The 60,463-nt window shown below is 43.5% G+C and overlaps 1 protein-coding gene across 2 annotated transcripts; it reads left to right on the plus strand.

The window, feature by feature from the left end:
* The first annotated feature begins 15,675 nt into the window (after positions 1 to 15,675).
* Positions 15,676 to 35,297, plus strand: SHE (Src homology 2 domain containing E). Of its 2 annotated transcripts, none has more exons than XM_036922330.2 (6): positions 15,676 to 17,407; positions 19,760 to 19,886; positions 27,481 to 27,810; positions 29,123 to 29,279; positions 29,722 to 29,841; positions 31,149 to 35,297. In XM_036922330.2, the coding sequence occupies exons 1-6, from the start codon at positions 16,733 to 16,735 to the stop codon at positions 31,333 to 31,335; spliced, it is 1,596 nt and encodes a 531-aa protein (XP_036778225.1). In that variant the 5' UTR covers positions 15,676 to 16,732; the 3' UTR covers positions 31,336 to 35,297. The 2 variants fall into 2 exon arrangements, with proteins under 2 accessions (XP_036778225.1, XP_036778226.1); XM_036922331.2 differs by having other exon boundaries at positions 15,680 to 17,305.
* The last annotated feature ends 25,166 nt before the right edge of the window (positions 35,298 to 60,463 follow it).

Below are 60,463 nucleotides of genomic sequence, written 5' to 3' on the forward strand. Positions count from 1 at the left end.
TTAAATATTTAATGTTTATTACACATGAATCTACGAGCTGCTGAGCAACAAGCAATTTGTGAGAACAAGCAGTTATGTGCTTAGCATTTTCTTTTATAAAGCACTTTCATATACTTTATTTCATTTGATCTTTCAAAAAAACCTTGTGAAGCGCACATCATCATTTGTCCTCTTTCTCAAAAGCATAAATAAGGATCAGAGAGGTTAAGTGACTTCTCTAAGATTACATAGCCAATTTAGAGCAGAGGTTGAGCCCAGGGCTTCTAACTTAAAATCCTACATCCTTTTCATTATATCATATAATACCACAGCTTTCTTCTCTTCAGATTTCACCATCACTTAAATGAAGTAAGAAACAGTTTAATATTTTTGTATCAGGAAACCACAGCCTTGGGCCGAATCCAATACCCCCTTTTTGTCAATAAAGTTTTATTGGAAAACAGCCACACACATTCATTTACTTATTGTCTGTGGCTGCTTTCAGGCTACAATGACACATCTGAGTGTCTGCAACAGAGGCATATGGCCTACAAAGCATAACATACTTACTTACTCTCTGACCCTCTTACAGTTTGCCAACCCATATTCTATAGCAACGGTTCTCAGTTCTGACTGCTAAGGAGATTCAGCTGAAGAGTTTTTTTTTTTTTTGCTTTTATAATTACCAATGCAGTGCCTGGCCCACCCCAGGTGAACAAACCCAGAATCTCTGGGGTTGGGATTAAAGTGGCAATATTTTTTTCAAAGCTCCCCAGATGATTTAGCATGCGGCCAAGGTCAAAAACTACTGTTCCATGGTATCCAGCAGATTCAGGAAGCACTGAAAGCACATGAAATCCAGCAGATTTCAGGAAATGTGCTTGAAGGTTAGAAGAGAAGATCCCCGAACCCCCACCATATACACCCAAACAAATACAAAAAAAACCTTGTGAACATCTTCTCATCCACAGGATTTCAATGATACCAGTGAGGTCATCCCCTCTGCAGATGCTTCTAAGAGTGGATAGGTAGCATTAGGAAGCCCTCAAATCTGAAGGTGTGCCTTCACTGTCAGTTTTTTTCCCCTGCCCTTTAATAGTTTAATTTGTCCATATAAAATGTTTCAACCAATTACAGATTTGACAGGAGGCTTGATACATTTAGCTAAAATTGCCTCTTGCCCCTGAGGGAATTTTCTGCATCTCATTTCAAAGAATGAAAATAACTTGCTAGAATTTTTTAATTACAAAAGTATTAAATGCTTATTATAGAAATAGAGAAAACACAAAAAGAAAAGTTAAAAAACACAGATAAGCAAAATAGAAGTAAGACCCCATAATCTTACCACCCAAGCATGAGCACTGCACATCTATGTAAAGATTACAGGATCATGCTGTACATTCTGCTTGTAACCTATTTCACTTAACAAGAGATCCCTTTCAATGAGTCATTACCAAAAACATCAAGGAAGGGCTCTACAACCTGCTAATAATTATGGCACCAGCATTTAAGGACCGCTGACTTCATGCTACGGGTAGAAGTTTATTGCATTTCCTGTGTGCTAAGTAATTCCATGCCCATCAGACTGGCAGCTACGTAGCAGCCGGCGGACACCAAGCGCTGGTGAGAACAGAGCTCTCACACTGCTGCGGCTGGTGGGCAGGCAGGCCAGAACCCCTTCCGGGTCAGGCCGGGTGTACTGTGGGGCCCTGATCCCACACCCCCACACCCCGGTACAGGCCCTAGAGACTCACTCTCACAAGGACACACTGAAGCTGTTCAAAGTAGCGAGAACTGGGAAAATAATGGTCTGGACCATGTGAAATTGACATTTTTGCAGATAAAAAAGGTTTGAATGCCAGCAATTTTGAATGGCACAACATATGCATCTGAATGTCTACTGGCATACATGTGCCAATATGGATTTTTTTAAATATACAAAATGATAAAAGAAAGCCACACACACACACACAGAACAGAAAGGGACCCACAGCTGCCTGCCCGGTCCCCTGAGCCCCCCCTCTGTCTCAGGGCCCACCCTGCACCCTGTCATTACCAATGACTGCGCCGGCCTCCAAATGGCAATTCCAAGCTCCACACTTTGTAACCGTCTTCCCCACTCACCCCTCTAGCTCTTCCACTCCACTCTGGTACTGCAATCCTTCAACCCTGCCGCTTTCCACCATCCGGCTAACTCCTGACTCTCCGGCTCTCCATTCTGCCCCACCCCACTCCACAATGTCTTCGCCTCCCTGCCTCCCTCTTCACCTGGCTGCGGTGCCTGGTTTATCACTGCAATCACTTCCGTGTGCAGAGCACTTTGCGGGGCTTTCCTACCCCGTATCCCTAATCATCAGCCCCCCCACTCTCCCAAACCACCGCAGGCTACGTCTCTACTCAGACCTCCTATGCCCTCCCCTCTACTCCACTGAAAACCCCCATTCTTAGTCCACAGAGAGAACTTCCCCACCCTGCCAGCACCGCGTCAGTCACCTCCCTTCACTCGTGTGCCCCCACCATGGGAGACCCGTGCTTGCTCTCCACACCCCCACTTACCTTCTTAAGGCCTTTGATGCTAAGTTACCTCCTGTCTCTCTGGCCTCAATTCTCCACTGGATGAGCCTCCAAACGATCGCTCATATTTGCTGTCTGAATACTTATAGACACAGAACACCTTCAACCTCACATTCTCCTCCTGCTCCCACCACGTTTTCTTGCTCTCCTTCATTACGGAAATCATGAACAAGTTGTCTATACTCACTGTCTTCACTTCCTCTCATTCATTCAATAAGTATTATTATCTATTCTGTGCTAGAAAATATTTTAGGGGCAGTGAACAGAGTACACAAAGACCCCTCCCCTCCTAGGACTCATCTTCTTCCGAAAGGACAGATAATCAGTAAGATGAATAAGTAATGTGTATGCCAAGTTCAACAGTGTAAGTGTTAAGGAGACATATAAGGTCAGAGAGGGGACAGCAGCAGAGGGCTGCAATCTAGGGTGAATGGCCAGGCAGGCCCTTTGAGGTGACATCTGAGTGAAGGAGGCCAATACCTGGGAGAAGAGCATGCTAAACAGAGAGAACTGCAAGTGCAAAGGCCCTGTGGCAGGGTCAAGATCTAGCAAGGAAGCCAATGAGGCTGAAGTGGAGTGAGCAACGGACCGTTCAAGTCCTTGTTGTTCAAAGGTCAACCATCTAAGGGCTATAAATAATTTTATTTAACTTCAATTTTTTTCTATCTTTTCTCTGAAGATGAAAATTCTGATTCCTAATGATACTAATCTAATTACTTGTTTTATCCCACATTAAATATTTACAGGTTCAAATAATATCAGGATTATTACTGACAACAAATTTATTGAGTAAAGTTAGGTTTCTTTGCAGTTCTTTTTATCCTCATAATAAGTCCTACTGAAAAGATAGTTGAAATACTATATTCTAAAGCAAATTTGAGTAATTCTTTTCTCTAACACCAGACTGGTTATGTCACCAATTTCTTCTCAGTTTGGGGGAGTGTTTTAAATGTGTAATTTTGATTTAATTATGATACTTTTTATATACTTAACAATGAGTTAAGTTCAGATACATAATTTCATCTTTTCTATTCTTTTATCCTTCCCTCCCCCACAAGTTACCATCTTTATTCCTCTTCATCCTTCTGCTGTGTATTTTTGCCAATTTAAAGAGATAACCATTCACCTCCTCCCTTCTGATACAAAAGATTGTTTGACTCTAGGTATGTTTTTAAGGGAGGACCAAAATTACCGACCAACAAGTTGAAAGTGAAGTGTGAGAAAAATGTGAAGTGTGAAATAAGAATATGTCTCGAGCTTTTTTACTGAGATGGGAAGGACTGTGGGAGGAACAGGCTAAGGCATTATCAGGAGCTCAGTTTGGGACCATCAGGGTTACTATGCATATTGTTAATATTGTCACCCAAGTAGAGTTAGTGAACAGGCAACTGAATATACAAGTTTAAAGTTTGCGGGAAACATACAAGCTGGGAATAGAGATGACAACTGGTTGTATTCTACTGTTATGACCTGCATCGGTGACACTTTTCTTTCTTTCCAATTCCTTTGTCTTTTCCTTGCCTTACAACACTAACCAAGACCACCAGCACAACAGTGACAGAAATAGCAATAGCTGGTATCCATATCTTGTTCCAGATCTGAAACGGAAAGCTATCCAAGTTGTGTCACTTAAGTATTTCATTTGCTCTATGTTGTTAAATTCCATCTAGACTTCATTTGGCATATGTTCTGAGGTAAAGATCCAGTTTCATTTTTCCTGTATAGATACTGCATTATCTCAGAACCACTTTATTGACTACTCCCTTCTTTCCTTACTGATCTGCAATGCCACCTGGTTTTTATACATACATACCAAGTGTTCATATATGTGGGTCTATTTCTAGGCTTTCTATCCTGCTCCATATGTCAACTAGCACTGCGTCACCAGAGGGTCATCATTACTATGGCAGAGAGTTGGCTCTCCTCTCTGACCCCCTTATTCTTCTTCAGGGAGTTGTGATTATTCATGGGACTTTTCTGTTTCACATAAATTTTGTAATTGGTTTCTCAAGTTCTTTGGAAGTCCTTTGGGTATTTTAGTAAAAATGGTGTTGAATCTATAGATCCATATAAAGATCACAAAAATGAGTCTTCTTATCCATAATCTGGTATTCCTCTATTTAGGTCTCCAGTAACATCTTTCAAAAAACTCTCATAATATTCTGGATATATGTCTTGAACAACTTTTATTAATTTCTAGCTCCTTGTATTTTTGGTTCCTTTTGTACATAAATACAATCAACTTTTGCATACCTATATTCAGCCACCCTGCTAATTCTCAATAATTATCTGAGAATTATTTTAGAGTAATTCGTGTTATTAGGAATCATGATTTTCAGCTTAAGAGAAAAGACAGAAAGAAACTGAAGTTAAATAATAATATATATAATTATTTTATGTCTAAAATTCATTTAAGCTTTCCACCTAGGCACTTATTTGTAAACAATGAGTTTTGTTTTTGCCTTTCCAATTCCCACAGTTTTCATTCCTTTGCATTTTCTCACTCGCTCTTAGACCTCCCCGAAAATGTTAAACAGAAGAGGTGATAGAGCTACCCACATCCTGTTCTTGATTTTCAAGTATTTGTTTCCCAAATGATGTTTTCTGTATAAGTTTTATAGATACTATGTATCGGATTTAGGAAGTTTCCTTCCATTTACAGTTCAAGTACTTTTTCATGAATTGAGTTTTTAACTTTAACAAAGGTTAATTTTTAGCTTGAAGTTTCCCAGACCGTGCAGGTAGTATGATTTAAATCCCAATTCACAGGTAACTAGACCTGTTGTTATATGTTCTTGGGGTGATTGCCAGCCCTACCAGCCTCAAATTGAGGTGAAGATAGATTAGCTCCCTCCACACCCTAGGCCAGTGAGCAAAGTTTTGTGGTTCACACTTGCACGGAGGGTCCAACCCTTCAAGGATCCTGCTTTTGCAGTTGTATCAAGAACCACGCCCCTCCTCACATAGGCCCTCTGTGTCATCTGCTGTCCCAAATGGCCACTATAACTTAAGCCCTTTGGGGTTTGAGGCAGGCAAAGACCCCAGGGCATCAGCCAGATTCTTCTGGTTCTCAGTTACTGTTCGTTTGAGGCCCTCATAATTTTCCTTACTTTCTTATTTAAAAGTAGTATTTCATATGTTTTAGCACCTATGCCCAACTATTTTCTTGTGAGAGGGTTTTTAGGCTATCCAATCTATTATGATTATGGAAACAGAGGCCTTTGAAGGTCTTTAATACACTTGGCATCATATAGGCCACTTTATACTCCGCAAAAAGTTTGGGAAAACTGGTGTGCTTCAAAGACAAATAGTGGGTTCAAGGGTAAGTGGGTAATCAATATCAAAACTCACTGCAAAGCTACAATAAGCAAATCTGGTACTGGCACAAGGATAGACCATATAGATCAATGGAACAGAATGAGAGCCCAAAAATAAACTTCTACATTTATGGTCAACTAATTTTTGACAAGGGTGCCAAGATAATTCAATGGGGGGAAAGAACCACCTTTTTAGCAAACAATGTTGGGACAACTGGATATCCATATGCAAAAGCATGAAGTTGACCCTTACCTCACACCATACATAATTTCAAAAAGAATCACAGACTTAATATGAGCTAAAACTATAAAACTCTTAGAAGAAAACACAAGTGTACATTTTTGTGACCTTGGATTAGGCAATGGATTCTTAGTTTGATACTTAAAGCACAAGCAACCAAAGAAAAAATAGAAAATTAGAATCTATCAAAATTATAACCTTTCGTGTATCAAATGATACTATAAGGAGAGTGAAAATACAACTGATGGGAGAGAAAATTTGCAGATCATATATCTGATAGGGAATTAGTGTACAGAATATATAAAGAACTCTAACAAGTCAATAATAAGCCAAGCTAATTTTAAAATGGGCAAAGGATTTGAATAGATATTTCTCCAAAGAAGATATACAAATGGCCAATAAGCACAGGAAAAAATGCTCAATTAGTTATTAAGAAAATGTAAACCAAAACCACAATTACATACTAGTCCATTAGATGGCTATAATCAAAAAGACAGACAATAATAGTTTTTGGCAAGGAAGTGGAGAAATTGCTAGTATGAATGTAAATGGGGCAACTGTTTTGGAAATCAGTATGGCACAGAGTTATCATGTGACCCAGTAATTCCACTTGTAGGTATATACTGAAGACAACTAGAACATACATCTACACAAAATCTGTACACCAATGTTCAGGGCAGCATTATTCATAATAGCCAAAAAGTGGAAACAACCAAACTGTCCATGAAATGATGGCAATACAACCATATACTGAAATATTATTCCACCATGAAAAGCAATGAAGTACTGAGACATGCTATGACATGGATGAACCCTGAAAACATTATGCCACGTAAAAGAAAACACAAAATGCCAAGTGCTGTGTGATTTCATTCATATGAAATGCCCAGAATAGGCAAATCTATAGAGATAGAAAGTAGATCAGTGATTTCCAGGGGCTGGGAGGAGGGAGGCAGGAGGGACTACTCATGGGTATAGGGTTTAATTTTGAGGGTGATGCAAATGTTATGGAACTAATGGTGATGGTTGCACAACCCTGTGAATATACTAAGAAATACTGAACTGCACACCTTAAAAATAGCGAATTTTATGATATGTAAAGTATAGCTCAATCAAGAACTGTTAATATAAGTAAAAAAAAAAAAAAAAAAAAAAGCAAGCTATTCTTGCTATGAGTAATAGATCATCCTTCGTCTCTGATCCAAGAGTTTCGTCTTTGACCAGCCACCATAAGCTGCTGCAGGCTAATTTGTTGGTTTGCAAGTAGGGTAAAGTCTCACTTACTTCCCAGTTCTTGTGATAATTAGAAATTTCTCTTTACAATGCTACTTCGTTAGTTCAAGTCTTTCCTCTCCTACAGTGTTGGTCTGAGTTTCTAGTTGAAAGAAAGCACTATGGGGAAAGCTGCTGTCTTCCTGTGAAGGGGACAAGGACCCCAGGCCCCCTGTCCCATTTATACCATGAGACAGCATGGGTGATGAAGCCCCAGGTGCTGGGTTGTGAAACAGGGTTTGCAGGAGAGCAGGGCTGGCAGAGCTGTTCAGGACCTTGCTCCCCAGAATCACCTCTTTGACTGAATATAAGTTCATTCATTGGGTCAAAATGAACTTCATTCTCTGTGCTCCAGTATCATTTTTTTCTTCTTCTCTTGTTGTCAGCTAAACACCTAATAGGCCCATCTTTTATTATGGTGAGCTGTTTATGTGTCTTATCGATTATGTGGCTTGGTACTTGGAAGCAGCCTGACATGGACTCATGTCTAAGCTGACGACTCACTAGGTCTGTGCACTGGGCTAAAGAAGTCAACCTCTTGGAGCCGTGGCTGCGTCATCTCTAAGATGGAGACACTGCCCGCCACCCAGGGTTACCAGAAGAATTTAATAAAACCACACTAATGAAGTACTTAGCCCATTTCCTGGAGCATTCCCGACAAGTAAAATATAAGAGATGTAAAAGGGATATGGTACAACTTGCCCAGAAGGTTGAGTTTAACTGGTTGGCAAGGGGGCACAGAGACCAGGAAATTGGGGGCACGAAATTTGGCATGAAAAAAGTTTGGCATGCAGCAGGGGCTCCACAAAGATTAGTTTCTCTCATTCTTCATCCAAAATGGCCCTGAGATACAAGGACTAAGCATGCTGAGTCTCAGGTACATTATTTTGCATAATGTGCAAGATAAAAAATGCTCCCCCTGCTCTCAAAACAAAAAAGGCAGGAGATGCCTCAATTCAGGAAGCTAGCTTCAGTGTTTCTTTCACCTACACTTCAAATGCACTTATTACAAATTTTAAATACTTTGATTGTTCTTTAATTATTTCAGAATAATTTTTCTGGCCTCCAGCAAACAGTTAAGATTTCTGAGGTCAAAAATATTGCTTACATCCTATCTCTAAGTACACAGCCGACTGACTGAACTGTTGATTTCCAAGTGCAGTGGGTGTAGTGTTTTGGCTGAGACCGACTGCTCCCTATGACCACAGGAATGGCAGCTGAACTCTAACAAGGGTCCTTCCTAAAAAGAAGCTGCCTGTACTACAAAGCCACAGTAATCAAGACAATTTGGTACTGGCACAAGAACAGAGCCACAGACCAGTGGAACAGAACAGAGAGTCCAGATATTAACCCAAACATATACGGTCAATTAATATACGATAAAGGAGCCATGGACATACAATGGGGAAATGACAGCCTCTTCAACAGCTGGTGTTGGCAAAACTTCACAGCTACACGTAAGAGAATGAAACTGGATCACTGTCTAACCCCATAAACAAAAGTAAATTTGAGATGGATCAAAGACCTGAATGTAAGTCATGAAACCATAAAACTCTTAGAAAAAAACATAGGCAAGAAATCTCATGGACATAAACATGAGTGACTTCTTCATGAACATATCTCCCCGGGCAAGGGAAACAAAAGCAAAAATGAACAAGTGGGACTATATCAAGCTGAAAAGCTTCTGTACAGCAAAGGACACCACCAATAGAACAAAAAGGCATCCTACAGTATGGGAGAATATATTCATAAATGACAGATCCAATAAAGGGTTGAATCCAAAATATAAAAAGAGCTCATGCATCTCAACAAACAAAAAGCAAATAATCCAATTTAAAAATGGGCAGAGGAGCTGAACACAGTTCTCCAAAGAAGAAATTCAGATGGCCAACAGACACATGAAAAGATGCTCCACATCGCTAGTCATCAGAGAAATGCAAATTAAAACCACAATGAGATATCACTTCACACCAGTAAGGGTCACCACCATCCAAAAGACAAACAACAACAAATGTTGGTGAGGTTGTGGAGAAAGGGGAACCCTCCTACACTGCTGGTGGGAATGTAAATTAGTTCAACCATTGTGGAAAGCAGTATGGAGGTTCCTCAAAAAGCTCAAAATAGAAATACCATTTGACCCAGGAATTCCACTTCTAGGAATCTACCCTAAGAATGCAGCATCCCAGTTTGAAAAAGACAGATGCACCCCTATGTTTATTGCAGCACTATTTACAATAGCCAAGAAATGGAAGCAACCTAAGTGTCCATCGGTAGATGAATGGATAAAGAAGATGTGGTACATATACACAAGGAATATTATTCAGCCAGAAGAAAAAAACAAATCCTACCATTTGCAACAACATAGATGGAGTTAAAGGGTATTATGCTCAGTGAAATAAGCCAGGTGGAGAAAGACAAGTACCAAATGATTTCACTCATCTGTGGAGTATAAGAACAAAGGAAAAAACTGAAGGAACAAAACAGCAGCAGAATCACAGAACCCAAGAATGGACTAACAGCTACCAAAGGGAATGGGACTGGGGAGGATGGGTAGGAAGGGAGGGATAAGGGCAGGGAGAAAGAAAGGGGGCATTACGATTAGCATGTATAATGTGGGGGGGCACGGGGAGGGCTGTGCAACACAGAGAAGACAAGTAGTGACTCTACAGCATCTTACTACGCTGATGGACAGTGACTGTAGTGCAGTATGTCAGGGGGACTTGGTGATGGGGGGAGTCTAGTAGACATAATGTTCCTCATATAATTGTAGATTAATTATACCAAAATAAAAATTAAAAAAAAAGAAGCTGCCTCACCGTGGCCCCTGCAGCCAAAGCCCTGAGGAGAGAGACCAAGCCCCCAGGTACACAGGGGATGAGGGGAGGGCTGGGGAGAGCAGCTGCGCAGAGGCAGGACGTGCGGTGCTGAGACTGGAAAGCCCAAGGTGAACCCCAAGGAGGCGGTCAGCCTGACCACCAGCCCGTGACTCACGCACACTCGAAATCTGAATGTCCTCTAAAACGGGTAAAATGAAGTTACTAGCCAGGTAAGCAACTCCTATGGGGGAGACAAAAGCAGATAATCAGCAACCGTTCACAGAGAGTGAACACCTCAGAAATATCCAGCCGCTTACCAACATACACCTCTTGTCTCTGTTTTCTTGGTGCCTAAGAAGAAAAAAAGCATTAAAAAGGCAGACATAAGGCTGGAGGATTCAGAGGAGTTAGAACACGTGATAAGTGACACATTTTCTTCAATGTTAAAATACAGACACACACACAGCCCCCTGCAAACATTCCTCCTCTTGTGAACAGTGAACGGTTACACAGCACTCAGTCGCTCAGCAGGTACTTATCGATGTGTGGAAGCAGCCCAGGGTAAGCACTGGATGGATAAACCACTGCCTTCAAGGGTGGGAGTTGGGTGGGAGGATAGAGAGTCTGCAGCGCACTAGGAAACCAGTGCTTTCAATGAGGTGTTACGAAGAGTTTCAGCACCAAAACTGGCCTGTCTCAGAGTTAACATTAAGCTGAAGGGTATCAGGTAGAGGGAGGCGCACGTGCAAAGGCACGGAGATATGGGAAAGGCTGGGCACGTCTGAGAATTGTGTGTAGTGAGGAAAAGCTAGCCTGTGTGCTACATGTGGGTCAGCAGTGAGAGAGGAGGTAGGCAAGGCCAAATTATGAAATTGCCCCCCAGCATTCACAGCCTATTCCAGTGGCAGTAAGAAGCAGGTGAAGGGTTTTAACCAGAGAGCTGACATCGATAGAGATGGCTTTTAGAAAGATGCCTTTGCAGATGGGGGAGGGTGCACTGGCAGAAGGTATGACTTAAAGAGAAGCATGGGGTTAGCAGTGAATGCAACAGGGCCTGAGGGTCTGCACTGTAGCAGTGGCATGGGGGGTGCATTCCATGTAAAAGGAAACATGGTGGCTGAGTGGAGCAAGAGCAGAATCTAGGTGGACCCCAAGTTTCATACTTGAACAAAACTGAGTAGATTAATGGGGATCCGGATAATAGACTGAGGGTCCCAATATTAATCAATCCTCCAGGCTAACTCACCTGGAGATTTCTGCTCCTCCAATGCTCCATTCTTCCCGAATAGTCTGTCAGACGGTTGGCCATCGCTGCTGCTCCAGGACCTATCAAACACAGGTCTCAGCATCATACCTCCTAAGACCAAACTCTGACAAAAGGAGTTTGGGCATAAGAAGGGCCCTGCACCAGACTCCACACCCCCTTCTTCCTTCTAGTCTCAGGTTCCAAGCCAGGAAGCCCTCCACTGGACCTTTTGAATCACTAATAGTTAAAAGCACATTTAGGGTTCACCTCAACAAGTGAGAAATGCTGAGGGTGACTCCTAAATTCTGGGCATGGGGAGGAACAGAAGGGCTGCAGGGCTGGAAGAAGGCTTGTTCATTAGCAAAAGGAAGTGACTTACATGCTTCAGTTTCTTCCCAACAAGATATCCTGCAAAGCCAACCAGCCAGTTAGAGGCATGCCAGGATAACTCACCCTTTATTACACCACTACCAAATAGGTACTGCGGCGGGCAGGTTAACTTTCCCGTCCACACCCCCCCCCCCCCCCAGTGACCCACATCCTAATCCTCAGAACATACTAACAATTCTGGTCACCAATTCCAATGAGAGGGCGAGAGCTGCGAAGTGGTTGTGGGGGGTCTGATGTTCCACACCACCAAAGAAAGCTCCCGTTCCACTGTTCAACTCATTTCTGACACTCTCTACCCGGAGATAGCATCAGATTCCCCAGGTTAAGGGGCTCAGTCCCACAGGACTGCCCCACCTTATGACACGAGCCGCATGCAAGCCCAAGCTATCACCTGTGCTTCTGACCCACTGGATATACATTAGAAGTTCACACAACCCCTTCTTTGGATTCAATCAATTTGCTAGAGCGGCTCACTGATCTCAGAGAAATATTATAAAAGGACCAGCCAGATAGTAGAGATGCAGAGGGCACGGCCCTGGGAGAGGGCATGAAGCTCCCGCGCTCACCTGCAACACTTTCCCAGCACCTCCACATGGACAGCACCCTCGCTCGCCAAACCCTGTTCTTTTGGGTTTTCCCAGGGGCCTCATTACACAGGCATGATTGATTACATCTTTAGCCATTGGTGATTGATTCAATCACCAGCCCCGCCCCTTCCCTCCCTGGGAAGAGGGGTGGGCATTGAAAGTTCCAACCTTCTAATCACAGGGGTAGATCCCTAGCATCCGGCCCCCAACCTTAGGTTACCAGGCGCTTTCCGAAAGTTGCCTCATTAACGTAACAAAAGACACTCCCTGCTCTCAACGCTTAGGAAATTCCAAGGGTCTTAGCTCTGCTGGGGGGTGGCGGGGGTGGGGGCGGGGGAGGAGGACTAAATATATGTTCCTTATTATAAAACACAATATCACACTTAGGTGTATGTTTGGTGACATGCAAGGGGGAACTGAAGTTGCAGACGGAGTTCAGGTTGCTAATCAGCACCTTAAAATAGAGAGATTAGCTGGGTAGGCCTAATACAACCACAGTAGTCTTTAAAAATGGGAAATGAAGGCAAAAGAGAGGGTCAGATAGAGATGTGCCAACAGACGCAAGTAAAGCAATGCACTAAGAGAACTGCTCTGCTGTTGTCAGCTTCGGAGAGGGCCATCCACCAGGAAACACAGGCAGCCTCTAGAAGCTGGAAACGGCCAAGAAATGGGTTCTCCCCTCGGGCCTCCAGAAGGAATGCAGCCATGCAGACACCTTGATTTTAGCCTGTGAGACATGTGTCAGACTTCTGACCCACAGAACTGTAGTTTGTGTTGTTTAAGCCACTAAACAACTGGTAATTTGCCACGGCAGCAAACAAAACTAATACAGGTGCCATGAGCAACTTGAAAACCACACCCACCTCTACACAGTAGCAGCCTGTGGATAGAACAGTGGCCGGTGGCTTGGAGTTAGATGCATCTGAGTCTGGCCCAGAGACCTTAGGCCCATTTTATCTGTCAAATGGGAATCAAAACACCTAGGCCACAGATCACGAGGGTGAAGTGAGATACTTGCCTGGCAGGAAGAGCTCAACAAATGGTAGGCAATGTGTTTATTTACAGACTTGATTAGCACTGTCCAGTGAACCTGTGGAGTCTTCTTATCTTACCATTTCACAGATGGGAAAGGCAAGGCTCAAGGACATCAGAGGATTTGCTTAAGATAAAAGACACTAAGGAAACTCAGGTCTGTGACTCCAAAGCCTTGGTTCTTTTCCTACAGATACGAAGCCTGTCCAAGTCGTTTTAAAAGGATTTTTTTTCTTTACTTTAGGAGAAACACAAATTAAAACATTAAATTTTAAAAGAAAATGGTAACTCTTCCCTCTAAATTGTTCCCAGCTGTGGGAGGAAACAACAGCTTTAGCAGCAACTAAATTTAAATAGAACTAAAAGTAGTTAAGATAATTAAAAGACTTAGGTCTGGATGAAAAAAAATAGATTTATGGGCAGAATCAGGACTATGGGTGTAAATCCCAGTTTCCTGGTAATCCCCTCAAAAGGCTTCCTGAATAGGGCAGGCACCAACATCTGCAAGCAAAGGCCCAGCTTTAGAAGATGGCTTTAAGAGCCAGCCAGGTGCTGTGCTAAACAGCAAATACTCATTGTCTCATTTAATCCTCATGAAAATTCTAAGAGCCAGGCATTACTGCTCCATTGTGCAGATGAAGTCCTGGAGGTTCAGAGCCAATAACCTGGTAATTTGTCCAAGATCACATAACCTAAGCTCATAGATGGAGAAGCCTGTTTTTTGAATCCAGACCATATGACTCCAAAGCCATGAGCTTCCACTGTATTGCTCAGTCTGGAAAAGTATCTTGTGCTTTCAAAAAAGAGAATATTTATAAAGAACTCATACAACTCAATAACAAGAAGACAAATAAGCCAATTAAAAAGTGGGCTAATGATCTGACAGACAATTGTCCAAAGATATATATCCTACAAACGGCCAGTAAGCACATGAAAAGATGCCAACATCTTTAGCCATGAAGGAAATGCAAACCAAAGCCACAATGATCAATGATCCCACCTCACCCTTATTAAAGGGGCTACAATTAAAAAGATAGACAATAACAGGTGTTGAGGATGTGCAGACCTGGGAACAGTAATGTTGAAGGTACGAATTTAAAATGGTACAGCCACTTTGGAAAAGTTTGGCAGTTTCTCAAGAAGTTAAATAGAGAATCCCATGTTACCCAGCAACTCCAATCCTTCTTAACTACCCAATATAGATGAAAAATTAAAACCTACATCTACACAAGCACTTGTTCACAATGTTCATAGCAACCTCGGTTCATAATAGCCAAAAAATGGAAATAACCCAAATGTCCATCAATTGATGGATGAATGGATAAAAAAAACATTGTAGATCCACGTAATGGAATACTATCTGGCAATATAAAAGGACTTAAGTATTGATGCTACAACGTGGATCAATCTCAAAAGCACAATGCTAAGAAGCCAGACACAAAAGGCCACCTATTGTATTATTACATTTATATAAAAAATTCAGAATAGAGAAATCTGTAGAAACAGGAAGTAAGTAGATTAGTGGCTGCCCAAGGGTGGGGAGAACAGAGGAATGATAAGTGATTGCTAATGGACACTAGGTTTCCTTTAGGGGTGATGGAAGTGTTCTAAAGTTAGATTGTGGTGGTGCTACTGTAAATATACTAAAAACCTTTGAACTGTATATTTAAAATAGGTGAGTCTTACAGTGCATAAACTATATCTCAATACGGTTTTCTTTTTTTTTTTTAACCAAGACACATTTCCAAGAATGACCGGAGTAAGCAAACATGTCTTTTGCCATTCCATTTAACAAACCACCACTCACATAAATGAAGCCACTGGGTGGGCAGGATCATGGCTTGTGCAGATTTTCAACACACTGCACAGGCCTCTGCAGCATGTTTAGGTTTTAAAGCTAATAAAAATTTTAATATTTGCAAGGGAGGGGGATGGCAGAGCATCTTTTAATGCAAAGTGCCCACAGTTCTGCACAAAGTATTCCCTGTGTGCACGGATTTAGTCAATGCTATCCCATTCCCACCCACCACCCCACCAAAAATTTCTGCAGACTCACCTGGAGCAAGCACATGATCAGCCCCAGGGGTAACTGCGCACCCTGCCACCCGAAAGTGGAAACCAGAGGTGCAGTTTCCACAACTGCTCCACAGCGTCCCTGTCCCCTCCACCCCTCGCCCGGCGACCTGGGGCCTGGCACCAACAAGCGACCCCTCCACCCCTCGCCCGGCGGCCTGGGGCCTGGAACCAACAAGCGATACCCCGCCAGTGGCGTCCAACCGCAGCGCGGACGCCGAGCCTTCGCGCCTACTCCGTGCGCGCTCCGCCTCCGAGACCCGCCGGGCGTGGGGCGGAGCCGCCCGCCGCAGCCAATCCCCGCCGGCCGATGCCAGCAGTGAGCGGGGAGCTGGGTCCTGGGAACGCCGCGCGACGCTCTCAGGAGGGTAGCTGCATGAGCGCGGGTGTGGGCGCTGCCTCTGCCTCCTCCTAGTAAGCACCCCACACACAACAAACCCAAAATTTGTAGAGGGAGTGGAGTGCTTGCACGGGGCGCGCTCGGCTCTTTCGGAAGCGGAGGGCTTTCCCTCCTGGCTGCACGTGGCACGTTCTGGGAGAGTTTGAAGGCATCGCCGTGCCCAGACAGCCTCCATGCAGATGGGGAGTTCTGTATGCAAAAGTAGGGGGCTCCAGGCTCGCGGGCGCAGCCGGTCAGCACGTGCAGCTGCTGCTACCTTCCGTGAGCGTGCACCCCCGGGCCCGCCTCTGCAGAGGGGCTGGCCCCGGCGCCCCCGGATCTGGGCGGGAGGTGGCGGGCTAGGAGGCGCCAGCCTCGGAGGGGAGGGGCGTGCCGAGGGGGTGGGCGGCCCGCCTCGGTCCACCGTCTGTAGCTGCGGCGGCGACACTCCCGCCGCCTCCGCGCCGTCCCTTCTGGTCCCTGGGAGCGTGGGCAGGGCTGTCCCGGGGCTTCCGTGGGCTCGGCCTCTCCCACTTCTGGAGGAAAAAGCAGGGGAAGCCCCCCAGCGCCCGCCGCCTCCGGAGAACTGCGGAGCCCCCCGGCCGTGCAGGCGCTGAAGACGAGCCCGGGCGGGGCCCCGGGGCGTCGTGCCCGTCGCCGTCCGTGTCCGGAGCGTCAGCCCGCGCCCGCCCGCTCGGCGCCCTGAGCCCCCCGCCCCGGACTCTAGGGGCCCCACCCTGCCGGGCGTGGGCGACGGCCGGCGGGGGACGCGCGGAGCAGCCGTCCCGGGGCCTCGCCGCGGCCGCCAGCGCCCCAGCCTCAGGGAATGCAGTGGACCCCGGCCCCTGGCGCCTCTCCGTGTCTGGCCTGGGCCTCCTCGCTCGCCTGCTCCGCGGCCACGACGCTCCTGATGGCGGCCAAGTGGTTCAAGGAGTTCCCCCTGAACCTGAAGACCGTGTCGGAGCGGGCCAAGCCCGGCGGCGGCGGCGGCGGCGGCGGCAAACTGCGCAAGAACTCGGAGGCGGGCGGCGCCGGCTCGACCCCAGGCAAGGGCCGCAAGAACTCGGCGGCCGAGCTGGGGAGCGGCAGGGCCGGCGTCGGCCACCCCAAGGACGGCCGGCTGTCCCGGGACAGCCTGCAGGGTCTGATTCAGGCCGCCGCGGGCAAGGGGCGCAAGAACTCGCGGGCCACCGAGGAGGAGCCCCACCGGGGCGCGGCCAAGAGCTCGGGCTGCAGCACCTACATCAACAGGCTCATCAAGGTGGACACGCAGGAGAAGAATGGGAAAAGCAGCTACCCGAGCAGCGACAGCAGCAGCTGCTCCTCCTCCGCGTCCTCCTCTCCTTCCTCCCTGGGCCCTGGCCTGGAGAAGGGCAGGAGCGTCAAGCAGCAAGACACGGTGAGGGTGCGGCCTCCCTCGGACCACCTACCCGCAGAGGCAAAGCCGTGGGAGGCGAGCGTAGGGACCCTGCTCGGCCTAGGGTTCTGTATACCTGAGAAGGTGACAGTGCGTTTCCCCCTCTAACATTGGGTGACTCCTAAGTGACCATTTAAAATCATTAGATTTTTTTTTTTATCTTAAAATCTTCATTCTGGGATTGGGAAACTTTACAGAAATGCATTGTCCGTTTAGCTTTGTTAGTTTAGAAGAGTAATTGAATAAGACATTACTGCTTTGTTAAATTTGACCACCTTATAAATGTAGTTTATTTTAATTTCAAAATCCAGGAGGGATTGCAAACCTAGACGTGGGTATAACTTTTATCCTGTTTGAGCATAAGGAATGTTAACGTCTAAATTGTTAAAGTATGGGTTTCAAAGCTCCAGGGAATGGGTGGCCTTACCCTGCCCCCTTTCTCTGCTGGTTTGGAAGCTCTATCATTTTTGCAGTTCCACCTAGTAAATGTGTTCTTGGAGCTAGGACCCTGTGCCCTTTCATTCATTCCATGACCGTTTGTTGAGCAGCAGCCACGTAGGATAAGGGACGCAGGGCTCCACAGGCCAGGATAGGACAAGGAAATGCCCTTAAGGAAATTACAGATCTGGAGAGAAGAAGGTGTTTCCTGCTTCTTATGCACCGGAGGTTTTCTGGGTCCTGTCCAATGTGAGACAGTTAGAAAAGGAGTGTGGCCATGTGAAGACACCCAGTCCATTCTTACAGAGATGAGGTGGGTGTTTGTTTTTAAATCCACTCTTCTTGTGTAAAGGGAAGAGAGAGGAGCTCAAACCAAGCTTTCAGACTCCAGCCCAAGTGATTACTTCCTGTCATGAGAACTTGAATTTTCTCTTGCCCAGATTTCAAACATGCTGCCCACCTGGATGGAGTCAGGAACCAGCAGAACATACCATGTGTGTCTGCCCTGGGCACTTATGTTCATCCCTCCATTCATTCTTTCCACAGATACTTACAGCATGCCTACCCCATGCCAGGCACAGGGGGAGAGCCTGCAAAGATGCCCAAGGACCCAGCTTCTCCAGATATTAGTCAGTGGTCTGTCTACCTGACTGTTTGACTAGATCCTGAATTGAGGTTCCTCGCTATGCCTCTGGGATGCAGTACACATGGCAGGCAAACAAGAAGAATGGAGTGAGGGAAGGCGTGGTGATACTAGTCCTCTGTAGTGGCTGCCTGGTTACTTTCATAGCCATCACTTCTGGATGTCTGAGGTTTCTTAAGCCATCTCCTCCAAGGCAGAGGGCTGTCTGTCATCCAGGCTGTCCCCTCCTCTGCACTTCTCACTGTTTTTTTTTGAATTTTTGTTGCCAGCTCCAGTGGTACTTCTCTGTGAACTCTTTAGAGAATGTAATCAGAGATTGTAGCAGAGCCTGGGGCTTCCTCCCTTAATTTGGATTCACTGTCCTTTGTCCTTTGGCTTTTATTCCTCTTTTTCCCTGTAGCTGGAATAAGTAGTTTATCAATATTATCCTAGCTGTTTATTCCTCTTTTTCCCTGTAGCTGGAATAAGTAGTTTATCAACTATCCTAGCTGTTTATTTGTGGGCCACACTGATAATAGGGAAAGTGCTGTGCTTTTTAAAAATGGATGTCTTTTTCCTTCCAAGTAATCCCTACAAAACTCTTCCTCCCTGAGAAGGCCCAGCAGGCTCAGGCTCCCCAAGCTCCCACCCTGTCCCCAGCTGCTGCAGAACAGGACTGCTACACAAACACCTTTCCAGGCACCTTTCTATTTTTGGAAAGAAAGATATTTTCTAACACGAATGCTAATCACAACTGTTTCTGACTGTAGCCTGTGAGAATCCGTCTGCCTGTGAGTTGTTGCAGTCAGAGCTTCCATAGTATTGTTTAGTTCTGATGTCTTCCTTAGGCTTCTAATGGTGGAGGCTGTCTGTTTAGAGCTGTGGCAGATTCCTGAGGACAAGAAGCAGGCTTGCTCTTGCTTTGATTCCCTCCTGCTGCCTAGCCAGTGCTGGTGGACATTGAGTAGTTACTGGGTGATTGACTGACATCCCCTGGCTATTATCACTCTTCTGGTTGGCATTAAAAAGACCAAAGTCATGGGGGAGGAGGTAGACCAGTTCATTTTCTCATGCTCTAAGGCCATAGACATTCTCCACTCCCCAACATCCACCCCTGCCACATTTTTACCGGCAAATCCTTTATCACTGGGAGAGCAAAAGGGAGGTGAAAAGGGCTTTGGAGATAAGCAAAAGAGGTTAGATGAATTCTTGCCAGCCAGATGTTTGTCCACCTGGGTGAATAATAACATGATCGGAACTGGTTGAAGAGTCTGACCTCTTTCCCGGTCTGTAGATTTGCAGTAGCCATTTTGATACCATTGCTCTTCTGGGGTATAATAGCCCTTAGCCACCCTTCTCGTTGCTTCTTTTAACAGGTCATCATCTTAGAAGACTATGCTGACCCTTATGATGCCAAACGGACAAAAGGTCAAAGGGATGCAGAGAGAGTAGGAGAGAATGACGGTTACATGGAACCTTATGATGCACAGCAAATGATAACAGGTTTGTAACCAGGAGCTGCTTAATTGGAACTGAAATCTCACTCACTGGGAGTGTGGTAAAATACTACCCCTTTGTGTTTGGGGAAAAGATAAAACGATTTAACCAGATCCTGCTGACTGGAAGAAACGGAAATTAGACCCAAAATTGAGGTCAAAGTCTTGACTTAATTTCCCTTATATCCAGTCTTAGAAGTTGCAGGGTCTTTAAAGTTTCCCTAAATCTGTGCACAATACCTTTGAGTTTGCAGATCTTAGAATAGGATCTTCGATTTTAAGATTGTTAATATACATTACTTGGCCACTTTTATAGCTTTGACTTCCATATTGGGAGTTATAAATCTGACCCAAAGGACTGAGAAACATTTAAAGGATTCTTTGTTGTTAACAAATGCAAACGTGGTGTGATCTCTGTTGTAGTAAATTGATTTTTCAACAGGCTCCGCAATATTGGAACAAAAAATGTAAATACAAAAGAATGATTACTAATCATTGGCGTGAGCCAAGCCATTCAAAGCAAACCTCCCAAAACCAGAGTCGACTGATAGTGTTATTTCTCAAGTCAGAGTAAACCTAACTTGTGAGCTAAGCACCCTGTCATTTTTGGTGGCAAAATTGTCCCTGTTATTCATAATTTCCCTTTACATTAGTGTAAGTGATACTTTATAGTTATTTGGATTGATTTGTGTATTTTAGAGTAAATTATTTATTCACCTTACTTCCCCCTGAACATTCTCTAATCCTTAATGAAAAATGCAGTTTCTGAGTGCCAACTCGAGGGAGCCTTGAGAGCCATGGGTTTCATGCCTGGGAAAAGAATAATTGGTCACACATTAAAGACTTGGTCTCTTCTGTTTAAAAACAGATGGAAAAGCTGTCAAGCTCAGGCCCCATAAGCATAGTCTCAGAAGAGCTGAGCAGAAGGCTGACCGTAGCACCCTGGAAGGGTCAAGACAGGCTTCAGAATGAAAATGAGCTACAACAGGAAAACATTGCTCTGTTTCCTGCTTCTGTGCTTCCAGAGATAAGGCGTGCATTTGGGGAGGGTGTACCCTGGCCAGGCTGTGACCCTGAAGGTCACTGGACTGTGACCTCTAGTGAAATCTGTGAATGAAAGGAAGTGAAAATGAACTTACTCAAAATTTAAAAAAATATCAGAGACTTGAAAGGAATAGGAGGAAAGGTTTACATAAAATTGAGGAAGAAGATACTCCAAGGAAAAATGCTTTATTTTGATTCACCTTCACCCTTTGTTTTTTATTCCTCTTTCTCCTTAGCTAGAGTAAGTAGTTTATCCATACTATCCAAGCTATGTGTTTGTGGAGCCATACTGATAATAAAGTGCTGTGCTTTTTAAAAATGAAAGTACCCTTGTTTCCCCCATATGATCCCCACAGAACTCTGTAAGCTAGGGGACCCCAGTACTATTCCCTTGTGACAAAAACAAAGAGATTCTGACTTGACTGGGCTCACAAGACTTTTTAAGAGACAGAGGAGAAATTAGAACCCAGATCTTTCAGCTCCAGATGAGGTGGTCTGCTTCCAGGTTGTCCCAGGACATGTTTGAAATGATGTATGCAAAAGTACTTTAAATGTTCCACATAAGGCCAGTCTTCCTAGTTGGACTCACAAAACAGGTTGTACTGAAAAGTCAAATTGTCCCCCAAGAAATAAATACAATATTAATAGCTGGCCTTTAATATTGAAGCAACTTATTAAGCTCCAGGCTCTGTTTTAAACAGCTTAGGTGAATAACTTCAGTTAATAATACAACATTAACGTATTGAACCAGAGAATAAATTCAGATTTTTAAAAAAATTTTAATTTTATGGCTCTTTTAAAAAAATATTATATTGGCAAATTTTAAAGTTTCTTCATTTTTAAAACATAGACCAAAAAGTACCTTCGCAATCAATGTAGAGAACGTACCTCTTACTCTACCAAAACCTAGGTTACACAGCTGGACAGAATAACAGGAAGTGAGTTTATCGGAAACTGGAAATAAAAGATTTGCTGCTGGATTGTTTGCTTTTTTTTTTTTAAACCTTTTACCTTTTTTTGTTCAGTTTGCTCCTTGTATCCTGGTTGTCAAATCCAAGTTCAGAAATGTCTTATATTTCTTTTTTTTTTAGTTTGTTTCAGCATTTCTGCAGAACAGGGAGAGTTTCCTAATGAATATGATTTAACTGTGGAGCATAGAACCTCTATTCTGTTAATACCTGTGACATAGGGATGATAGGCCTGATTTAACAATATCTTGGGTGTTATTTTCTAATATCCAACAAATACTTCTTAGGCATTTACTTACCATGTACCAGGCTCTGGGCTGGGCTCTGGGCATACAGGGAACAAGACCCACCTGACCCACGTCCTTAGGGCTCAACCTCCTAACCCAGAGGGCAAACAGACCTAACACCAATAAGAGAGAAAATATATCAGTGAAAAATGTGGTAAGTGCCGTGAAGTAGAGAATAAAAATCATCACCTGCATCAGGGAACAGAGGAAGTAACAGAAATGAAGAGGCATTTATTCCTTAGCTGTGGCCAAATAACTGTGGCCCCCAGGCTCCCTGAATCTCCCTCCCCCCAAAACTTTGCTCTTAACTTAGAGTTTATAAACTTAGGAATGAATTCTCACTTAGATTTACGCAAAGGACCGTTCATATAAAGATATAATTATGAATATAAAGCAGTATTAGTGTAAACCCTCTTTGTTGTTCTGACTTAGCAGGAACATTTTAGCTAAGTAATTAGCAGAATATTCTACCTGACTTGGCATGATGAGTTCCAGCGGCCAAATTAAAACATTGGCATTGGCAGGGTCCTCAGGAGTTTACCTAAGACAGTAAGCAAACTTGCCAAATTACCTCACTAAATCTTACAACCCTGGCAGCGGGTGTCGACGTCTCATTTTTATAGTGGAGGGAACCAAGGCTCAGAAAGATTCAATCGCTTGTCCAAATTATGCAGCGGGAGAGTGAGCTGCCGGGTCACTCAGCAACCTTTGGTTTTAGTTACTGAGTCCCAGTCGCAGGGAGTTTATAAAATTGCATTTTTCCTCCCAGTGGTTTTGGTGGTGTGTTGAAATAGCCAAATCGAAAGGGAAACCTCGTTGTTCGGGTTTCCATTAAAAAATGATCTCGTGTGGAAAAAAATATGAAGAGAAGACTTTTGATATACCTACTTTGTACTTTTCTTGTTGAACTTAATTTCAGGGTTTCTGAATTATGCCTGCTTTTGTTCAGATATTTCGATTGACTTGATAGGAAAATATTAAGGTAATTTTACATCAGAAGACTGAGCACTGGTAAAATCTGTGAGTAAAAAAGTAACAGCACTGGTGATTCTGAAAGGAAAATAGAGACTTCTGAGCCTCTAAATTTAATGTTTTGAAAACATTATAAAATGGATTGGGGGACAGATTCATTATAGAAATTGTATTTAACATTCTGTATGAAATTTGGTGGGGATAAAGTAAGGTATGATAGTGAACATGTGGGCTCTGGGGCCATTAATGAATGGCTCCCCCACTGACTTCTGCACGGCCTCAGTTAGTTCACCTGTGAAAACGGGCTAACACATCTCAGGCTACATCATGAGGCTTCACTGAGATGCTGAGTATGACTCACCGTTACCTGCATACCCAATAAGCATGGCCATTATTTAGGCACTCCAGAGAGAAAAATTCCATTTTCAAAGAGCATTCTTGACAAGTAGAGAAGAATATCAATTGCTGACTACAATTAATTTAGTAAAAGAAAGTCTTAGTCTTCCATGATTTTAAGTATAAATGGCATAATCACGTACAGCTAGAGTTGGGAATGGAGAAGGGAAATTTTTCAGGCCCGTACTATGTTTCACGCCGACCTGTTGCCCATTTGAACGGGTGCGGGTCAGCCCTCCGATTCAGCCCCTGCTGCAGGTGGGTGTTTATCTGCAGCCCGTTGGCTGCGTTCTGTTGTCTGCCGTGGTAACTGGCCTCTATCGGCAGAGCCAGGGCGTAGCTTCCTCTGGCCATTTCCTCCTTCTCAGGCTCGTTTCCTCTCGAAGCCAGCCCTGCACGTCAGGGGCTATTCTCCCTGCAGGAAGGGTCGGCTTGAGCCCCACGATTGTTTCTGTTTCTCTGGCAGCCAGGTGTTGGAATGGGCTGGAAGGTTACTCCCCTTGAAGGGCAGAGGGGCCTGTGCTCAAGCCCTTTTTTCCCTGGTTAAATATCGTTTGAAAGGTGATGATACTCAGCAGATTTCATCCAATCCCAGAACCATCCTGGGGAGGGACATTTCTCAGCCCTGTGCTTTCCAGTGTTTTTCCCAGAGCTCTGAGTGCACACCGCCCAAAATAGAAGGAATACAGGGCCTCATCTCGAAAGTGAAAACAAACATGTATAAAGAGAACTCAAGATTCTGATGACCACACATCATTTTAACACAAATTCATTGAAATTCCCTTGTGCACAGGACTCTCTCTCTCTTAAGGTTGGAATCAGTTCTTCTGTTTAGCTCATCTGAGACAGAATCCAGGTGCGGGCCTTGGGGAAGGTTTCCCCCGCCTGTGCCAGGCAGTCTAAACAGAGAGTGAAATTAGTTTTGATCAGAAACTTTAAAATTCTAAATTCATCCTTTGAATGCCTTTGTGTATTTCCTTTTGCTTGGTTCTGTAGGAACATTCTTTTAAAAAAATATATCCAGCCTTATCTTAATTGAGCCAAGAGCAGAGTATGTTTTTGTTTCTTGTGTTCCATAACTCCATCTAGAATAAGCAATGAAAAAAAGATGTAGAACTGAAGGTCCAGAGGCTCAGACGGAGGTACGGCCTTGCCATCAACTCGCACGACCTCAGACAACCCCAGGCACCTGTCCTGGCCTGGGCGCTGGGACGGTTCCAGCTCTCACACTCTGCTGGGCAGGTTTAGGTACAAGGAGGGGAGCCCCTCTCCTTGGGATGGGGCTGGCAATGGTAAGATTAGCTCTGGGGAGCAGGAGGAACTGAAATGGGGACCGTGGGGGCCCAGGGAACGCGGAAGAGCTCCTCAGGCTCAGCTTCTCATTAGAATCCCTGTGCCCCAGACCAGTTAAATTAGAACCTTTGGCAGTGCCGCCCAGAAGTCGGGTGATTCTGCTAAGCCACCACTACAGTTTAAGGGTCAGAGCCAGTTGTAGTCGGGGCCTATCAGCAGAATTACAGTAACCTAACATAAATAAACTTTGCCCTTTTGAATTCAGCGTCCTGATTTTAATTGTTTATCCCTTGAATGCTTCACTTGTCCTTTCCTTGTTATGGAAGTCTTACTGAGTCGGTGGTTCTTCTCCGTAGTTTGTCCCCAGGCCCATTTGAAGCTACCCACAGGAGTGTTGTTTTCCTTTGTTTCTGGGACCCTGTGGTCTTCCGATCCTCTTCCTGCCTTCCTGACCACGCCTTCCCAATCTTTACTGGCACCTCTTCCACCCACCCTAAACTGAAAAAATCCCAGGTTCTGCCTCTGATCCTCTCCCCTTTCCCATCCACCTCCTTTTTTCTGGCCGATTGCTTTCATTTTCACAGTACTAACCATCCGTCTGTAACTCCCTGACATGTTCCTCTGACCTTCATCTCCCTGCTGAGCTCCAGATGCATATTGTCACCTGCCTGGAGAAGGTCTGGAGCTTCGTCCCCTCTCTCTCTCCTCCCACCCATCCATCCATCCACCCAATCTTTATTTAGCATAACTGTGTGTCCTGCAAATACAAAACACGATGGTCCTGCCCTGACAGACTCCATCCAGCACATTGGAAATACAGTCATGGGAATAAGTGAAAATCGACAAGTCCACACAGTGGGAGAAGTACAAGGTGGGAGTGTGTGGACCAAGTGGTGGCAGTTGAGGGAGCATCAGAGAAGGTGGGCAGGAAAGAGGAAGAGATGCTGGGTCAGACTTCAAAGGACTGGAAGATCTCCAGGACCCTAGGGGGCATAAGACAGTATAGTGTGCAGGGAATTTCCATGTGGTTAGAGCAAAGAATTGGATTGCAGGGGACAGGCAGGGTGGTGTTCAGAGAAGAAATTGGAGAAGGATACAGCGACCTGGGCCTGGAACTGGTCCCATGCCATGCTGAGCAGTTTGCACACTGGAAATAGACAGCTGAGAGCGAATGGGGTGTTCAGTGATGAGATGTTTGCATTTAGAAAGATCCCCCTTGACTGACCAAGTGAATGGATTGAAGGCTTCCTGATGAGCATTTTGAAGAACCACAACATGCTGCTTCTGATGGTCTGTAGTACCGGCTCGGGTCGTCCAGATTGTAGCATCTCTAACTCCACCTACCAAGGCCTCTGGACCCCAAGCTGGTCAGTCCCCAGACACTGCAGCTTCCTTCCCACTGTGCCTGGCTGGCTGGTGGTCAGCTGATTTTCATCAAGTGTTTTGCGTCCATTTCGTTGTCTGAGATCAAATCATAGCTTTCTGGCTTACCTGTCCTGTACACTGGTTGGAGTTATCTCCCAATGAAACACAAATACAATTATTCTTAACCTGTTTAAAAACAGGATCTAAACTTTTTACCTTTGCTTTTAAGACTTCTACGCTTTGGTGCCTGGCCAGTCTACTTTTCCAGCTTCTACTGCCTGTCCTCTCCTGGGCTTCTGTCCTTTGAACTTATCTCTCCACTGCTCTTACGGGAACAAGCCCTTGATGGTTCCACCTCCGTATCTTCATTCATGCAGCTTCCTCTGCTGGAAATGACCTTCTCTATCAGAGTCAACTCATCTTCCGTTTGTCTTCCACTTGGAATCGATCCAAGTTTAGTAGTTGTTCGTATGGCTTCTAGAACCCAACTTCCTGCTTTTGATTCTAGGCTTTGCCACTTAATGTTTAAACAGTTTCCTTAAACTCTTTGTGCTTCAGTTTTCCTTTCTGTAATATTAGGGAAATAATAGTACCCATCTCATAGGGTGGCTGTGAAAATCACAAAGCACTCTGAATAGCACTTAACACATAGTACCCTGTGGATAATTGTTAGCTGTTGAGTTACCATTATTGTTGTTTTCCCCATAACACTTCTTTTTACTTTTATTTATCCTGCAATTATTAGCTTGTTACATATTTGTGAACATGTCTGGCTTTCCCTATATTGATATGTCCTGCAGATACCTGGGCGTATCTTCCTTCAGTGTTTGTAGCCTGATGCATCTAATAAAGTGAACACTCAGTCAGTTTTTATTAAAATACTTTGATCTCAGCTTCCTAACAAGATGTAAAAACTTTGAAGGCGAACCCTACTCAGTAGACACAGGACCAGGAATGTGGAACAGATTGCCCTGCGGCCACTTATTTTTTTGCCCACTGCAAATGGCCCGAGAGGCACACCTGTCTTCAGCTGTGGTCCCTAATCGTGTGTCTTGGTCTGACTTTGTGGCTCAGGCAACTGGAAGGAAAGAAGGTGGGCCCATTCCTTTTGCCAGTCCTTTGCAGCACAGCTGGGGAGGAAATCAGCCCTTTAGGGAACAATCTTGGTGTTTTCTGCTACCTGCAACCAGGCAGAGGGGAAGAAGTAATATGCTTAGTTACCGGGCTTCCCTGGCACTTTCCGGTCAAGGTGTTGTGGATGGTGTGTGTTTTTCAGAAATCAGACGACGCGGTTCCAAAGATCCACTGGTGAAGGCTCTTCAGCTGCTGGACAGTCCCTCTGAGCCAGGGGACAATGGCACGAAATCAGAGACGCTGGCCAAGAGACGGAGTTCCAAGGACCTCCTGGGGAAGCCTCCCCAGCTGTACGATACTCCCTACGAGCCTGCAGAAGGAGGCCCCAGGGCCGAGGCCCCAGCAGGCCCAGAGCGCAAGGCACGGCCCCCGGACGGCCACGGACGGCTGCCCGAGAGCGACGAGAGGCCTGCGGCCGAGTACGAGCAGCCTTGGGAGTGGAAAAAGGAGCAGATCGTGCGGGCGCTGTCAGGTGAGGCGCGCTCTGCAGCTGGGCGCCGCGCTGTGCCCCACGCCTCCCTGCTGGCCAGCAGCCGCCCAGGCCGGCTTTTCAGCCAGAGCCCTCCACCTTAGGTCCCTCACCTGCAAGCCTCTTTTTTCCAAGGGCCTTGATAGGGGGAAAGGGAAATTTGGCTGGGGCTGGAAGACCAGGACTGAAACTGAGCCCTTGGTACTGCATTTGGTTTTTATCCTCTGGACACCCTCACTCTCCCCTCTCTCTGCAGTGCGCAGCTATTTTGGAAATGCTCTCAGTGACTGTTGAAAAACCTGTCCGATCACTGCATTTTCCTGCCACTGCAGCTGTCCAGCTGGGAGCAGCTTCCTTAAACCTTACTCGGTTACTCAAATGCGTTAAAATCCCTGTTTTTGAAACGGCAGTACTGGATCAAATGGATTTCAGACAGAGGTGACTGGAGAGCTGGATGAAGCTAGCCTTTTTGGGTCAGAAATCCTAAAGGAATCAATTCTTCAAGTGTGACTTTTTACTATAACGTAAGAGGAAGTTGCTAAATAGGTTGTCAGTAGATATTAAAGGTAGTTCTCCCTCCTGCTTCTCCCGGGACGTCGTTTTTCTATTTAGCTGACCACATCATTTCTTTTGCCTTTGATTTTTAAATTTAGGGATGTCTTTTCCCTCCCTCCAAAGCCAGTTTGCAACTTAAAAGTGTAGTCAATATACAGCGTGAATAGAGAAGGTGATACGTTTAACAGCAATCATCTGAGTCAGCTGCGGTTTCATTTTAGTTTTGTTTTCCACAAATCTCTATTAGACGCCTGCTGTTTCCCTGTCCTGTGCTGGGTGTTGTCCTTTTATCCCTTTATCTTCTATCCACCCTGAAAGTTGTAGCATCTTTAAGGCATGATGCAGTAGTTTCTTTCTGTTTGCTAAGTTGATTTTTCTTATTGTTTTATTATTTCACAGTAAACAGTGTTCATCTGGTTCCATACCACAATACACTCTTGCAAGGATTACCTGTAACTCTGTTTAGTCTTTTACTCTACATATGCCAAAACTATAAGAGTTTTTTAAAAGCATGTGCTGAAATAAAGTGCTCTCTTCTCCTATTCTGAAATGATTTTACATTGCTGACTATCTCACAGAACAAGTGGCTGTAGGTAGGTGCTAACAGCCGCGTGGTCAAATATCAGAGACAGCAGGAGCCCAGCTACCTGCCATGGTTGAGCTCACATCAAAAGGGGGGTGAGCCGAGGCACGAGGCAGACAGGGAGTCTGCGTGGGTCCCCACGGTGGCCTCTGACATTAAACGGAGCCTTCCTTCCAGTTCAGTTTGAAGGCTCTGAGCGACCGTCCAGCAGGGAGGAGATGGTGCGGCAGCACCACCGGCAGAAGAGCTGGACCCAGAAGATCCTGAAGCCTGCGGTCCCGGAGCCCAGCGAGGGGGAGAGAGTGGACCCCGCCCTGCCCCTGGAGAAGCAGCCGTGAGTCTCCCCCACAGACCCAATAGCCCTGGCTAGGAGCTGATTGATGCCGGAGCATGCCGGCCCGTTTTACACGAGTATTTTCGTTCATGAGTGCTCATCCGGGTGCAGCCGATTGATGAAAACCCATCCTCAAAGCCCAGTGCCTTGGTGCACAATGGGAAGTGCACTGCACCCCAGGAACCTGATTTTACATTCCATTCTCCTGTTCAGAGGGAAAACTTTTAGAACACCAGCCCTGTTAGCTCCCTCTCATATGCTTGGTAGGTTTTGCAGTCCAGGATTGCCCGAATCTGTATTTTTTGTCTCTTCTGCTTGTGAAGCAGGATCTAATTCGGGCTGTTGAGCCCCTCCCAGAAACTCATGTCAAGTCGCGCTTTCTGGAGTGAGGCCCTGGCTGGATTTTTGATGCTCATGGCTCTCCCCTCACCCCACTTTTCAGGTGGTATCACGGTGCTATCACCCGTGCCGAGGCCGAGAGTCGGCTCCAGCCCTGCAAAGAAGCTGGTTACCTGGTCCGGCACAGCGAGTCGGGGACCAGCAGGTACTCCATTGCACTAAAGTGAGTATGGGGCGTTCATGGGCACGTTCCTTTCTGGAGGCGGGAGGGGATGCACGGGACAGGCTTCCCTCTCGTGGGTGGATGACCAGTCCAAAAAGATAGAATTTGAAGGTGCCTCACGGGGGCATGTATTACCAGAAAATATTATGCATTTGCCTGGACGACCGAGTAGGAAATGCTCTGATTAGTTGGAATTAGAAAATACAAAGTAGGAATTAGGTAAATACCCTAATATCTCTTATTTGTGGGTCCCATTTCTTTTATCATTGTACATTGGTCATGTTCTACCTTATGTTGCCTGATAGGAAGTAGGTCCTTGCAGCAGAGAAATAATTCCTGATGAAAAGACTAATTCCTAACAGGCTAGTCCAGTCCTTCTGTTTATTCCCTAGGGTTAGGAACTTGAAGAAATCAGATCCCTTGATTGTCAAAATGCCAGCTGCAATTTTGGGACCCGTTTATTCTGGTGAAGAAGGGAACACTGACTTGCTATTGCTCCCCCTGTCTGATTATGCCCAGAACCTTCCTTTTGGCCCGGTAGGCCTGGCGGAGCTGGTACCATGGAAATTGTCGCTGCTCTGTGCGCTCCGTGGTGCTGTATTGGAGGATCGCTGTCAAGGGCCCTAACAGCATTTCCTTCCTGAGGAAGCTGAGCCCCTGCAGCTGAAACAATCAGACTGGAGGGGAAGAGAGCTTGGGGGGGTGGGGGGGAAGTCTGAGCAATATGGCTCCAAAAACGGGATAGGCCACCAGATACACAATACCAGGAATAGCTCTGCTGTGTTCCTGAAACTGGTGCTCGTGGATTCAGTTTTTGAGCCTTCGGTGCCAGCTGTCCTCATTTGCAACCAGGAGCAGGCTTTCCAGATTGGGAGCTGGGGAGAAGGAGGAGGAGGGAACAGGTTTTTTAGTAGTATTATTATTATTATTAATGTATTCTTCAGGGAGGAAAGGAGGAACCCTTACACATGCCCCTTTTGCCATCACGAAGAAGGCAAATTTCAGCTTCACCGTGTGGTCTCATACTTGGGCTTAAGCACTGGTTGGCCAGTTTGGGGGCCAAGAGAGACTGTTTTGTTTTGTTTTTCTTTTTGGACCAGTACCTGATGACTTGTATTATATTAGGGATAAACAAGTCAAGGATGGCACACGTTTAGCGGAGGGCCTCGAGCTCCTGAATGCATGTCTGTTTGTATATAACAGTTCCGGGAATGTTGAATGGGAATCTGGCTGGGATTGTTGTCAGTGGGGAGGGAGCCCGCTGCTCACCCATTCACGTCTCCTCCTTGGTTTTTGTTTTGTTCCAGGACTAGTCAAGGATGCGTCCACATCATAGTGGCTCAGACCAAAGACAGCAAGTACACGCTGAACCAGACGAGCGCAGTCTTCGACAGCATCCCCGAAGTGGTACACTATTATTCCAGTGAGAAGCTGCCTTTCAAGGGGGCAGGACACATGGCCTTGCTCTACCCAGTGCACAGCAAGCTGCACTAAGGCTCAGCCACCAAAATCCCTGGCCAGGCCTCTCACACCTAACAGGGCATCGGCACCCAACCAGCTCCTGCAGAGACAAGGCTGAGCTGCACCATAACAATTGGTAGGAAATGGGAGTCTTCATCTTCATTCAGAAGTCAAAACATCTTTGGCCTTGAGTCCATGGCATGACTCTTGGTTACTGCCCTGGCCCTTTTCTCCTTGGCTATAAGTAGTTCTGCAGTAAGAAATCATAACTGACCAGTTGTCTCCACCCTCTGGAGTAGGGAGTTCTGGGTGAGGCGGGACCCTCAGGAAAGGTAAGTCAGGAGCCCAGGAATACTGCTTCCAAAATGTGCTATTTGTTACCTGGAATACCTGGTCTCCAAACAAACTAACAAAAATGCACTTGACTTTTACGTAGGACAACCAAAAAATATTGTGCAAACCAGAAGAGCGTGATATCAAACTCCTTGCTGGGCAGAAGGAGGAATAGGAGGAAGTTAGGGAATAGTGGGCACCTCGGAGCCTGCTGTCTTTCTCTCGCAAATGTCTTGGTCCAACTCTGGAGTCCATGACAACTCACAGCTTTAGGGTCTGGCAAAAGGATTATTTTACTGGTCAGCCTACTAAGAAAGTTTGTGTTTCCACAATCCCTGTGGACTTTAAATCATCATTTTTCAGCAAATCAGTACTATAAGCATAAATAGGAAGGAAGATACCCCTGATTTAAGAATCACCGGTATAATTAAGCATTGGCATCATTACTATAATTCTGAATCATAGAATACAATACAAAACAGAGGTTTCTGGTTTTGCAAAAATCTGAAAATTGGCAGAGCTCAGCCACAGCTGTTCTCTTATTTGATAGTTTATACAGAACCTTTGGTATCTTTAGGTCTTTGTACATTTGAGTTGTCATGGAACCATTTTTAAGGTTGGTCCCTGAAGTTAGATTTGCTTTGTATTTTTAGAGTAAATTTAAAAGATTTGCTTTGTATTTTTAGAGTAAATTAAAAATATATGCATCACTCAAGGATGTGATTGTATGAACTGGGTCTCTCATGCCAAGTTTCTCTCGTGCTGACAAAGCAGACCAGCCTGCACTGTATAAAAATACTTTAAAAGACTGAAGTTTTCTCTAACTACTACTGCTTTAAGATACTAAATTAATAATCAAGGTATTGTTATCTTTATGATTTATCATGAACTTATATTGCTAGTTTACTTACTGTGAAAAAAAAAACAGCAACATGGGAATGGCATACTGTGAGCAGACAACTCCGGTGAGTGACTCTGTAATTACAACTGAGCAGATGTTCCTGTTTTCTGGGATTTGTAATTTGGTTCTCACAACTGGTCCAGATGCAAATACGCTGACTGTCATCAGTGGAAAGCTAATTTTTGTAGCTTCTTGGAAATACACGAAAAATGTTGATTTGGTTAATTTTTAGGAGAGCATATCTTTCTAGTTATTAGTTATCATTTTACTATTATGATTAAGAGGTTAGTAAATATTTCCTTCTTTATTCAGTTAAGATTGTAGGCAAAGGATTGTGTGATCTTTGATTTTAAAAATTGGAGAGGAACTTTTTCTCATGAGATCTCAATGTATTAATAACGACTGTTCTGTTTTTTAAGTACTGATTGAATTTTTTAAGTGTGTATTGGTTTGTGTACTGTTTCTTCAGTACAAGATTTTTTCTTTTAGTTTTTAGTATCCACAGTTCCTCCACTGAACAAATATTTATTGTCTTCCATATACAAATAATTCATTGTATTAAGCTTATTTTAGATCAATATTCTAGAAATGAAGATTTATTTTTTACTTAAACTTATACTACAAAGGAAATAAAGCAGTTATCCTAATTTTAATAAATGCTAAAAAGCTTTGTAAAAGTTTTCTTTGTGCACTGAATGATTTTGGGCCCATACCCAGCAACTGTGATTGAATGTATAATGATGTAACATTTTGAAAGCAAACCTGATACACTAAGTATTTATTGAGCTTCTGTTTTGTTCTCAGCTTTGGGCTTTCTCATAGACTGTTTTTCTGTGACAGTCATGGTATTTTCTAGTTACAGTTAAAAGTGGAGATGTGGCATTTGTCTGTGGTCCAGTTCCTTCTCAATCATGCAGGAGCTTATAAAGGAATAAGAAGAAATAGAGTAATCAGTAGAAGCCTGGTTCAGCTATTATTTTCTGCCTAAGGTTGTGACACAAAGCTGACAAAAGCCAGGGAATTCACAGCTGGGGGTGGCATAAAGCACCATATGTTCTAAAAACAATTAGGCCCAGCAGGGTGTCCCTGATGGCTTCCTTGTTAAGCCTCCTGGGCCAGCTGATCTGAAGCCCTGTGACAGGTTTCCTCTCCCAGCGCTAAATGCCAGGCTTTTTGTCATTTGTCTTGATACAAGTATTTTCCTGTAGTCTTCATTCTTTTGAGTCAGTCCTGTCTCCCTTAATTTCTTCTTGACTCTGGAGAGAATAATGTCTTTAGGAAATTTGTACTCACTGGCGTAGAGCTTGCTGCATCTCTGTTCTTTCGCCTTTATTACATGTCCTTTTTGAAAACTGCCCTGCTCCTGGTTACTGGATGAGTTTATTTAGTTGTTTCATTTCAGGCCAGTAAGAACAGAGGGCAAAAAGACATTTCTATTTACTTTGCTACTGTAATTATTTCTACCAGAAGGGATTCGACCATTGGAGTTGTAAATATTTAAATAAGGAATAAAACAATGAAGAAATGTTAATAATGTGTCCAAAAGGTACATATTGATATGCTTACTCTCTATTGGGGAACAGAAGTATCCTTTTTAAGTTATCCAAAGTACTTTCTTACACATTTATAAAAAGAGCTTTATTCTTTGCTGTTTAAAGTCTTCATACTTTGCTGAATTGTTATTCACTTACTGGCCTCTGCCACAGGGTGGGGAGGCAGGAGATAATCTACAGGGACAGCCAGAAACTTTTGAGACAGATGAGAAAATTGTCCTACTTTGCTAACTGTGGTAACTATGTTAAAACTATTGTTAATGGTCATTGTTAGTAAATATTTATTCAGAAGCACGGAGCATTTGAGACATTCTTCAGTTGCTTTTTAAATAAGGATAGCCCATCTGTTCTATTAAAATGTCCTTTTTTAATCAAAGGTTATGCCTAGTTTTTCCTTCCGTGGGGTAGTGAGACCAAGAGATAAAGATTTCATTTCGTTCTCCACATCCTTTTTAATGTTTAGAATTCCTTTGCTAACTTTCAGATGTCTCTCATTTGTTCGTTGTCTCTTATTTACCATAACCAATACTATTTTGGCCTTGTGACCTCTGCAGATTCGCTCTTTATTCTCATCTCCAATTTCTGCACCCCATTAACTTGAACTTAAGCAGGGTCTGCAGTGGATCTTAATTTCTGACCCAGTAGAAAGAAAGATGGTGTGTGACTGCCATCTACTGGAAAGATAGCAAACTGCAACGGGAAAGCAAATGACACGTTTAGGGTAGGTTTTCTGAAGGATTCTGGCACAGGCCAGAGCAGGGGAAAATGATGACACAGCAGGTGCCATCTTGAAATCGGTCCTTTCCTGCGTGAAGGATGATTTGCAGCCTAGTACAACTATCATCATGAGGCTCCTGGACTATGGCTGGATCGCGTCATTTAGAATCTTAAATTGTATTTTAATGAAGACACTGGCCACAGACATTGAGACAAGGCATCTTGTTTTGTCACGTTCTTAACCATTCAGGTGTTTTGTCAGGGGGCTTTCACATTTTAAATATCAACTAATACATATTTTTAATTTTTGAAAATATTTGAAGATTGTATGTAATATAGGTGCCTATCTGTAGTGCTTTAGTAATTTATGTTATATCAGAAAGATTTTACATAATTTCTGGATGTATCGCAGTAACCAGTATAAGCTGCATGCCCTCCTGAAGATGGTTTACTCTGAAATGTAACTTTAAATAAACATTAACCCAAGAAAACCGGTGTTCATGCTTGCTTCAGTTAGTTTTGAGAATCACCTCCCTTCATAAAAAAGTACTTAGGGACTAAGAGCTATTGGAAAGAAGGTTAAACGATTCATTTCAACCATTAATGAAATGATGATTTTTTTGTTTGCTCATTTCACCTTTAGAGCCCTTCCCGTGTCTTCTTTCCCAAATGGAGCATTAACACAGTGAAGTGTGACTCTCCCGTTTGCTTGGCCGTCTTCTGGAATTGGCAGTTGCATTTGACTCCTTCCCTGACGAGGCATCAGAGTTGTGGCTTTGTTTTTTTTTGCGTTTATCATTGTTTGTTACTCATACAGATGCCTGCATCCCATCCGGGAGAGCTGATGCTTCAGTCTGTTGTGAAGCTTGAAGTCTTACTATTTTTTTTAAAACCTCTACCATGTGATTTTAATACCCAGCCGTGGCTAAAACCACCATCAGAAGTTACTCTCCAGAAATGTACAAATATATTCATTTGAGGTTCTAGAAGCTATACTGTTAGTCTTTCAGTATTAAGTTTTTAATTTCCATTGAACATTTCTATAAATTGCCACCAGGCGGTACAAGTACTTAACTGTTTTTTTCCCCATCTGTGTTTAACAGAAGAGCAAGTTTGCATTGAGACATGCTCACATTCCCCCCCCTCCAAGCAATTAGAGTAACAGTTTTCAGAGTCCAGGTTGAAAACATTTCTAAAAGCCCAGGGTTTGGGTGTTGAGCATTGGGTTCTGACCCTGTGAAAGGCTGAGGTGTAACTAAGGAGAAGAGCCCAACACCACATACCAGGTGTGCTGCTAAAAAATTTCTTTTTACACTAACTCTCCACAACTCGGTGGACCAGGTGGACCTTATTTTCAGATCAGGACACTGGTACTTGGAACAAACCAATACCTTGTCCTGGGTCAGTCACACAGTAAGTAACAGAGCCCAGACGGCAGCCCAGGTCTCATTTTAGAATGGCTCTTACTTGCTGTACCTATACTTTACTGTTGAGAGAGTAGACCTGGCCTGCAGAATCCTTCACATTTGAAAAATACAATAAAAAATCAAACTAGTCAGGATAGGAGTAATACACTAGCCAGTTGGTTTTAGTTGGCAAGTGAAAAAGTTAAAAACAAACAATAGCCAGGATGTGGAGGCAACCCAAATGCCCATGGACAAATGAATGGATAAACAAAATGTGGTAATTACACCAATGGAATATTATTCAGCCTTAAAAAAGAAGGAAAGTCCAGCACATGCTACAGCATGGATGAAACTTGCTGACATTATATGAAATAGGCCATCACAAAAAGCCAATCACATATGCTAAATGATTCCACCACTTACATGAGCTACCCAGTCAACTTCGCAGAGACAAATGGTGGTTGCCAGGGCAGGGGAAATGGGGAGTTATTCAATGGTGTTAAAATTCAACCAAGTAAATTTGAAGATCTAATTGGCTTTATTCAACAACTGATGAATTGAGCAGCATCCCATCCAGCAAGCAGAGAGAGGCGACAGAAAGGGAGAGGTTTTTAAAGGCAAGACAAGGTGTCATAAACAGAAAAAAGATGATTTCCAGTGAGGTCACCTTCCTTTGGCGGATAGAGGGGGTCCACGTGACAGATTACCTCACTGATACTGAACAGAATATTCCTAACCACACCTCTGAGGGACAAAACTGCAGTTCGTTTAAGTATTAAGGCCCGGTTTGGTGACTTGGCATAACGGAAGTGACTCTATGTTGGGCCTGTGATTTTCTTTTTAACAAGTCCTCCCTTTTGATCAAACCCAGCTCAACAGATGTGATCAAAATTTTAGGCATTAGTGCCGCCCTCAGCTACCTTCCTTTTGTGTGGCCCAAAGGTCATGACGTTTTTGCTTATTAATCCCTCTGAGAATCACAGGTTACCACTTCAGATTCACAACTTGTAAATCCATCATCTTTTCTTTTCCTGACATTCCATCTGTGGGAGATCCTTTGCTAGGTGAGAACACACTTTTTTAAAGTTTTTGAGAGAATATAACATACCAGGAGGATTAGCATGATTATTATAGGCAGAATAATTTCCAATGTTTAGAGTGAACTTTGGAGCCATGGTCCCTAAGACCCAAATTAATCAAAATCAAATCCAAGAAAGATGCCTCTGAGGGAGTCACCTTTGGAAGCCAAGTGGCTTGTTCCATGATCTTACATAACCTGAATTTCAACTTCCCAGAAGTGTTGATCCAGGGGCAGCAGGTGGCATTGGCCACAGCAGAGACACCTCCTTACTCAGCTAAAAGAGCTCAGGGATATATCAGATTTTTTAATGACAGATCCAGTGGTCTGCACGTTTACCGCCTTAGCGAATCCTGGGAGATTCGTATGAGGGCAGTATCTTTCCAGACCAATGCCCGAGTAAAAGAAAGAGAAGGAAGCACTTCATGTTCAGTTAAAAGTATAAAGTCTTGATCTGGCATCTTGAATGGAAGCAGCCTACCTCAGTGTCAGCTTCTCTTCCTCGTTAGATTCAGAGGTGTCCTGTGCTGTGCCAGACCAGATGCCAGGTGGAGCCGACTTCAGCGCCAGATGTGTATCCGACCTCACTGCCTTCTAATTCTGCAGCAGTGCCAGTCAGTGGTCAGGAGCACTTGCTAGGGTCCCTTCCCATGGGGCTCGAGAGCTGTCTTCCTCTGATCATGTTTCCAGAATCATCGGGCTCTGGACTGTGCCTAGCAGGACCCTTTGAATAGGGTTCCAGGAAGGTTGATTTCACCTGCTGATGAGAGGCTTGGAACAGAAGACTTACAGGACTGCTGATACTAGCCTGAGATGAAAAGGGACCAGGAGGAGGTTGACTCCCAATAGACACTGGTCTGCAGAATCTTACTTATCTCCAGTGGAATGTGTGTCTGTTTTCAAAAGAGGGCACTGTGAGCAGACAGCGAGGCCAGAGGCAACACCGTAGGCCAAGGGCCAGGAAGTTTGCAAAGTTTTCTTTAAGGCTTCTTTGATTTGCCCCATGGGTGCCAGCTTGATCACACCAAAATTCCTTTTCAGCGATCCCTTTTCTACAAATCTACAACTTTTTACATTTACTGATAATTCTGGAAACATCATTTTGCTTTCAGTTTTCCCATAACCAATTTTATGGGAATAACAAAATGCATTTTTCCCTAACAAAAATGCATTTTCACTCCTCATACATTCTTTTACTGGAAGTACACATCCTACTTTTCTTCCATACAGAGATGTTTCTCTCATCTATTTCTAGTGGCTTATTAGAATCCTTCACTTTTAGAAACTTTAATTTCTGGTAAAAACTAAGTAGTAAGCAATTGTAAACTGTCTCTTATACCAGCATTTTTTTAGATTGGCAAATTTATGAATACACTTCATAATTTCTAGAAACATATGCCTCTTCATAATACAACATGTTTTCCAACCAATCCAAATTTATCTTTAGTTTCTCTGTAATAAGAAGACAAAAGTAGATAAACTCAAGTTGCTTAGCAATTAATGTTTCAATATTTTGTCTTATTTGGAAATGATCTAGATATTCCATGAATTTAACTTAACTCACCACTTAACTTAGCAAAATTTTTGGATTTCCTGTTAGCAAAAAGATTTGGGAAAACTATACAGAAAGTTTACCTAAAACCTTTTAATCTTATAACTATTCACATAACTTGTTCTTAATTATGTTTATATTACCCACAAAAACTTTATTAAATATTAGCCATTTTTCTTGAAAATTTTGCAACAAGGAACATGACCTTATTCTTAATAAACCTAGGTAGAATAAAAATATCCTTAGCATTGATAACTCTAAAGGCATGTCTATTTTTATTAAACCAACAAACTTAAGCTAGCTTTTGTTTATCAAAAATTATCCTAGGTCACAGAAACTTGAAAAACATTTGCGTTCATTTCTGTTATATTTCTGAGATTTAGAAATGCTCAATTTATAAATGCTCATTTCTAAACCAATTAATAGATCTCTTTAAAAGCTAATTTTGGCAATACCATCCAGAGGTAGAAAATACCACACATCTACAGCCAATAAACATGCAGAAAGACTCAAACAGAGACCTTATATTTACTGTTTTGAATATTTTAGCCATGAGGCAGGTATGATCATTCAAAACCCACAAATTTATAAAAGAAAAAATTGTTTTTTATGGATCCAAATTGTTTTTTCTGGCAGATGGAATAAGTTAAGGTTACCTGCTCAGATGGCGAAAGCTTTTTCTACTAATATTTGTGGGGAAGACATTTGAGATTTGTATTTGTCCTTACTCAGCACCCTTATGGAAGCTGTGGGCTAGACTTCGGGCAAGCATGCTTCTAAAGCCATTTGTATTTTTAAAAGGCCTCCTGTTCCTTTTTTTCTTCAGTCTGAATTGGGATGATTTAGATAAGAGTTCCTAGGGAGGTTACAGCCTTTTGAGATAAATAGAGGAGATCTGGGGATTAGCAAAGACAGGTGATCTTTGAGCTGTTTCTAGAGTTGTCTGTCTGGTTTTGCAAAGATTTGTAAAATAAAGACATTTGCCTTCAATTCCTCAAAGAATTGGGTCATCACATAAATGGCATCATAGGCGACTCCACCTCTCCAGCTACATTATCCTCAGTTTGCTTCTTTCCGGCTGGGAACATAGTTGTGATTTTAATTTGGAGAGGAAGAGGTCTTTAAAAAATTCCTATGGAGCTAGAGGGTATTATGCTCAGTGAAATAAGCCAGGTGGAGAAAGACATGTACCAAATGATTTCACTCATCTGTGGAGTATAAGAACAAAGCAAAAACTGAAGGAACAAAACAGCAGCAGACTCACAGAATCCAAGAATGGACTAACAGGTACCAAAGGGAAAGGGACTGGGGAGGATGGGTAGGAAGGGAGGGATAAGGGGAAAAAAAGGGGTATTACAATTAGCACACATAATGTAGCAGTTGGGGGAGGACACAGGGAAGGCTGTGCAACACAGAGAAGACAAGTAGTGATTCTATAGCATCTTACTATACTGATGGACAGTGACTGTAATGGGGTATGTGGTGGGGACTTGATAATAGGGGGAGTCTAGTAACCATGATGTTCAAGTAATTGTACATTAATGATACCAAAATAAAATAAAAATTAAAATAATTCCTATCAGAGCCAGAGACGGGTAAGATTCCTCAAGGGAGGAACAACCTAAGACAGGCACAGTCGCAGGGGGGCCATCAGGTGAGAAATTGGGGATCAACAGAGGTGAGGCTTAGAACCTCACCCCCCCGTTCTGAGAGAAATCTTCTGCATCCATGGATGTTTTATTGCCCTGGTCTAGCTTGGATTAACACTTACTCTACAGGCACACACCTGATCATCTACATTTGCCCTCTTACAGCACTAAACTCTGTTTTCTACCTTTATCTTGCATCTATCTACCACTTCAGCATTTCATTTAAAAATAATAATAATAATAAGGGAGAAATGTGGGATTCATATATAAATCAAGTATAAAAATCAAACGAAAAAAAGGGGCGGAAGATGGCGGCGTGAGTAGAGCAGCGGAAATCTCCTCCCAAAACCACATATACCTATGAAAATATAACAAAGACAACCCTTCCTAGAATAAAGACCAGAGGACACAGGACAATATCCAGACCACATCCGCACCTGAGAGAACCCAGCGCCTCGCGAAGGGGGTAAGATACAAGCCCCGGCCCCGCGGGAGCCGAGCGCCCCTCCCCCCAGCTCCCGGCGGGAGAAGAGCAGGCAGAGCGGGAGGGAGACGGAGCCCAGGGCTGCCGAACACCCAGCCCCCGCCATCCGGGCCAGAGTGCAGGGCCCTCGATACTGGGAAAACAGGGCAGCAAGAACAGTGAGCAGGAACTGGAGGCTGGGCGACAGAGGACATAAGAAAAGCGCGCGACCATTTTTTTTTTTTTTTTTTTTTTTTTTTGCTGTTTTGTTTGGCGAGTGCTTCTTGGAAGTCTTAAAGGGATACGGCCCCCAATACTAGGGAAACAGGGCAGCAAGACCGGTGAGCAGATGCCTGAGGCTGGCGCCAGAGAATAAAGAAAAACGAGCAGCCACCTTTTTTTTTCTTTTTTCTTTTTTTTTTTAATTAAAAATTTTTTTGTGTGTGTGGTCGTTGTTTTGTTTTGGCGGGTGTTTTTTGGAAGTCTTAAAGGGGCAGGGCCAGACACTTAATCCAGAGGTAGGGAATCCCGGATCTCTGGGCACCCTAACCCCTGGGCTGAAGGGAGCAGGGAGGCCCCTTACGGAGATAAATAGCCTCCAGGCCGCTCCCCCTCCAACGCAACTCCACCATTTTGGAGCAGCTGCCCGAGCCAGGCCACGCCCACAGCAACAGCGGAGATTAACTCCATAGCAGCCGGGCAGGAAGCAGAAACCCTGTCTGTGCGCAGCTGCGCAGCACAAGCCACTAGAGGTCGCTGTTCTCCCAGGAGAGGAAGGCCACAAACCAACAAGAAAGGAAGTCCTTCCAGCCGTCACTCGTCCCAGTTCTGCAGACTATTCCTATCACCATGAAAAGGCAAAGCTACAGGCAGACAAAGATCACAGAGACAACACCAGAGAAGGAGACAGACCTAACCAGTCTTCCTGACAAAGAATTCAAAATAAGAATCATAAACATGCTTACAGAGATGCAGAGAAATACGCAAGAGAAATGGGATGAAGTCCGGAGGGAGATCACAGATGCAAGAAAGGAGATCACAGAACTGAAACAAACGCTGGAAGGGTTTATAAGCAGAATGGATAGGATGCAAGAGGCCATTGATGGAATTGAAACCAGAGAACAGGAACGCATAGAAGCTGACATAGAGAGAGATAAAAGGATCTCCAGGAATGAAACAATGTTAAGAGAACTGTGTGACCAATCCAAAACGAACAATATCCGTATTATAGGGGTCCCAGAAGAAGAAGAGAGAGGAAAAGGGATGGAAAGTATCTTAGAAGAAATAATTGCTGAAAACTTCCCCAAACTGGGGGAGGAAATAATCGAACAGACCACGGAAATACACAGAACCCCCAACAGAAAGGATCCAAGAAGGGCAACACCAAGACACATAATAATTAAAATGGCAAAGATCAAGGACAAAGAAAGAGTTTTAAAGGCAGCTAGAGAGAAAAAGGTCACCTATAAAGGAAAACCCATCAGGCTAACATCAGACTTCTCGACAGAAACCCTACAGGCCAGAAGAGAATGGCATGATATATTTAATACAATGAAACAGAAGGGCCTTGAACCAAGGATACTGTATCCAGCACGACTATCATTCAAATATGACGGTGGGATTAAACAATTCCCAGACAAACAAAAGCTGAGGGAATTTACTTTCCACAAACCACCTCTACAGAACATCTTACAGGGACTGCTCTAGATGGGAGCACTCCTAGAAAGAGCACAGCACAAAACACCCAACATATGAAGAATCGCGGAGGAGGAATAAGAAGGGAGAGAAGAAAAGAATCTCCAGACAGTGTATATAACAGCTCAATAAGCGAGCTAAGTTAGGCAGTAAGATACTAAAGAGGCTAACCTTGAACCTTTGGTAACCACGAATTTAAAGCCTGCAATGGCAATAAGTACATATCTTTCAATAGTCACCCTAAATGTTAATGGGCTGAATGCACCAATCAAAAGACATAGAGTAATAGAATGGAAAAAAAAGCAAGACCCATCTATATGCTGCTTACAAGAAACTCACCTCAAACCCAAAGACATGTACAGACTAAAAGTCAAGGGGATGGAAAAACATATTTCAAGCAAACAACATTGAGAAGAAAGCAGGGGTTGCAGTACTAATATCAGATAAAATAGACTTCAAAACAAAGAAAGTAACAAGAGATAAAGAAGTACACTACATAATGATAAAGGGCTCAGTCCAACAAGAGAATATAAATATTCTAAATATATATGCACCCAACACAGGAGCACCAGCATATGTGAAACAAATACTAACAGAACTAAAGGGGGAAATAGACTGCTATGCATTCATTCTAGTAGACTTCAACGCACCACTCACCCCAAAGGATAGATCCACTGGGCAGAAAATAAGTAAGGACACGGAAGCACTGAACAACACAGTAGAGCAGATGGACCTAATAGACATCTATAGAACGCTATATCCAAAAGCAACAGGATATACATTCTTCTCAAGTGCACATGGAACATTCTCCAGAATAGACCACATACTAGGCCACAAAAAGCCTCAGAAAATTCCAAAAGATTGAAATCCTACCAACCAACTTTTCAGACCACAAAGGCATAAAACTAGAAATAAACTGTACAAAGAAAGCAAAGAGGCTCACAAACACATGGAGGCTTAACAACACGCTCCTAAATAATCAATGGATCAATGCCCAAATCAAAATGGAGATCCAGCAATATATGGAAACAAATGACAACAACAACACAAAGCCCCAACTTCTGTGGGACGCAGCAAAAGCAGTCTTAAGAGGAAAGTATATAGCAATCCAAGCATATTTAAAAAAGGAAGAACAATCCCAAATGAATGATCTAATGTCACAATTATCAAAATTGGAAAAAGAAGAACAAATGAGGCCTAAGGTCAGTAGAAGGAGGGACATAATAAAGATCAGAGAAGAAATAAATAAAATTGAGAAGAATAAAACAATAGCAAAAATCAATGAAACCAAGAGCTGGTTCTTCGAGAAAATAAACAAAATAGATAAGCCTCTAGCCAGACTTATTAAGAAGAAAAGAGAGTCAACACAAATCAACAATATCAGAAACGAGAAAGGAAAAATCACGACGGACCCCACAGAAATACAAAGAATTATTAGAGAATACTATGAAAACCTATATGCTAACAAGCTGGGAAACCTAGGAGAAATGGACAACTTCCTAGAAAAATACAACCTTCCACGATTGACCCAGAAAGAAACAGAAAATCTGAACAGACCAATTACCAGCAAAGAAATTGAAGCGGTAATCAAAAAACTACCAAAGAACAAAACCCCCGGGCCAGATGGATTTACCTCGGAATTTTATCAGACATACAGGGAAGACATAATACCCATTCCCCTTAGAGTTTTCCAAAAAATAGAGGAGGAGGGGATACTCCCACACTCATTCTATGAAGCTAACATCACCCTAATACCAAAACCAGGCAAAGACACCACCAAAAAAGAAAACTACAGACCAATATCCCTGATGAACGTAGATGCAAAAATACTCAACAAAATATTAGCAAACCGAATTCAAAAATACATCAAAAGGATCATACACCATGACCAAGTGGGATTCATCCCAGGGATGCAAAGATGGTACAACATTCGAAAGTCCATCAACATCATCCACCACATCAACAAAAAGAAGGACAAAAACCACATGATCATCTTCATAGATGCTGAAAAAGCATTTGACAAAGTTCAACATCCATTCATGATAAAAACTCTCAGCAAAATGGGAATAGAGGTCAAGTACCTCAACATAATAAAGGCTGTATATGATAAACCCACAACCAACATTATATTGAACAGCGAGAAGCTGAAAGCATTTCCTCTGAGATCGGGAACTAGACAGGGATGCCCACTCTCTCCACTGTTACTTAACATAGTACTGGAGGTCCTAGCCACGGCAATCAGACAAAACAAAGAAATACAAGGAATCGAGGTTGGTAAAGAAGAACTTAAACTGTCACTATTTGCAGATGACATGATACTGTACATAAAAAACCCTAAAGACTCCACCCCAAAACTACTAGAACTGATATCGGAATACAGCAAAGTTGCAGGATACAAAATCAACACGCAGAAATCTGTGGCTTTCCTATACACTAACAATGAACCAACAGAAAGAGAAATCAGGAAAACAACTCCATTCACAATTGCATCAAAAAAAATAAATACCTAGGAATAAACCTAACCAAAGAAGTGAAAGACTTATACTCTGAAAACTACAAGTCACTCTTAAGAGAAATTAAAGGGGACACTAACAGATGGAAACTCATCCCATGCTCGTGGCTAGGAAGAATTAATATCATCAAAATGGCCATCCTGCCCAAAGCAATATACAGATTTGATGCAATCCCTATGAAACTACCAGCAACATTCTTCAATGAACTGGAACAAATAATTCAAAAATTCATATGGAACCACCAAAGACCCCGGATAGCCAAAGCAATCCTGAGAAAGAAGAATAAAGTAGGGGGGATCTCACTCCCCAATTTCAAGCTCTACTATAAAGCCATAGTAATCAAGACAATTTGGTACTGGCACAAGAGCAGAGCCACAGACCAATGGAACAGACTAGAGAATCCAGACATTAACCCAGACATATATGGTCAGTTAATATTTGATAAAGGAGCCATGGACATACAATGGCGAAATGACAGTCTCTTCAACAGATGGTGCTGGCAAAACTGGACAGCTACATGTAGGAGAATGAAACTGGACCATTGTCTAACCCCATATACAAAAGTAAACTCAAAATGGATCAAAGACCTGAATGTAAGTCATGAAACCATTAAACTCTTGGAAGAAAACATAGGCAAAAACCTCTTAGACATAAACATGAATGACCTCTTCTTGAACATATCACCCCGGGCAAGGAAAACAACAGCAAAAATGAGTAAGTGGGACTATATTAAGCTGAAAAGCTTCTGTACAGCAAAAGACACCATCAATAGAACAAAAAGGAACCCTACAGTATGGGAGAATATATTTGAAAATGACACATCCGATAAAGGTTTGACGTCCAGAATATATAAAGAGCTCACACGCCTCAACAAACAAAAAACAAATAACCCAATTAAAAAATGGGCAGAGGAACTGAACAGACAGTTCTCCAGAAAAGAAATACAGACGGCCAACAGACATATGAAAAGATGCTCCACATCACTTGTCATCAGAGAAATGCAAATTAAAACTACAATGAGGTATCACCTCACACCAGTAAGGATGGCTGCCATCCAAAAGACAAACAACAAGAAATGTTGGCGAGGCTGTGGAGAAAGGGGAACCCTCCTACACTGCTGGTGGGAATGTAAGTTAGTTCAACCATTGTGGAAAGCAGTATGGAGGTACATCAAAATGCTCAAAACAGACTTACCATTTGACCCAGGAATTGCACTCCTAGGAATTTACCCTAAGAACGCAGCAATCAAGTTTGAGAAAGACAGATGCACCCCTATGTTTATTGCAGCACTATTTACAATAGCCAAGAATTGGAAGCAACCTAAATGTCCATCAATAGATGAATGGATAAAGAAGATGTGGTACATATACACAATGGAATACTACTCAGCCATAAGAAAAGGGCAAATCCAACCATTTGCAGCAACATGGATGGAGCTGGAGGGTATTATGCTCAGTGAAACAAGCCAAATGGAGAAAGAGAAATACCAAATGATTTCACTTATCTGTGGAATATAAGAACAAAGGAAAAACTGAAGGAACAAAACAGCAGCAGAATCACAGAACTCAAGAATGGACTAACAGGTACCAAAGGGAAAGGGACTGGGGAGGATGGGTGGGTAGGTAGGGATAAGGAGGGGGAGAATTAGGGGGGTATTAAGATTAACATGCATGGGGTGTAGGAGAAAAGGGAGGGCTGTACAACACAGAGAAGGCAAGTAGTGATTCTACAACATTTTGCTATGCTGATGGTCAGTGACTGTAAAGGGGTTTATAGGGGAGACCTGGTATAGGGGAGAGCCTAGTAAACATGTCATGTAAGTGTAGATTAGTGATACCAAAAACAAAGCAAAAAAAAAAAAAAGGGCAGTTCCTGTGTGGTAACCTCCAACGAGTTCTACACAAGGGTATAAAGGGCATATAAAAGTGTAGGCAAAGGGTCTGTTTGTGTTTATACAGAGGATCAAAGCCTAATTGGGCTACCCGAAAATGAACTAAGATACGATATGAAAAAGAACTTCCAACATCTGCACTCTCTGGAAGACTCATGCCAGAAGATGATCATCAAAAAACCCCAACAAAGATCCACGCACTGCTACAGCTGTAGATGCACTCATCCCACCAGTTCCTGGACTTGCCATGGGAATGAGGAAGGAGATATCTAAGCTGGCCTGTGCATACAGTAAAACAACAAATTTGACTGGATCTATACTGTTGGAACTCAACCAAGAATTTGGAGAAGTGCAAATTGTAGCGCTCCAAAGTCTTACAACTACAGACTATTTACTGTTAAAAGAACATATGGCATGTGAACAGCCCCCAGGAATGGGTTGTTTTAATTTGTCTGATTTCTCTCAGACTGTTCAAGTTCAGTTGGACAATATCCACCATATCATAGATAAGTTTTCACAAATGCCTAAGGTGCCTAACTGGTTTTCTTGGTTTCACTGGAGATGGCTGGTAATTACAGATATGCTTTGGTTATGTAACTATACTCCTATTATGTAAATGTGTGTGCGCAATTTAAGTAGTAGCTTAAAACCTATACATGCTGAAGTTACTCTACAAGAAGATATGTCAAAGAAATAATCAATCTTCCCATGTTTTCTTCCACCTGCTACTTCTATAGCTTTTCTTCTTCCTTCCTAATTACAACCCTTAAATAGAATTCGTGCCTCATATCAAATTTACCGAGTATCATAATTCTTCCAAGTGGTAAAGATACCTCAAGACAAATGCTGGGCATAGAAGCTACAGGGCATAAATATGCAAAGAAGTAAAAAGCTAACCTTTTCAAACAATAAGGCTTCCCTCTCACTTACCAACTTTACATTTCCCTGTATGGCCCCGGAAGATGACTGGTTAGCCAGAGACGGGTAAGATTCCTCAAGGGAGGAACAACCTAAGACAGGCACAGTCGCAGGGGGGCCATCAGGTGAGAAATTGGGGATCAACAGAGGTGAGGCTTAGAACCTCACCCCCCCTGTTCTGAGAGAAATCCTCTGCATACGTGGATGTTTTATTGCCCTTGTCTAGCTTGGATTAACACATAGTCTACAGGCACACACCTGATCATCTACATTTGCTCTCTTACAACACTAAACTATGTTTTCTACCTTTATCTTGTATCTACCTACCACTTCAGCATTTTATTAAAAATAATAATAATAAAGAGAGAAATGTGGTATCCACATATAAATCAAGTATAAAAACCAAATGAGTATTCATATTTGAACTGACTGTTTATAGTTCATAATGCATGAGCAAAACCGAATGCTTCTGTGATGACTCCCCTTGTACTGTTCACCATGTAACTTATTCATTATGTAAGAATTTGTTCTCCATGTAAGAACTTGTTTGTTATGCCTCAGAAGATTGGAGACTGACGAAAATTAGGCTTGGGGTGGATTAATGATTGTGCATTGAGCATTGACTCCCCTATACAGAATTTTATTGTCGTTAACAACCATTTGATCAATAAATATGAGAGATGCCCTCACAAAAAAAAAGGACAGACTTCCAATGGTAAAATAAATAAGTAACCGGGATGTAATGTATAGCATAAGGAATATAGTCAAGATATTGCAACAGCTTGGTAGGGTGATAGCTGGAACCTAGAATTATGTATATAAATGTTCTACCACTGTGTTGTACACTTGAAACTAATGTAATATAATACTGTGCGTCAACTACCCTTCAATAAAAAGTAATTATTTAAAAAAAAAAAAGATTATGCCATCTGCCAACAGAGATAATTATATTCCTTCCTTTCCAATTTAGATGCCTTTTATTTCTTTGACAAGAACTTCTAATATCATGTTGATAGAAGTAACAAAAACAGGCAGCCTTGTCTTATTCCATATCTTAGAGTAAAAGTTTTCAGTCTTTCACCATTGAGTGTGATGTGAGCTCTGGATTGTTCATATATGGTCTTTATTATATTAAGGTATTTTCTTTCTTTTCCTAGCTTGTTGAATGTTTTTATCATGAAAGAATATTGGATTTTGTCAAGTATTTTTTTCCTGCATAAATTGAGATAATAATGTGTTTTTCCCTTTCATTCTGTTAATGTGGTGTATGGTATATTGTGTTGACATTTTTTGTATGTCAAACCTTCCTTGCATTCCAGGAATAAATCCCACTTGGTCATGGTGTTTAAAAAAAAAAAAAAAAGAAATACAGACGGCCAACAGACATATGAAAAGATGCTCCACATCACTTGTCATCAGAGAAATGCAAATTAAAACTACAATAAGGTATCACCTCACACCAGTAAGGATGGCTGCCATCCAAAAGACAAACAAATGTTGGCGAGGCTGTGGAGAAAGGGGAACCCTCCTACACTGCTGGTGGGAATGTAAGTTAGTTCAACCATTGTGGAAAGCAGTATGGAGGTACATCAAAATGCTCAAAACAGACCTACCATTTGACCCAGGAATTGCACTCCTAGGAATTTACCCTAAGAATGCAGCAATCAAGTATGAGAAAGATCAGTGCACCCCTATGTCTATCGCAGCACTATTTACAATAGCCAAGAATTGGAAGCAACCTAAATGTCCATCGATAGATGAATGGATAAAGAAGATGTGGTACATATACACAATGGAATACTACTCAGCCATAAGAAAAGGGCAAATCCAACCATTTGCAGCAACATGGATGGAGCTGGAGGGCATTATGCTCAGTGAAACAAGCCAAGCAGAGAAAGAGAAATACCAAATGATTTCACTTATCTGTGGAATATAAGAACAAAGGAAAAACTGAAGGAACAAAACAGCAGCAGAATCACAGAACTCAAGAATGGACTAACAGGTACCAAAGGGAAAGGGACTGGGGAGGATGGGTGGGTAGGTAGGGATAAGGAGGGGGAGAATTAGGGGGGTATTAAGATTAGCATGCATAGGGGGGTAGGAGAAAAGGGAGGGCTGTACAACACAGAGAAGGCAAGTAGGGATTCTACAACATATTGCTATGCTGATGGACAGTGACTGTAAAGGGGTTTATAGGGGGGACCTGGTATAGGGGAGAGCCTAGTAAACATAATATTCGTCATGTAAGTGTAGATTAGTGATACAAAAAAAAAAAAAAACAGGCAGTTCCTGTGTGGTAACCTCCAATGAGTTCTACACAAGAGTATAAAGGGCATATAAAAGTGTAGGCAAAGGGTCTGTTTGTGTTTATACAGAGGATCAAAGCCTAATTGGGCTACCCCGAAAATGAACTAAGATACGATATGAAAAAGAACTTCCAACATCAGCACTCTCTGGAAGACTCATGCCAGAAGATGATCATCAAAAAACCCCAACAAAGATGCACGCACTGCTACAGCTGTAGATGCACTCATCCCACCAGTTCCTGGACTTGCCATGGGAATGAGGAAGGAGATATCTAAGCTGGCCTGTGCATACAGTAAAACAACAAATTTGACTGGATCTATACTGTTGGAACTCAATCAAGAATTAGGAGAAATGCAAATTGTAGCACTCCAAAATCTTACAACTACAGACTATTTACTGTTAAAAGAACATAAGGGATGTGAACATTCCCCAGGAATGGGTTGTTTTAATTTGTCTGATTTCTCTCAGACTGTTCAATTTCAGTTGGACAATATCCACCATATCATAGATAAGTTTTCACAAATGCCTAAGGTGCCTAACTGGTTTTCTTGGTTTCACTGCAGATGGCTGGTAATTACAGATATGCTTTGGTTATGTAACTATACTCCTATTATGTTAATGTGTGTGTGCAATTTAAGTAGTAGCTTAAAACCTATACATGCTGAAGTTACTCTACAAGAAGATATGTCAAAGAAATAATCAATCTTCCCATGTTTTCTTCCACCTGCTACTTCTATAGCTTTTCTTCTTCCTTCCTAATTACAACCCTTAAATAGAATTCGTGCCTCATATCAAATTTACCGAGTATCATAATTCTTCCAAGTGGTAAAGATACCTCAAGACAAATGCTGGGCATAGAAGCTACAGGGCATAAATATGCAAAGAAATAAAAAGCTAACCATTTCAAACAAGGGGAAGGCTTCCCTCTCACTTACCAACTTTACATTTCCCTGTATGGCCCCGGAAGATGACTGGTTAGCCAGAGACGGGTAAGATTCCTCAAGGGAGGAACAACCTAAGACAGGCACAGTCGCAGGGGCGTCATCAGGTGAGAATTGGGGATCAACAGAGGTGAGGCTTAGAACCTCACCCCCCTGTTCTGAGAGAAATCTTCTGCATACGTGAATGTTTTATTGCCCTTGTCTAGCTTGGATTAACACATAGTCTACAGGCACACACCTGATCATCTACATTTGCTCTCTTACAACACTAAACTATGTTTTCTACCTTTATCTTGTATCTACCTACCACTTCAGCATTTTATTAAAAATAATAATAATAAAGAGAGAAATGTGGTATCCACATATAAATCAAGTATAAAAACCAAATCAGTATTCATATTTGAACTGACTGTTTATAGTTCATAATGCATGAGCAAAACCGAAAGTTTCTGTGATGACTGCCCTTGTACTGTTCACTATGTAACTTATTCATTATGTAAGAATTTGTTCTACATGTAAAAACTTGTTTGTTATGCCTCAGAAGATTGGAGACTGACAAAAATTAGGCTTGGGGTGGAATAATGATTGTGCATTGAGCATTGACTCCCCTATACAGAATTTTATTGTCGTTAACAACCATTTGATCAATAAATATGAGAGATGCCCTCACAAAAAAAAAAAAAGGACAGACTTCCAATGGTAAAATAAATTAGTAACCGGGATGTAATGTATAGCATAAGGAATATAGTCAAGATATTGTAACAGCCTGGTAGGGTGATAGCTGGAACCTAGAATTATGTATATAAATGTTCTACCACTGTGTTGTACACTTGAAACTCATGTAATGTAATACTGTGTGTCAACTACCCTTCAATAAAAAATAATTATTATAAAAAAAAAAAAAAAATCAAATGAGTATTCATATTTGAACTGACTGTTTATAGTTCATAATGCATGAGCAAAACCGAAGGTTTCTGTGATGGCTGCCCATGTAAGAACTTATTCACTATGTAAGAATTTGTTCTCCATGTAAGAACTTGTTTGTTATGCCTCAGAAGATTGGAGACTGATGAAAATTAGGCTTGGGGTGGATTAATGATTGTGCATTGAGCATTGACTCCCCTATACAGAATTTTATTGTTGTTAACAACCATTTGATCAATAAATATGAGAGATGCCCTCACAAAAAAAAAAAAAAGTATACACTTCCAATGGTAAAATAATAAGTAACCGGGATGTAATGAATATAGTCAAGATATTGTAACAGCTTGGTATGGTGATAGCTGGTACCTAGAATTTTCATGTATATAAATGCTGAATCACTATGTTGTACACCTGAAACTAATGTAATGTAATACTGTGTGTCAACTACCCTTCAATAAAAAAATAATTTAAAAAAAAATTAAACGAATAATCATAATTGACCTGATTGTTTATAGTTCATGATGCGTGATCAAAACTGAAAGTTTCTGTGATGACTGCCCTTGCACTGTTCACCATGTAAGAACTTATTCACTATGTAAGAACTTGTTCACCATGTAAAAACTTGTTCGTTATGCTTCAGAAGATTGGAGAATGTTGAGAATTAGGCATGGGGTTGATTAATGATTGTGCATTGAGTCTCCTATGCAGAATTCTATTGTTGTTAACAACCATATGATCAATAAATATGAGAGATGCCCTCTCAAAAAAAAATAATAATAATAATAATTCCTATCAGGATCCAGATATCAGCTTCCAATCTGGCCAACTTTTGACTATAACGCTACAAGTTAAGTGGATATATACAAGCACCTTGTGTGTGTGTGTGTGTGTGTGTGTGTGTGTGTGTGTATACATATAAAAAACAGTTTTCAGCGAGGACAAACAGTAAATAATTTTGACAGTATTGAATAACGTCCCTTGGGTATAAGAAGTATCCCCAAAAGAGGGGCAAAGGACTCTCTACTTTCCCAAGATCCGGCGCCACTCCCAAAATAGCCAAAAGAAGGAACCAATGACCTGTACGTGTGAGGCAGACAGAAAGCCACACCCAGTTGTTAGGACCCAGAATCAGACAAGCAAGAAGCAGCATCTATCACTGAGAGGGAAAGAATCAATAACCAGTCCGTCTGGATTCGGAAAGGAAGGGACAATATGGAATTTTATTTTCCTCTCTCGACTGAGCACTTCAGGTAGAGAGATTCAGGAGAACTGCTTCTGGTAAGAATGTCACTGCTTTGCTGGCTTCTGCTCGTTTTTCCACAAGCCCCTCCACAGGCTCTTGTATCTACTAGAGTTTTTCCCAGGGCTGTTTAAGGGAATAACACAGTTTGCTAGAAAACCCCTCAGTTTCATCAGCTCTGGGAGCAGGGTGACTGGAAGACTATTAACTTGTATGTTAATGTGTAGCTTTTTCAGAGTGGAAAAATAATTCAGAGGATTCCTAGACTGAGAACGCAAAGAACGAGGGAGGGGAGCTGAGTTCCGTCAGTCTTAGTGTCTTTTGTTTTAGATACCTCATATCTTCACTTTCTCATTGGTTTTTTTGCAACGAAACTTTTAATGAACCAATTCTGGAACTTTGAAGGCTTTTCTTTTAAGTGCACTTCTTAAATAATTTTATCTAACTGGATTGTTCCTCATACTGGGCATAGCTATTCTAGTTGTGATTCCCCTGAGGGCTGGCAGCAGTTTGGTGGGACCCCAGCTGCAAATGGAGTTTAACCCACATTTCTGTCCAGACATCTCTAGCTGCAAATGTGGTATAATTCACATTTCTGTCAAATCACAGAGTCTCTAACCTGATGGTTATTAAGCCAAGTTCTCAGGATGCAAGACAAGCTTAGTTAAGATTTTGCCGTTTTTACAAGATACAGCTTCGGGAACCATAGTTTTTAGTGTCGGTAGGTGGTGTGCTTGACTCTAGAATTTAAAGGATCTGTTTGAGCTTCTTGGAGCCAAACTAATAACTGAAAGGCCTGTGCTGCAAGGTTGGGGGTTGTGTATGTTTTACAGTGTACCTCATTGCATGGCAGTTTTCCTTTTTGTTTGTTTTGTAAATCTTTTGTTGAAGTGAGGTTAATATACAGTATTCATTTCAGGTGCGCAACATAGGGATTGACAATGTTATACATTACAAAATGCTCACCATGGCAAATGTAGCCACCAGTAACCATCATACAGAGTTGTTACAATATTATTGACTATATTCCTATAGCACCAGAGGGTTTCAGCTCTGGGCAAGTTCATCCTGTCTGGGTTTGGTGAGACTGAATAACGACAATGAAACATTGGGGGTAAAAGGTCTTATACCAAGCTTTATTCTCCCTGTGGCAGGTCAAGCACTAGAATCACGTCTACACCCAGCAAGTCTGCAGTTCCCAATTCACCTCCACCTCTGCCTCCACACAGAGCACCGGGCGGAGGTCTCTATGTAACAACACAGACAATAGTGGCTCATTGCCAACATGTGTGTAAGCATGTGCTTACCTACTAGGCCAATTACATCATTGCATGTGTGAGGTGGGCAGGGAGATTAGGGTCAGGTGAGCATTCTGGCCATGGGAAATTCCATTTTCCCTACACGCCACCCCTCCAGGATTCTCACCTCACAATCTGTGCACCCTCAATCTTCCAGATGGTCCCTGTGCAAGAAAGGTGCAACACTGTAACCAGATTCCAAAACAGCAACAGAGGCTACACAACATACAGATAACAACAAAAATTATGACAATAATAGTTGTCTTCAAGCCTGAGGAGATTGATTGCCACCAAGGGGGGGGGTCATTCCAGCTGTGTTTAAACCAGTTCTACTCAGATGAGTTCACGACTTGCACTTTCCAAAGGAGACCATAGTGGCACTGATAGGGAGCTCCATGCACACCCAGCAAGAGGATGTGCTGGCGGTTTTTGCTAGGGTGTGTGCCCAGTCCATGAAGACATTAGAGGAGATTGACCTTAAGGGCAATGACACATGTTTTAATGACACTTATTTACATACACAAATCTTGTCCATCAGGTAGGATGCATGCAAGGCAGTGGTCCTGTAATAGGACCATGGCAGGAGGGGTCCCATCCAGGTCTAGTATAACATACCTTTACCCCTTTCCCTATGGGGATTACCAAGAGGTCTATGTGTATAGTGCTAGTGGAGGTGCATGCGCTGCCTATAAAGATAAAACAAAACTCCCCAGTAAGATGCTCTACCTTCCAACCATTTGGGGTACACTACCATGATCCATGGGGGCCACTCTGCCATTACTTTCAGGAATACCCAGGAGGCCAGCCTCCAGGCCTTGCCCCCAAGATGCCAGGAGGGCCAGCCATCACTGGTCTTTGTGTCAAAACATCCAAGGCCCTGTGCACTGAACAGAGCCCCTGGGGTTTCTGTGGTCGGTGCTGGCAGCCAGATAGTATTCTGGTGGCTAAACCCCAGCTTCAACAATTCCTCCACTTCATCCCTGATTGTTGCACCCATTCTTGTAGTGTATGTGCAGTAAAATGGGTGCCTTGATCACTCTCAATTACCTGTGGTTGGCCATAGACCACAGAGAGATGTTCTAGGCCTCTTTTGGTTATTTGTTGATCTGCGCCACATGCAAGAAAAACAACCAGAAGTCCAGGAGCGGTGTTCACACAAGTCATGACATATTGATACTCTTTTGATATAGCAGAAGCCTAATATAGTCTATCTGCCCCCTGACAAGGGGTATTGGCCCCTTAGCTACCATCCCAGGTTGCTGTGAGACTCAGTGTGAGTCCTTTGAGAGCACACAGTGCATTCCTGCCAGGCTCTGCCGGCTTCTTCAAAGGTCAAAGGCAAGCCCCACCAGCAGGCTACAGACCACATTGTCTTCTGCCCCGCATGCAGCGAAAGTTGATGTAACCATTGGGCCACATCAGAGGCAGGCTTTCCTTCCAGCCAACATACCTGGGCCAATTCATTTGCTTCATCATTTCCTGGGGATGCCAACAGCAAAGGGCCAGTCACATGATACACTGTAACTGTTTTAGTCTGACCAGAGGCCCATTTGTCTTGCCACAACTCTTGCCCCTAAAGGGGTCAGTGACCAACCAGCCGGTTGGCATGGTACCATGTCAACAGCCACAGTCAAGCCTGAATAGCCAGCCCAGCTCTCAATGCAGACAACTAGTCGGGAGGGCTCCTTGCTGATCACGAGCCACACAACTCTGCCCATTGACTGCTCTTCCCCTCACAGTCTTCCATCCATATTGTCTCAGTCTTAGGATGGAAAGCTACAGCCCTCCATTTCGGGGGCACCCCATGGCTGGGGCCATCTGTGTACCATGCATCTTCAGATATAGAGGTTCTTCCCTCCCAGTAAGGGCTCTGTGCTACCAGTGGCTCTAAAGCAAATTCTTCCTGCCTTTTACTGGTATATGTCACTGACCCCAGTAAGTGTTGGGGTTCTCCACTCAAGGGGCAAGTAGAGAGGGCACCACGCTGCTATAGGTATGCACCCCACTTGGCCAGTATTGGCATCTGTGCCACACCACTCCACAAGTCCAGTACAACCTGGACTTCTGGTTGTTTTTCTTGCATGTGGTGCAGACCAACAAATAACCAAAAGAGGCCTAGAACATCTCTCTGTGGTCTATTGCCAGCCACAGCTTTTGGGTCCAGTCTCAAACCCACCTCAAGGTGGGATAGTTGGTTATTACCTTTATCAGGGCTGTTCTGGTGATGGGCTCCATAGCCAGCAAGGCGTGGTACACAGTAGCCAGCTGTTTCTCTATGAAGGCGCACCATGCCTCTGATCCTTTCCAGAGCTGTGACCAGAATCCAATCGGTTGGCGAGCTTGTTCAAGCCGCTGCCAGAGGTCCCAGCCATAACCACCTTCAGTCACATGAACACCCAGCTGACAGGGCCTTGATGGGTCTGCCACGCTCAAGGCCTGCATGGCCTGGACTGCCCATTTTGCAGCAGTACAAGCAGATGTACACACCTCATCCCAGTCCCACCTGACACCCTTTCATACCAAATGGTATAAGGGCTTCAAAATTTGTGCCAAGGTCAGAATAAACACTCTCTAGTAGCCAAAAAGACCCCAGAACTTTTGCAATAATGCCACAGTTGTAGGGTAGGAAAGGCCTGGACTTTATGACTCCTTCTGGGATAACTTTGATCTTACCCAACCAGATAACTCCCAAGAATTTGACTGACAAACCAGGTCCCTGAACCTTGGTGCTGTTCACGGCCCACCCTTTCTCCTGTGAATGTTGCAGCAGTCTAGGTACTGCACCTCCTAGATCTGAAAGAGGATCAAATGTGAGCATGTCATCAAAATAATGGTATGGCTACACACTGGCGGTTTCTCCCATGTGCAAAATCCTGGGCTACAAATCCATGACAGATGGTGAGGCTGTGGAGGCGCCCCTGTGGAAGGACAGTGAATGTCCACTGCTGCCATTCCCACATGAAGGTAGACTGTTCCTGACTTTCCTGCTCTATATCTGTGGAGAAAAATGCACTAGCAAGATCCGCAACACAGTGACATGTCCCTGGTTCATGACTGAGGGTGTCCATGAGGGCTGTATAAGAGGGGACGGCAGCATGCAAAGGGGGTGTGACTTTATTCAATTTCCTATAATCTATGGCCATACACCAGGATCCATCCGGCTTTTTTCACTGGCCACACAGGGGAATTAAAAGGGCTATGGGTGGACTTTACAATACCCACCCTCTCCAATTCCTGGTGGGTTTCTCCAATACCTTTATGCCCTCCAGGCAATTTGTATTGCTTGATATTAGTCACCTGCTGAGGCACAGGCAAAGCTATGGGCAGGTGCTTAGCATGTCCCCTCAGAACTGCCTTTAACACACGTGTCCCCAGTCTGAACTCACCTGCAGTGGTCTGTAACCACAGGCCCTGCAGGATATCAATCCCCAAAATATATTTGGGGATGGGAGAGATATACACAGTATACTCCTTTGGGGGTAGACACCATATTCCAGTGGGATTTGGGCTTGTTTCAGTTTGGTAGCCTTACTCCCATATCCATGTATAACAGCGGGGGTCCTGGGAAACCTCTCAAGTTGCTGTAAATCAATGAGCATTTGGTTCCTGTGTCTCCCGGTGCCAGGACATGTTGTACATTCACTGGGAACCAATGAATTGCTATTTCAACGCGTGGCCTCTGGTCCCCACCTAGTCCCTCAAGGCAAGTGCCTCAACCCTCCCCTCAGCCAAACTACACCTCCTGATTGGCTTCCTATGAGTGTTCAGGTGAGGTTGGCTCACCCTCCAATGGGAAATCCTGCCGATGCACAGGACAGACTTGTGGCTTTGTCTCCAACTTCCATTTCTGGGTCCTCAGAGACCTGCTCCAGCTTCAATTGTTGCCACAGCTCCAGTAAGACTTTGTTCGGCTCCCCATCCAATTTTTCTTTGTCTGCCTCTGCCTTTATCAAATCAGCCCATATCTGGGTCCTCATGACCTTCATGGGGCCCTTTAAACCTTCCTCTCAGTTGCAGACTGCACTCTCTTCCATACCCACATCGCTTCAGCCTCCCTCGAATCTGCCACAGTACAGGTAACTGCATTTACGGGCTGCCCTAAGTGAGCAGCGAGGATAGCCACTAAGTGCCCAAAGAGGGACGGGGGAACTGTCTGCAGCACCGCATCCCTCATCCCCATGGTAACGGCTCCTCGTCTGGGCCATGATTTACTGTGTTACAAATGGCCTTTTTCATGCCCAACTCCCATGACACCTGTTGGAGCGCAGCATATGTGTGCCATCTGGTGAGGGGAGATGGTAAGTCACCTGACCAGGCCATGCAGTGTCAAGGGCGGCCATAAGCCATTTGAGAAGTGAATGACCCCCTGCGGTCTGGCGTGTATTCTACAGTTGCTGCCACAGGGCACGGTGAGTTGTCCGGGAAGCCAGCTTTCCCATCTCTGATCCAGAAAGGAGGATACTCTCCATCCCAAAGGTGCAGGAGCCAGGCTGATACGGACTCTGAGGGTTTCTGTTGAAACCAGAAACCCAAATCCAGCAGCTCCGCCTGTGTATAGGGACAGAACATGGAGCGCTCCACGACCTGGGAAGGAGGCTGCACCTCTCCCGGAGGAACCCATGGTTGCTGTGTCTTTTTTTTTTTTTTTACTACAACTGGGCAGGATTTCAATAGAGGAGGCTTGGTGCCTCCGCACCACCTCCACCCCCTTGTCCTTCTCTGATGCATCCTCCACCACTTCCAGAGCTGATGGCGGCTCTCTCGCCATTCCACAGAGCACCTCCTCCGCGTCATCCTTTACCTCCTCCACAGCACCTCACCGCTTGCTTTCTTGTGCTGCCTTTTCTCATGCTTCTCACAGGCGTATGTCCTTCTCATCTATAGCCTTTTTTAACACTGTGAGAAATAGTCAACCCACAGCTCCCACCCCCACACAGGCACTCCGTTTCTCCAAGGATTTCCCTATTCTGTAGAAGGCCTCCTCCACTGCCTCAAGTGTCACCTCCACCTCCCCCCTTGTCCTGGGGAGGGGCCCGCTCCTCTAGGAGGAAGGCCACCTCAGACCACGTGTCCGTTAAGATCTGCCCAGCTGTCTCCTCACCCACACCCATAAGGGTATCCTGAAGTATTTCGCCATCCATAGGGGCAGCCTGATGAAGTACCCCTCCCCTGTGGGCAGTTTATTCCATTTTTTGGTCTGCTGACTAAGCCAAATGTAACGCCAGAGGGTTTCAGCACCAGGCAAGTTCACTCTGGATTCAGTAAGACTGAATAACAACAATGGAATGTTGGGGGTGAAAGGTCTTATACCAAGCTGTTTGCAGCAGCAGCAGCAGGTTGAGCACTACAATCACGTAAGCATCCAGCAAGTCCACAATTCGCAATTCACCTCCGCCTCCGCACAGCACACTGGGCGTAGGTCTTTATATAGCAATACAGACAATAATGACTCATTGGCAACATGTAAGCATGCGTCTATGCAATAGGTCAATTGCATTATTGTCCATGCACAGTGAGCAACTTGATTAGGGTCAGGTAAGCATCCTGGCTGTGGGAACTTCCATTTTCCCTACAATTCTCTATGACTTATTTATTTTGTAATTGCAAGTTTGTACCTCTTCATACCTTTCACCTATTTCACCCTTCCTCCTACCCCCTTTCTTTATGGCAATCAACAACCCTCAGGGAAATTGCTTCCTAGGATAACTATGGCCCGTACAAGGAACATTCCAGTTAGATAAAATCATTTAAGAAGTGCACTTAAAATCACAGTCTTCAAAAT

Source organism: Manis pentadactyla, chromosome 19 (genome assembly GCF_030020395.1).
Source record: "Manis pentadactyla isolate mManPen7 chromosome 19, mManPen7.hap1, whole genome shotgun sequence".
Lineage (NCBI taxonomy): Eukaryota > Metazoa > Chordata > Mammalia > Pholidota > Manidae > Manis > Manis pentadactyla.

Coding starts and splice junctions, on each gene's coding strand:
- SHE (XM_036922330.2), top strand. CDS start 16,733: ATGCAGTGGACCCCGGCCCCTGGCGCCTCTCCGTGTCTGGCCTGGGCC. Junction 29,280..29,721: donor CTGCCCCTGGAGAAGCAGCC/GTGAGTCTCCCC, acceptor CCCACTTTTCAG/GTGGTATCACGGTGCTATCA. Junction 29,842..31,148: donor AGGTACTCCATTGCACTAAA/GTGAGTATGGGG, acceptor GTTTTGTTCCAG/GACTAGTCAAGGATGCGTCC.